The sequence below is a fragment of the Nuphar pumila genome, chromosome 2 (assembly GCF_984573655.1).
Source record: "Nuphar pumila chromosome 2, dmNupPumi1.hap1.1, whole genome shotgun sequence".
Taxonomy (NCBI): domain Eukaryota; kingdom Viridiplantae; phylum Streptophyta; class Magnoliopsida; order Nymphaeales; family Nymphaeaceae; genus Nuphar; species Nuphar pumila.
In genome coordinates, this window is record NC_143250.1 from 148,150,435 (window position 1) to 148,222,523 (window position 72,089).

At 38.7% G+C, this 72,089-nt stretch overlaps 3 protein-coding genes and 1 pseudogene across 6 annotated transcripts; 2 read left to right on the forward strand and 2 right to left on the reverse strand.

Annotated features, from left to right (window-relative positions):
* Positions 1-13,989: 13,989 nt before the first annotated feature.
* Positions 13,990-21,325, forward strand: LOC149847596 (PHD finger protein At1g33420-like). Its single transcript, XM_089997114.1, has 4 exons — positions 13,990-14,898; positions 15,934-16,060; positions 16,503-16,718; positions 19,674-21,325. The coding sequence occupies exons 1-4, from the start codon at positions 14,565-14,567 to the stop codon at positions 20,281-20,283; spliced, it is 1,287 nt and encodes a 428-aa protein (XP_089853240.1). The 5' UTR covers positions 13,990-14,564; the 3' UTR covers positions 20,284-21,325.
* Positions 20,209-29,408, reverse strand: LOC149847597 (vacuolar protein sorting-associated protein 9A-like). Of its 2 annotated transcripts, XM_089997115.1 has the most exons (7): positions 29,200-29,408; positions 27,073-27,220; positions 25,017-25,187; positions 23,348-23,527; positions 22,135-22,426; positions 21,495-21,739; positions 20,209-21,209 (listed from the first exon to the last, which is right to left on the reverse strand). In XM_089997115.1, the coding sequence occupies exons 1-6, from the start codon at positions 29,286-29,288 to the stop codon at positions 21,507-21,509; spliced, it is 1,113 nt and encodes a 370-aa protein (XP_089853241.1). In that variant the 5' UTR covers positions 29,289-29,408; the 3' UTR covers positions 20,209-21,209; positions 21,495-21,506. The 2 variants fall into 2 exon arrangements, with proteins under 2 accessions (XP_089853241.1, XP_089853242.1); XM_089997116.1 differs by lacking the exon at positions 23,348-23,527 and having other exon boundaries at positions 21,070-21,209.
* On the forward strand, positions 20,290-21,325 carry LOC149847598 (PHD finger protein At1g33420 pseudogene; annotated as a pseudogene). The gene has a single exon (XR_016429225.1). The product of XR_016429225.1 is annotated as a PHD finger protein At1g33420 pseudogene (transcript).
* Positions 29,409-31,451: 2,043 nt separating the features above from the next.
* Positions 31,452-52,612, reverse strand: LOC149847599 (uncharacterized). Of its 2 annotated transcripts, XM_089998473.1 has the most exons (9): positions 52,474-52,612; positions 51,891-51,959; positions 50,605-50,733; positions 49,951-50,043; positions 33,381-33,463; positions 33,230-33,305; positions 32,439-32,624; positions 31,981-32,109; positions 31,452-31,800 (listed from the first exon to the last, which is right to left on the reverse strand). In XM_089998473.1, the coding sequence occupies exons 1-9, from the start codon at positions 52,540-52,542 to the stop codon at positions 31,639-31,641; spliced, it is 996 nt and encodes a 331-aa protein (XP_089854599.1). In that variant the 5' UTR covers positions 52,543-52,612; the 3' UTR covers positions 31,452-31,638. The 2 variants fall into 2 exon arrangements, with proteins under 2 accessions (XP_089854599.1, XP_089854600.1); XM_089998474.1 differs by lacking the exon at positions 49,951-50,043.
* Positions 52,613-72,089: the final 19,477 nt, after the last annotated feature.

The window sequence follows — 72,089 nt, forward strand, 5'->3', positions numbered from 1 at the left end:
CGAGTTGGTGAGATAAACTATTCATACATTATCATTTTTATGGAAAAGCATACAATAGGCAACATGATACAATTATGCTGAGTAACAAGCTATGACTAGCATGATAGAACAGTTAGAAACATTTGAAATAAAAGTACAAATATATGTCAGGTAGGTGCACGTGCTACAAGACTGTAAAACAATAAAGTAATAAGCGCAACAACTATGACAACAGAACGAGAACTAAACAGCCAAGTACAACAACTAAACAAAAGTACAAGCAGTGCTAAAATAAACAAGTAATCAACTACAGTAAGTCAGCTTGTTTAGTTAGTGCTTATGTTTTTCTGATTACTCCTTCGGGTACGTGAAGGAACCTCACATTCTGTGAGACATGCACCCGACGTCTGTTATTCAATTTCTAATGTGATAATCGGGGATGCTACAAACCAAGTCAACCACCTGCAGGCAGCACGCAACTAGGAGAAACCTTTCACAGGGGTAAAGGATTGCAATCCGTACTACTGCACTAGTAGAGGTCCCTGAAGAGGGTAACCTCAACCTCCCTAACTCCGAGTGACTGGAGGCCAGAGGGCGCTTCGGCTCCTCAAAAGAACGGGTCATAGTAACGATGTGTCACTCAGGGTTGTACCATTCACCCTCTCCCTGGGTGACCTACCTGTGAATGGGGTACGACAGGTTTATCTTATTTAGGCTTATTCTTCAAGTCATACCTCTTCTCGAGGTAGTTGTGCCTCGTGGTCCCTGTGAGATACGCAAACGAGGACTTGGCCTGCCCATCCACGTGCTCAGCCTCACATGAACACAAAAGAGCACATTGCTTGTGAAGACGATAACACACTATTTCCATTTTAGACCTAGGGTTACACACACGTGAGCACTCCGTCTCACGAACATGGGGCCATTGCCCAAAAATTCCAACCGAGTCCCAAAACCTCAACAAATCAAAAGTTTCATACCCTATGGTGTTTTTAGTTTTTCAAATGTATGTCACGTCGAGTGTGAAGCACGCCTCTGGTGTGTCATATATTCATTGATATACGAAAGTGAGTCAAACAAGAATATACTTGACAAGCCAAAACTAGTGACATACATGTCAGGATGTGCCAAGGTGTACGTGTGAAGCAAGGAAAACTACAACGTCTCAATTCTGCACAAGTATCATGCTATGAGCGACGATACAACCACAAATATATAAATTGGCACAAATCACTAATTTTGAGCGGCACGAGGCTCAAAATGCATAAGCGATAGCCGATGTACATGTGAGAAGTGTTCAGAGCCTTAATACGTATTTTCCCAAATACGTGTATTCCAAGCCTCACATCGCGGCAAATCTTGCGTAGCGAAGCCTTCTGCGATGAACCTTCGCGAAATCGACACTCACGAGTGTTGAGAGCGAGACTTAACTAGATTCCATACGTATTGGAATTACATTATCAATCCCAAATACGTAGTCACGCTTTGCCCACACAAACAGAGCACAAACGAGACTATCTGCCAGGAGGGTCCGACGAAAATGGGGGGAAATACATGCAAGCATGTAGCATGACCCATGTCATAAGCTCCACACGTCACTGCCACGATGGGACAGCGGGATACAAGCATCCAAAGCCCGAGACCGCAACGACCTCGTTGCTCATAAGCGAAATTCTTCGCTTTACCATATTCTCGACTTTGTAGGTTGGCAGCAACGAAGGAGCAGTTGCCACCACCGATGAGCTTCTGTGAGAAGCTCAACAGGATCATGGCAGCCCGTTCTGAGACTACTAGTAGCTTGGACCCAGAGCCGGGGTCCAGCTCAAGGCTTCCCCATTGGCAGCAGGGTTGTCGAGTGCCTTAGCAACCAATGCCGATCTTGGCGCCAAAGAGAGAGTCAAGGCCCGTAGGGGGGCTGCTGTTTGACTGGGCCACCGAGCCCATGTCAACCTTGGTCTGCACCTCATGTGCAGACCAAGTGCTGCTGGCTGTAGCACTGGCCCAAGGGCCAGCATCTAGTTCATCCGGGTGCACTAGCACCTGGCTAGGTCTAGAGCCCCCAAAAGAGGGCTCGGTTGGGCTAAATGCCCAAAGGGCTGGGCCAGGACCCCTTAGCGAGGTCTGGTCCAACAACGACCAAACCCAGCTGGGTTACGAGTGAGCCTCTGGTCTAAACTCAGGGGGTTCAGACCAGGGTGTTGGGCTTATCCGACACCCACATGGGGTGAGACTAGCCCAAAGGCCCCTAATCATATGGGTCAAGCCAACCGGCTTGGCCTGAACCCTGTGGGTCCAGGCCTAGCTGGACTAAACGGGGCAGGGGCGGGGCAGGGGCACACAAGGGTGTGCCCCACAGGTGCCTCTGGTCTGACCCAAAGGTAGGCCCGGACCAGGACACCGGTTGGGCTCGCACATGCACCAAGGTGGGGCGCCTATCACCCGAGTTGGGTGGCGCCACACCAAGAACAAGGCAGACCCTGTCGAGTCAAGCGGTTGGGGATGCTGGGAGGGGGGGGGGGGTCTGTACCCAGGCCCAAACAGGGCCCAGCGCCCCACCAAGTGGGTGCGCCCAAAAAAATTCTAACCCGGGTGCTATGAGCACCCGATTCTAAAATGTTGCTCAGCAACAAAAGGGGGAGGTCCCCACTGGTGACCCCACTCTGTGAGTGGGTCACTCAGGTGGGTCTGGGTCTCGTAGTGGCCCAGACCTCCTACCATGCCAAGGAGGCAAGAACAGCAACCCAACTGGGGCTGCTGCCGCCACAAGGCCAACCCGCACAAGGGGCAAGGGTGGGGGCCCGGACTAACTAACCCTTGGTCAGTTCAGGGATCTGCTACAGAGCTTGCAGTAGCCCCCCAAGTGGGGCCATGGGGCCCCAACGAGATAAAAAACAGGTATGGGTTGGCTGCTAAGGAGCCCATCCCGACGGCCTCAAACATAGCCCCCACAAGGGGCATTCCACAAAAAGGAAAGAGCGAATACATTTCATGGTGCCCAAAAAAAATTTATGTTGCCATATTAATGAAACCAAAATGAATGGAAGCATAAAAGGAATCACAGAGCCCCCACTCACCCAACCTCATGGCTTAAAGCCATTACAAATCGGTTTGCACCTTACATGTGCAAACCGATCAATGGCAGGGCTTACCACTTAAGCTTTAACAAAAAAAAAAAAAAACGTATGGGGGTTAACTCACCTTGAAGTGGAGGAGATGGAGCTGGGGATGGGGTTCCTTCTCAGCTGGAGGGGAGCTGCCTCACTCAAAATAAGTGAAGAAGGGAAGGTGAGACGGTGGAGGGGAAGAGAGGAGAAGGAGAGAGGGTGTCGACCCTCTCTCTCCTCCCATTCTTCCAGTTTTAAAAGGGGAAAGAGAATGGAGGGTGGGGAGTGAAATGAGGGCGATGGAGGGTCCTCCCCTATCCTCTCCCTAAGGCCTATGAAGTCAAGGGGCTGGCCCCAACCACCCCCAACCACTCCCCTTGATTTAAGGGGAGTGGTTGGCTTTGACTTGTCAAAGACAAAACCCCCCACTCAAAAACTCGATTTTCTTTTTTTGAACATTTAAACATTTTTTTTAAATGAATGCATTTAATAGGGTTAGGGGCTACCCCCTAAGGGGTGCCCAGCATAGCCCAAAATCATGGGAATGCCCACCCACTTCTTGAAATGCCATCTTGAGCCTCCAAAGTTTGCCTTTTACATGCTTTTCAAAAAACCATTTCAAAGTGAGTTTTTTTGAAAGGTCAATATGTTTTTATTTAAAATAACTATGGGCTGAGGTGGGGCCCATGCCAACCACCTTTCATAATTCCCAAAACAAACCTCCTTTTTAAAACTTTTTGAAAATCCACCTTTAGGTTTTATAAAAATTACAATTCACTTTATGAAAACCCTAATTACTTGTTATTTAAATGGATAGGTTTTAAATAATTCAAAAGCTACAATTCCAATTTATATTTCATGAATTAAGATCTAAATTTTAATATTATTTATTTAGGTTTCTAATTCAGATGAATTTGGGCCTTGTTACGTCTCGTTCATAGCGATACACCCTCTTCATCAAAATACATGAAATAATGAGATATTTTTCTCGTTTAGGCTCCAAATTTGGAGTAAGTCCAATTAGATATAATATAAATCAAGTCTAAAAATATCGGGGTTCAATTCATCGTGGTTTATCCTGAATTGCCTCGTAAAACAAATTTATGCAATTCAGAACCTCAGAAAGCAATATACGCAAAATTTACGAGCAATACTCGCGATCAAATAAGATATTTCCAACGCGGAAGTATATGTCATATATAATTTCCTCAGAAATACAGTGGGTTTTACACTTATACATATCCATAGTAGTTATATGTGCACTATGTATCAAATTCATACAAACACACAAAGCAATATAGTATGCGCAAACCAAAGTATGATGACACACACATTGCGTACATATTATACATTCATAAGTGCACAGGCATTCAAACCCACACACAGGTGTACCTACAGCAAACACATTCCATATTCCGCTAACTACAACCATGACAAGCATGATCTTCGAACTACAATCACAAGAGTCCTAGATATCCACAACTAAGTAAAGTGTGTGAGCATAACTTGTATTTGTAATTCATTTAGATATTCAGTGCAACATCATGCTTACACAATTAGTGTCTAAACATGCTCTCTATAAGTTCAGTTAAGGTATCTTACCTTAATAATGTGAAGAACAATGAATCAAAACTCAAAAGGCCGAGGAGTTTCGAAGTTCGCAAAGACCGCTACCCAAGCAATACAACGAACCCTTCGTGTGCGATCGCAAATGTCAAAAACTAAAAAAATGTCAATTATAACAAGATTAGCCAAAAATAGCAAATTATCCTATAAATCATTACCAAGAGCCAAATAACACACAAATACACTCCAATAATTTACAAACTTCATCAAAAATATATTTAAATATAATATATATATGTATATATATAGTGACTTATATCCCAAAATAGTTCTATAAATGCAAATTATACCATGATTGGCTTAAATGAACAAATGAATATATAATAAAAAAATAAATAAAATTCAAAACTTAAAAACACATTTCTAATTTGAAGATAAAAAAATGAAGTTCTTTATTTATTAATAATCCTTAAAAATTACGGGTTTTACATAGAGACCAGCAATGGTCGGATATATGGATCCGGACTAGATGTAATCCTTGGTTTCCTATTAATAAACTGGTAGGGGGTCCGCCTAACCCCAACTTTTCTCACCAAAAAAACAACCAGAAGCCCTTCCCCTAACAAAAAAAATGAAATGAAATGAAAGCTAAAACTAAATTAATTGGAGAGAGAGATCATTGGCTTCCCTCTTGTTAATCACTACCATGCATTCTAGTAAAAGGAGCCAGTTTTTTTATATTCTCGGAAATGTTTTGCCAATCCCTAATAAGACCTACATGGCTATTTGAATTATTCTCTTTTAGTTAAGATCATTGGAGCAGATATGTTTTGAAGCAGCCCAAAGAGAATAAACCCCACCACCCAAATGAATTAAACAATCTGAGCCGGCCCATGATGACACACAGAGCCTGAGCCTGGTGGTCTCATCCGTGAGAGAGGCGACTTGGGGTTGAGCTGTCTGTTTCCAAAAGCATGACAGCCCACATGGTTGTTGAAGACCGGGGACCATAAAGACAGCTAAAATTAGGTACTTCAATCCAACCCCTCTAGTCTACCACGCCCAGTACCCAATCTTGGAAGGCATCAAACAGCAAGACATCATGGACCAATAATGACTGCCATAAGTTTACAAGAATGGGTTCTTTGTATTTTGGGGAATAGTGGCCCATTAGAATGCTGGCACAGTGTTTGGATGAGAAATTGAGATATGAGAAAGTGCCTCTCCTCACATGTAACATCCATGATTTGCTACGTCCCTACTTAAAATGCCTGTCCTCGCACCAAAGAACTTTACGATGGAATAAGATAATGTTTGGTTCTATATTCATCCTCCAAGCGTAGACATCAATTGCTTAATAATAGATTAGTGCGAACCAGGAAGTTAATGCAGATTTATGATTAGTCAGACAATCAAAAGATCACAATCAAAGAAGACGATCAAGCTTCCAAAGAGGAACATGATCGCTAAAACTTAACAGTTGGTGATCATGAATGAATGATTAACTACTTAATCATAAGAATGAGTAAAGAGTACGAAGCCGTAGCCAACTTGTGATTATCAAATGACAACATATCTCATGGACAGACAGTGACAGATGACATCTGAATCTGTGGTAAAAAAAGGCAACAAAACTTCTCAGAATGATGCAGGAGCTAAGAAGAAGAATTGGGTCCATAAGGGTTCATTTGGATCTATTTTGCACTTTGGATCTTTGTTTGTTATTCTGGGTTTTACCCCCACTGTAACCCCCATTTGATCCACAGTTTAGGATAAATTTTTATCTTTTTAGAAAGTTATCTTAAGAGGTAGTTTGTTTTGATTAGAATTAGAATTTTTTCTTCTTTAAAAAGATGACAGTTCAGGCTTGAGATGAGTTAAACCCCGTTAAACTCTTTATTTTTTGGTTATTTTCAGTTTTTTCTTGCTTCCCTAGATAAAGCTAGATATTCAGAGTTTTGGTTGCACCACGTAAGAACTTACTAAGAGCTAACAATCCCTGGTCCAGCATGAAAATAGTGAAATGAGCAACTGGAGATTAATACTGAATGCCTGTCAACAGATCTGCCCAACAAATTCTCCAAGAGGCAGAGAAAAGATGCAGCAAATCGAGGCAGAGTCTGCTGATTAGATGAATGTTTCAAAAGTTACTGTCAGAAAATGGCTGCCATCCACCACCTATGACAAAAATCAAATTCACTGAGGCCATACCATATAGATAACTGGACTATCAAGAGGAGATGACCTAGTTGAAAATGAAGTATGTGTCTGCCATCAAGCGCATGTTTCATATCAGGAACAAGATACCTTGTCCACAATGAGATCCGCTAGGATCAAATTTACAGTTTGAAGTTTTTTTTTTTTTGTTTCGACTTTATTTGAATTTTGACACTAATTGTGAGTCATTTTTAAATTAAAGGGTTTTTAGGATTTCTTATTCCACATATAAGTGTTAGAATAGCTATAAAAGGGAGAATGATTGATCAAGTTTATTTACTTGTTTATTTGCTTCTCCGATATTTGCTTTCACGGAAATTTGGCACTCTTAGAATAAAGTACTATAGGTTATAATTTAGTTTTTGATCTGAGATCTACCCAAGTTTTTTTTTTTATGATCAAGCTTGGGGATTAAGGCTCCCCTTCCTTTCCAGTAGACAAGCCTTACTGGTGGCTATACAACCTTGCAGTTATTCAACCACCCATACCAGTGGGGTTCGGACTTGCAACATCTCATCACATGGTGACTTTTACAAGCTGCTCCTATCGAACAGACAGAGGCCCCATCAGTGGAGGCCTACCCATGCTTGATCAGTAATTTTAATGGGGGAGGTTCCCTTGGCCTAGACAAAAAAAAAAAAAAAATGAAAAGTCTAAGTAATATGGAATAAGCAAAAATAAACTTAATTGCACCATAAATATGTACCAATGTAATTTCCTCAAGGAGCGTAAGATGACTTTGAGCCCCCAAGGAGTTTGACGTAGTGGGAGGGGTTTGACTTTGAACCCCAAGGGCCTTGGCTGCTAAACGGGAGGTCAAGGTTTCATTCTCACGGATGTCAGCAACTTGCATATATATAAGAAAATGCCCTTTGCTCGTGCCGGAACAAGGCAAACTCCCTGGGAAAGGGGTGAACCACGGGTTTACACGTTTGAGAAAGCCTCTGTTAGGGTGCTCTAGACTAGATGTCATGAGTTCGATTATCTCTACGATGAAACCAGGAATGCTTTTCACACTCAACAGCACGGCCATTATAGCTTCCAGCTAATTTATCTCACCCAACTTACGTCGTTTCGCTCTTGTTGCAGAAATACTAGAAAATAAACGTACCACCCTTGACAACAGTGATATTTCACAGAATTGTCAAAGATATTGCAAAATTCTTTTCGTACCCATCCACCTGATTTTTGCTTAATTTGGAGGCAATTCTAACCATTTATCCTTTTTGCTAAAATGTGAAAGCTACTTCCACCGGAGAAATTTGACATTAGCAATGAAACTCACAGTTTCAGCCTCAAAAAGCTTAGCTCACATAGGTATATAAAGAAAATAAACTTTATATATGTATTATTTTGTTCATAATATGGTTACAAAGAAAGGTCCTACCTTAATGGGTAGTTTGTCTCATTGTTTTCCCTTCTTTCAAAAAGGCTTTTGACATGATTTTCAAAAACTTTAAAAAATTAAATTAAAGGTATTCAGATCGAGTTGATCCTGAACAAAAGGTGTGCAAGCTTTGCTCAAGCTCGAGCCAAGCTTGAACAACCAAAATTTCTTCTCAAGCCGAGCCAATCAAAGCTCGGCTCGAACCTGGTTCGTGTGCATCCTTAGTTGTGAGACTTACCTTTTTTTTACAATCATTTCTTTTCTACCACTCTACCCTCATCACCACTACTTATTCTCCAATACGTAATATTGCATGTTTTCACACTTAGTTAAGTATAGAAGAAAAATCGATAAGACCTTGATATAGGCTGACATCTTTTGAGTCTGGGCTTGGCCCATGTCTCATCGACAAGGTCGAGATGAGCCAATTGAAAGGTGATAAAAAGTTTTAATTTTAACCTTTAAATTCAAGCAAAATTTGAATAAAATTCAGGATAAATTCAGATGAATTTCAGAGGCAAAATTCAAGTTATATATCGTTGGATGCGTTTCAAAATTCAGAACGTAACGGTATTTTACTTTTCTGAATTCGGGTTACGGTTAACCAAAAAAATATGTTTTTTCAAAAATAGACTGCCTCGATGGGCCGGGTCTGGATTTGAATTGGATTGAATCCAATGCATTTGATCCAAATTAATATGGATTTGGATTATGTCTCAAACACATATTAATCTTGAATTGATCCAGCCCAAGATTCAATTGGGGTTTAGATATTAGATCCATATCCAGATCTAAAACCCATACCTAACAAAAATATACCTTTAAATTTACTTTTATATTTAAATTAAAGTTAATTTAGAGTTAAAAAGACACCCAGAGGGATAAGGTACCCTCAAAAGTTTTTAAGTATTTTAATTATTAATAATTAATTAATTAGTTTTATTTAATTTTAAATTTCAATTTTTAGAAACTAATTAAGACTCTTTGTTAGAGTCTTATTGGTCTTTAGAAATTTTAAGGTTTGAAATTTTTTAATTAAATTAGTAAATAAGCTTTGAAAAGTCAACTTTAGAATTTTAAAATTTTTAAAAGTTTAGCGTGAGAGATGTCATCGATCCAGTTAGGGAAGGCCCGGTTCCAAGTGTCGCATAGGGTTAGGCAACTCAAGCTCAAACTAGGTGCACAAGGACTGATAGGCTGGGTCAGGCCATGCTGTAGTCGGACCTGCATCCGAATCATGGATCGAGCTACTCTCGAACCAATCGAAGCCTAGCTTGTCCACTCAACTCACAATGTATCGATCCATCGGCCAGAGCGGTTCGAACATAACTAAAGTTTTGAAATTTGAAAGGGACTTTGACACGAGAGATAGAGAGAGAAGGGGGTTGGTATCGACATTTTTGGAAAAGAAATGGGGTAGTATCGTCCATATGAAGGGCGTTGCGAGTTCTTTTCAACGGACAAAATCCAAAAAAAAAGCCTATTTTCAACTGACAAATCCCAAAAAAACCAAAGTAATGCGACCAGGTGCCACGAACGAGATATTAAATGCCTTCACCCTCGCTGACAGCTGTACACCACCTTTACTTTTTAAAAGGTACATAACGACCCAAATTACCCATTTGCCCCCATTAGTTATCCGCAACATCAATTTGGTAGCGAACCGGGAACCCCGTAGGCGCGACTAGCCGGACACACAAACAGGGTCGATTTCTGCTTGGTTCCCTTCTAAGACGATTCGAAAATCGGGTTGGTGCCATTCATTGATTGAAGGCAAAAAAACACTATATAGAACTATTTGAGCTGAAGATCAAAAGTTTAATTATATATGTTTTTAGATTAAATTTTATAGATGTGGTTTACAAGGTTATTTTTTTAATGAAAAATGAGTTTTGAATCACGTGATAAGGTTTTTTAAAGACTTCAAAAAGTAACATTTCACAATGCATTAATGGCTCAAAAAATTATAATTTTTAATCGAAATAAAGGTTTGATCTTTAGAAAACAAACCTGAAGACATCTATGCAGTCAGATTTGTACCAAATATTAACCCTAAAAAATTATCGCAAGTTTTTCCAATAAAAAAAAAACACTTAATGAAGTATATTGCGATTTTAACTCCGCCTGTGTAGTTATACACTGCCGGTCCCAAGCTCGGATAAAGGAGGAGGGTTGCGGTAGGCCTGTGACAGCCAGCATAAAAACTTTGTCATATCCTATGAAAATGAACCAATATGAGAATTTCGTTGGGGCGTTCCCTACTGAGCGACGCGCTGTACTCTCTAGGCCCGGAGGCAGTGATAAATGTGCAAGGGTTGCTAGGTCGTCGCCCAGAAGCGACGCGTCACACCGGCGCCCGGGTGTGGTGTCAAATAGGCAAGGGTTCCCTCACTTTGTTGGACGGGTGGGGGTAAAGAAGTTAGTCCAAGACCATAAAATTAGGTTAGCCACTTGGAACATAGGGTCTTTAACTGGTAAGTTGGTAGAGTTAGTAGATGTTATGTGTAGGAGAAAGATTGATATTTTATGTCTTCAAGAGACCAAATGGGTAGGTGAGAAAGCTAAAGTGATAGAACCTTGGGGATATAAGATTTGGTATACAAGAATAAATAAGAATAGGAATGGAGTAGGGATTGTTATGAGTCGTCAGTTTATAGATAATGTAGTTGAGGTCCGTAGGAAGGGTGATAGAATTTTACTTATTAAATTAGTATTAGGTACGGATATTATTAATATTATTAGTGTTTATGCACCTCAAGTAGGTTTAGATGATTCCATTAAGCATCAATTTTGGGAAGATTTAGATGGAGTAGTACAAGAGACATCTTATGGAGAAAAGCTTTTCATCGGCGGTGACCTTAATGGACATGTAGGCATTAGTAGGGATGGATTTGAGAATATCCATGGAGGCTATGGTATAGGAGAAAGAAATGAAAGTGGAGAAAGGATTTTAGATTTTTGTTTGTCCTATGATATGATCTTAGCAAACACTTGGTTTAGGAAGAGGGAGTCTCACCTAGTAACATTTAAAAGTGGGGTTAATACGAGTCAGATAGATTTTTTCCTACTTAGAAAGAGAGATAGGGGTTGTTGCATCGATTGTAAGGTTATACCAGGAGAAAGTGTAGCTACACAACATAGAGTCTTAATTTTAGATCTTAGAATTAGACAATGCCGCAAAAGGGATAGACATAGGATAGATCCTAGAATTAAGTGGTGCGCACTGAAAGGAGCTAAACAAGAAATGTTTGTAGAGCAGGTAGTTAAGGAAGTTGATTGGTGTCTCGAGGAGGATTCAGAATCAATGTGGAATAAGATAGCGGGTGGTATGAGAAAAGTAGCTAAGGAGGTATTGGGTGAGTCTAAAGGCGGTGCACCACTAGGTAAGGATACATCATGGTGGAACGAGGATGTAAAATTAGCTATTAAGGTTAAAAGAGAGTGTTATAGAAATCTAAGTAAGAGTCGTGATAATGAGAATTTGGAGAAGTATATGATAGCAAAGAAGGAAGCTAAAAAAGTTGTTCGAAACGCGAGGGCTAAGGTATATGAGGAGGTTTATGACAAGTTGGATACCAAAGAAGGCGAGAAGGATATTTATAGGCTTGCAAAGATGAGAGATAGGAAATCGAAGGATTTGGGTATGGTTAGATGTATCAAAGATGAAACGCAAAGGGTTTTAGTCAAAGATGAGGAGATTAAGGAGAGATGGAAAGATTATTTTGATAAGCTATTTAATGATAGTCATGCTCAAGATCTTGGAGACTTCTCCATTCCTTTTCATGAGATAAATCGTGACTTCATGCGCAAGATTCAAAAGAAAGAAATTGCAGAGGCTTTGAAGAAAATGAAATCAAGAAGGGCAGTTGGCCCAGATGGTATACCTATCGAGGCTTGGAAATGCTTGGGAGAGAAAGGTTTAGAATGGTTGACAAATCTTTTTAACTTGATTTGGCGAACAAATAAGATGCCTAATGAGTGGAGGAAGAGTACTTTGGTGCCTTTATATAAGAATAAGGGTGATATACAAGATTACACAAACTATCGTGGTATAAAACTCATGAGTCATACTATGAAACTTTGGGAGAGGGTGATTGAGTCTAGGTTGAGGAAGGTTGTCATGATATCGGAGAATCAATTTGGTTTTATGCCTGGAAGATCAACTATGGAAGCTATACATCTTCTTAGACAACTTATTGAAAGATATAGAGAGAGGAACAAAGATTTCCATATGGTTTTTATTGATTTAGAGAAGGCATACGATAGAGTACCTAGGGACGTTCTCTGGTGGACAATGATGAAGAAAGGTGTTTCTCTCAAGTACATTAGTATAATTAAAGATATGTATGAAGGAGTAGTAACCAATGTCCGCACTTGTGGAGGGGTGACAACCAATTTTCCGATAACGGTTGGGTTACATCAAGGATCTGCTTTAAGCCCTTTCCTATTTGCGATAGTGATGGATGAGCTTACGAGATCAATTCAAGAAAATGTACCGTGGTGTATGTTGTTTGCTGATGATATTGTTTTGATTGATGAGTCTAGAGCTGGGGTTAATGCTAAGTTAGAATTATGGAGACAGACATTGGAAGCTAGAGGTTTTAAGTTGAGTAAGAGTAAGACTGAATATATGGAATGTCGGTTTAGTAAGCAACGAAGTAGTGATGGGAGTGTAGTGAAGCTTGGTGAGCAAGATATACCGGTGAATGATTATTTCAAATATTTGGGATCCATCATTCAAAAGTATGGAGAAATTGATGGAGATGTAAATCATAGGATAAAGATTGGGTGGATGAAATGGAAAAGTGCTACTGGAGTGTTGTGCGATCGTAGAATGCCATTGCGGTTGAAGGGAAAGTTTTATAGGACGACTATTAGACCCGCTTTACTATATGGTACGGAATGTTGGGCTGCCAAGAGACATCATATTCAAAAAATGAGTGTAGCTGAGATGCGGATGCTTAGATGGATGTGTGGAAATACAATAAAAGATAAGATTCAGAATGAAGAGATACGTAAGAAGGTAGGTGTTGCACCTATTGAAAATAAGATGCGAGAGAATCGTTTACGGTGGTTTGGACATATTCGGCGAAGGCCTAATGATGCTCTAGTTAGAAGGTTGGAGAAATGGAAAAATATATTAGTTAAAAGAGGTCGGGGTAGGCCTAGGAAGACTTGGATGGAGATGATAGGAAAGGATATGAATGCTTTGAACCTCACCGAGGACATGGCGTTGGATAGAAATGATTGAAGGAAAAGGATTCATGTGGAAGACCCAAAATGAATTTCTTTTTTGGTTCATATCGCTGACCCCAATTGTTTTGGGATGAAGGCGTAGTTGTAGTTGTTGAAGTATATTGCGATTTTATAAAGACATCCACATGGTTGTTTAAATTTGTACTGTCCATATTTCACTTGTATTTTCATTGTTTTGGTTATAGTCAACAGAAAATGAAGATAGTAGGTTTGGGAGGACCCGACGGACAAGTTCCGGTTCAGGCAGTTGTCACGGCTTACGAGAGGCATTCGAATCTCAAACCGTCTTTTTTTTAGTGGCAGAACCGTATATATTGAAAGAATCTCGGGCGTTTCAGGGAAGCATCCCCAACAAAACGCGCATCGAGGGCCTCGAGATGAGGACGCCTCCTCGGGCCTCCTCCATATATGTTTTCCTCGGGAAAACCTAACCCCCACCTTTCCCTCTTTTCCTTTTCCTTTTCCTCTCCTCCAGCTTGGAAAGTTTCGCAAACCGCCTCAGAGTCCTCCCTAAGGGCCTAACCTAATCTAATCTAATCGCCCTATAACCAACACAAACCAAAACAAAACAAAACCCCCTAACCCTAATTAGACTTCCCCTCTTTCCTTTTATGCTTTTCCCAACCCACCACCAACGAAATAGACCTGGTCATAGAGTTACCAAAGAGAGAGAGAGAACCCAAAAACCGGATTTCCAAAACCGCCTTCATCCCCAAACACCCGAAAGAAAAAAAAAAATAAGGGAAAAAACGTTACCCTGATTAGGGTTTCCTTCCTCAACCAGACTCCTCTGTATGTGAGAGAGAGAGAGAGAGAGAGATTTTGTTTCCATAAAATTTAATTAAAAAAGAGAAAAAGAAAACGCAGAGTTCCTCTCTCATCGTCTTTGGGAAGAACCCTAACTTAGTACTCTGAAACACCATATAGAAAATAGAGGAAGAAAAAAAAGGAAACCCTAACACCGACGACAACGCCGGCCGAGGATCGGAACCTGTCTTGTCTTCATCGTCTCCGGCGAAAGGTTGGGGCGAATCGGAATCGGAGAGGGGGCAGCCATGGTGGTGAACAGCTCGAGGCCGTGCAAGAGGCTGAAGAGGCGCGTGACCGCCGAGCTCTTCGACGTTCGCGGCTTCCCCCCTCCGGGCTTCGCCGACCTGTACGCCACCGTCCCCTTCCGATCGAGCGTCCGGTCGTTCCTCTCGAGGTTCGCCCGCCTCCCACCGGCGCCAGCCTCCCTCCTCCCCTCCCAGCACCTGCGGACGTGGCAGATCATCTTTCGGGTCGGCGGGAGAGACGGCGAATCCGAAGCTTCCACCGTCACGCTCAACGTCGTCGAGGAGGATGTCTTGAGATCCAGATCCGTCTATTGCGACCACTGTCGCGTCGTCGGTACGTATTCCCCTCCCTCCTCTCTCTCTCTCTCGTCCGATCGACGGAAAACAGCCCGATCTAACGGATTCCGGCGTTATCGCGTGGCATTCCGGCCGGATCTGGTGTTACTGGTTCGACGTTGAACAGTTTTTTTTTTTTTTTTGCTTTTTTTTTTCAATTTTATTTCGCCAGCCGGATTCCGGTGAGCTGCTGGATCCGTTTCGCCGGTTTGGATTTGTTGTTGTGGTGGTGGTGCGAGGACCAATTGTGGACACGTGTGGGAAGGTTTTGTTCGTAATTGCTGCATTTTGCTTGGGTATCTTCGGGATAGAGCTTTGTCTTTGGTAGTGAACTTTATATCAGTGAAATTTCCTTCCGGCTCTCGGTTAACTGCCTTTCTGTCTTTATTCTTTATTTGTTGAGGCGTCTAATTTACAAATTTGTCCTTGGTTTTGTGACTCTTTGCCTCCCTAGTTTTTTGTGTGTGGACTTTTGTGAATTCCGGGACCCACTTTCGTCAGGACGTGATTTGCACCGCCTGAAGCGGTGATCTTCGTTCGGCGTCGATTGTAAATTACTACATTAGAATTACCTCTTGATTTAACTGTTTAAACTTTAAATTGCAATTGAGTACGGTGACTTCCGGAATTCGAGGACCCGGTTTGCTCTGCAAACCAAAGGACGTGGTTTCCATAAATTTTGGTGTTTGATGTTTTATTTTTTTTAGTTTTTTTATGAGCTTTGAGAGTGATTTGGAATTCGGCTTTGGCCACTAAGACGTGGAGCTGGTTTTGCCATGACGATACTTTCCCTTGTTACGGCACGTCATCTTAGGACGTTTTATGTGGTCTCTTGTCATATTCTTTTATTTTGGGTTTTTGTTGGGAAGATTTTATTTGGGACTTTTAGTTTTGTCAGCTTTTGAGATGAAGTTAGTTGTGGGTCCATTTCACGCTGGGCCCAGATGATGCGTTAAATTTATATAATTCAGATTGCTGAAGTTTTTTATATTGACCCGCTTGATTGAGTTTGGAATTTTTGTATTTTATGCAGGGTGGAGCAGTCATCCTGTCTGCAACACTCGTTACCACTTCATAATTCGAGCAGACAGTAGTTCCTTAGATGGGTATCCCCAAACATGTACCGGTTGTGGGTCATTGCTCCCTTCTCTGGATTCAAGGCAAGTATCTGTTGGTCACAAGTCGTTTTCTCGTTCTCTTAGTTTCAATTGGAGGAAATTACGCTATCTTGTCCCTCAGTTCATATGAATCGTGTGATAATCTCTTCTAGTTTGATCCCACAATATGTTTTTGTTTAGTGGATTCCTATCTACGAGGAAAGTGGTGAATGAGGAGTTTGGTTTATCAGAGTGTAGAATTTGTGAGAACAGATTGAATAGTAAATACGCTGAAAGCTAATTGGACTATAATTCTTGTTGAATTTCAAATCCGTCGTTGGTGTTGACATAATTATGTTGTCAAATTCTTCTTGAGAAATTGTCGAGTGAATTTTTTTGAGGAATTTCTTTGTAAGCATTCTGCTGTCCGGACTTGGTGTGATAGCATCCGTTTTTTTTTTATAGAGTTGCCAATGACAATTGCTTCACTCGGCTGTGTCTTTAGGTGTAAATCGTGCCGTCATCAGGTGACCGCTAATGATCTTGAAGATTGGGCCTATCTTCAGTTGGAAAATCAGACACATCTGTTGCACGGAGTTGTCCACTCCAATGGCTATGGTCACCTTCTTAGAGTCAATGGACGGGAAGGTGGCTCTAAGCTTCTCTCTGGATGTGAAATTATGGATTTCTGGGATAGGCTGTGTAACTTGCTCAGAGTCAGGTGAGATTTCTAAAGGTTTTGGATGTTTTATATGCTATAATGTCTTATAGTCTGTCGGTTTAAGTCATTGACATGATTGTTGGGACTTGTATTGCTTCTGATCTTGGGGCGTTTTGTTTGCTGATTTGCATGTTGGAATGTGTGCCTAACCCTCTCTTTATACTTGTTTTTTTAGTCAAAGATGGACGTTTTTTTTCTTTGGGAAGTGTTTCGCTGCTTTTGACCTTGTTAGGTATGGTTGAAGTATCTGCTGGAAAGACTAAGAAGACACCTAGCCATGGAGAAGGTTTTCTCCATGTAGGCAAATCATTTGTTTATGTTTCATTTGTGACCTAATGTTGGAGTAGCAATAGCATTCTTGTTTGTGTATATGTTCCATACGTCTAGCTACCCTGCCTCAGTGATCTGGGTTCTTCTTTCCTGTCTTCAGCATTGATCGTAGTCATATGCTAGAAGAACGATATCGATGCAGATGATATGTTCTCCAAATTGCACCAATGATGGCCAAGTCTGTCACAGGACGTTGGTTCTTTTCAACCTACAAGCCAAGGATCTATCTACTCATTGTCTTATCCTCAATAAGTAGTGGTTATTCGAGTTTCTGATCTTCAGTGGATCAAATGCATTACAGTCAAGCTAATTTGGCCATATGGAAGATTTTGGTAGTTAGAAGTTGTATCCTTAAAGTGTCAGTTTGATGGGAAAAGATCAGGTGCAATATGATTGCACAAATATTTGTGCATTAAGCACCTGATCACCCTCCATCTTGACAGGGCCTGTCAGTGTGGGGCCCAAGGCCTGTTGGAGGGCGATCAGGTGCTTAAGGCACAAATTTTGTGCCATGTGGTTGCACCCGATCCTCTCTCCAGTTTGATAGGAACAGGTTCTGCTTTTGAGGAACTCTATTTTTGTTCCTGTTCTTCTATTGTGTCTCGCAGATCAATCTTAAATTTTCAGATTTTGGGACTTAAGGGAGATATTTTATTGGCTGAAGCAGCACTTGATTGACTGTCTCTAAAGGGCAGTCGTTTCCATTTTCCAGGTCTTTTCCAGAACAGAGGAATTCTTCGCTGATAAGCATTGAGATTGGGCCTTGCCTTTTTGGCCCCTTCTAGTTGGATCTTTATTCTTGTTATTATCTTAATGATATATTGTACACGTTTGAGAATTGTACATAAGTCAGAATTTTGTAACTTATCAAGTTATTGCTTAAGAGATTACCCAATATGGAAAGATGCCTGTTATATTAGTATTTGAATCCGGTTCACATTTCTTGTCAAGATGTTGCCTTGATGAAATGGTGGAAATAATAAACCGAAAAAGGGTGCATAAAAATAAAAGAAGGGAGTAAGACGGAGAGATATTAAAAAAAAAGGAAAGAAAAAGAGTCGGGTTGGTGGATGAGAATGTGATAGAAAAAGGCCTAAAAATCGAAAAAAGAAAAAGTAAAAAGGAAGTTGAAAGAGAAGAGAGTGGGAGAGAAACCCGAACATGTGGTAGACCTTGAGAAGGTTGATACACGTGGAAGAACAAAGTATAAAATTATATAATATGCTATACCTTCGAATTGTTACCCAATATTTTGAACTTCACTGCAATTTTTGTGACTCGCTTGTAAACATTCACATAAGCACAAAAGTCTCAACTTTGCATGTTCTTAGAACTTAGCATGTATACATGTTATCATGATTATGCTTTTGCTTACGCGTATCATCATGATACATGTATCACTATGTTTTCTCAATTGCGAAGTTAAAATGTTCGTGGTGTTGCCTATTCCATTATGCTTTTGCTTTCCTTGTCTGCTGGAGGAAACAGGCTGATGTGAATTATTCGTGATCGTTGTTGTAGGTCTTACATCAGTCGCACATACATGCATGATTTTGGCAGTTTTGCACATGCATTTGGAGTGTATTCCTGTTAATTTTAGTGGTATTGTAAGGCTCAATATATCTGCTACGCAGGAATTGATTTCTTGAGCTGCTAATTTTACTTTGCCCCTTCATTCTTCTCATTTAGAGAAGGAAAGCAGATGCTTGTGCTGATTATATTTCGTGTAAACCATGCATGTATTCATGTGGGCAGAATGATATGCACATAAATGCATGACGATGATTTAAGTCTCATTCAAGTAACCTGCATGTTTCACATAAATACCAGTGAATCTTTACATGATGAAAAGGAAAATTTTCTCTGCTCGTATAAACTGGATATGTGAATGGCAGATCATAACTTCATTAGAGGCCCTGGTAAATATGCATCTTCATCTTGGTGCCAAGGCCAATCATACCGGATTTTATCTTATATGGCATGACATGGTCTTTGTTTTAGTAAACATCTGCAAGTCAAGCAGGATTATACAAGTAGACTTCTGGATGGTCCCCCTTGTGGAGAGTGCCTTTATCAGCTTCCTTGAGCATGTAGCCGTTAGGGTCTTAATTGGTGTAAACATTAGACCTCTCTCTCCGTCCTTGTTCAGATCCTAAACTCGCTCAGCTTATACCTATAATGGTTTTAACCTCAGTTGTTCTGGCGCGTATTTCCATTTTCACAGAATCTGGACAGTGGCCTGACCCACCACGTCTAACATTGTCTGGGCATGTGTTCAAACTTCACGGTTTAGCTTTCCTTCTCTAGAATTTGTGTCTATTGTCTTGTCAAGGGTCCAATGTTGAAATCATTCACACGTTAAACCCACTTTGGTCAATTGTCAAGACTAGAATTTGCGGCACTTCGAGTTGCTCAGATTGTTAAATGTTTCCTGCTTCATTAACTGAAAACCTACTGCTTGCGTGGTTTCCTCAATAGATTGACACATTTTGGACTGAGCATGATGTTAAAATTCATGTCTACTAAAAACGGTTTGGTGGAGCACGAGCATGCAGTTTTTTTCTGTTCATCACTCTTCATGAGTTAAAAGCATCACTTATTCCTGTGGATATGGTGCTCTAACAGGAAAGTGAGCGTGATGGACATCTCCAAGAAATACGGTTTGGAGTTCAGGTTGTTGAATGCTGTGGCTAAGGGCCACCCATGGTATGGCAATTGGGGATACGAATTCGGCACCGGGAGTTTTGCTATCACCAACAATTCTTATGTTCAAGCTGTGGGTGTGATCTCCAGTATTCCCCTTGATACATTCCTTGCTGAGGAAAGGCCGCGCCGCACTCAGCTGCATGATATCATTTCCTTCTACTCCTCCCTCTCCACAAGTCCGTTATTCACCCTTCAAGATCTTGTGCATTACATCATGACCTTGGTGCATGACGTACGCTCTACTCGAGGTGCTACGGACTTCAAGAAACTGGAAGGGACAGAGCTAAGCCGGTGGACGGCCAATGATGTGGGCCAAACTGATGGTGCTCTTGTCAAGGTAATTCAGGTAGCGGACAGCTCTAGCTGGATAACCTACAAGAGTCTGAGAGGCGCAATCAGCCGAGCAAGGGACCCAGACTTGCTGGATTTTTGCCTGAAGCATCTGCCAGGGAGATTGGTTGGTAATAAAGTAGTTCGTTCGCAGTTTAATCCAGTAACAAACGCCCTGGAATACAGGTTTGGCTTTTAAATTTAACATGATCTATTGTGTGAAGTTTGTTTTGACAAAAATAATGACGCAAAATGCAGGTTAGAAGAAGCAAGGGGCACCATTTTTGGCAAGCTGGATTCTTGTGCGACTGTACCTTCGGAAGAGCACCTGCTCCGAGACCTAAGGTTTGTCTACGAAGCACTGCTACATCCACAAACTATGATAAACTACAGGCCCTCAGAGACTAGGAAACTCGCCATGGACTCTGCCAGCAAGCTGCTAGATTGCAAGCAATTCGTGAAGAACTACGAAGCCAAACATTGCCCAGACCAGCGACCCTGCAATCCATTCACCATCACTCTATTGTGCCATGTTGAGCTGACTGATCAACCTGATGGTTTCATCTCGCCCCCTCCTGAGCTCATCACCCTTCCGATATCTGCAACTGTGGCTGGTCTGAAGCTTGAAATTACCAAAGCATTCAGGGACGTGTACATATTCTTCAGGCGATTTCAGGTGGAGGAGTTGCTGGATTTTGGAGATGCGGATGACTCCACCAAGCTGAGTCTGCAGGCTGGGTTTAATAGGCCAATCATTGCTCGGGGGAGATGCCCCGGCGGCGGAAACCTGGTTCAATTTCTAATGGAAAGGGGAACCGAGAGTTGGACAGTGGACTGCCAATGTGGCACACAGGATGATGACGGTGAGAGGATGTTGGCCTGTGATGTTTGTGGGGTGTGGCAGCATACGCGCTGTGTGGGCATTCCAGATTTTGAAGCGGAACCAGCAAAGTTTGTGTGCAGAAAGTGCAGCGGGTGCCAGAAGAAAGGAAGCTGCAAGGATGCTGCGGGTCCCAGAGTGACGAAGCTCGAGAGTCTCTCAACGTTTGGAGTCAGATGAAGTTTCCATCATCCGTGGAACAATTGAAGATGATGCTGTAAATAGTGAGCGGACTGGTTGCAATCCTGCAACTTGGCGAGAATGTAAAAATTTTTAGAGGAAAGATCTAAAAAACTTTGTATACCATATCTTGTGCACATATATCTCTTAGCCTTTTTCACGGTTAGGCAAAGTTTTCAAATATTCCACAGATTGATCATGTTTTCAAAAAATAGCAACTTAAAACTTTTTTTCTTTAAAAATATGAACAGAGAGACATTTAAGTTAATTTTATTCCAATAAATTTACACATAACCATGCATGGAAGGATATACAGAGTATTGCGGATAAAGGGAGTCAACAGGACTTACATTTCAGATACATCAGCCATCCTCCTCAATCTGGTTTGTAGATTTTGCTCCATCTCTAAACTTGAATGTTTTTGAGCGCTCGTCGATTGCAACAAGAGCTAAGGCCTTTTCTAGTGAAAGGCTTCTTACTGCATCACACAACCTTGAATACTTTACTACTACATCTTTGTACGAATGGAGTAAATGTTCAACATCTTCCACCTTCAAGTCACCAAACTCTGCTTCCATAAACGGATAGACATGACCTGCATTCAAAAGCATTTCATATTAATTGCAACATTAGCTACCGGAAACATTTGAAAACACCAAAAATAGGACTTTTGGCCTGTGAAGTCTTAGGAGAATGCAGACCATCCCCGTTCAGAATCATGTTTCAAATTATTGTGTGATGAAATCATTTGCCCAAGGAATGTGTCTCAAGCCAGAACCAACTCTGGATACGAGCTGATATTGATTGGGATTATTCCTGAAGAAGTTCATCTATGGACCATGGAAATTTTCCAGGAAAAACGCTTGCATTCCATTACAGTAGCTTAAATTAATGTGATCAGAAAATACTCCTGAAAAAAAAACAAAAAGAAAACTCCAAGACCATACTCTATTAGAAAAACAAAAATTCAAGAAAGCGGGAAGTGCTCACCAGGAATCCTGGTCTCAAAGGCATGCTGCCCAATCATGGAATCTGGTTCACTGGACCCAAACGTGCTAGGTTCAGCTTGACCTGGTGGCTCTAAAATGGATGACCTGGCAGCCTGCATGCTGTTCTCAAACTCATTTTCGTCCATTGACAAGGATTTGGCAGTTAATTCAACAATGAAAGACTCAACAGAAGCCAGGTTGGTGAAATAATATGCAGCTTCTGACACAAGGAGAGATTGCCTCCTATAAAGTTGTATGTATTTGAGATTTGAGTGCAACTGAGGAGGATTTGCCTGCACCATGTTCAGTGAAATTATTAGTCACACATTACCAACCCCGATAAAATTCAAGCACTTGTGATTGCATAAACTTTCCTTGGAAGCATGGAATTCCAGCACCTACAGAAGATAGCATGGGACTAAATCTTGATCCAGTAAGACAAGATGTAACGGAATATGAAAGATCACAATCTCATCACCCAGAAGGTTCATATGTAACAGGATATGAGAGATCACAAATCTCATGCATACCATCCGTTCTTCCACAATATGGAAGGCAACGCAGCAATTCCCCACACAGGACATGGGGAGCAAAAACTCTAATACCATTTGGAGAAGAAATAACGTACCAGGATAAACAGGAACAGGAAAAGAAATAACGTGTAAGGAAGTTCAGTTGATTCTTCCTGACAACCGGTGTGTGAAACAGAAGTTTCACGTTGGCAGTTGCCTGGTGGAAGCAGATTCGTTTACATACATTCCCAAGAATAGCATCATATCAGAATAATATGGACTCTGTATTTAGGGTCCGAAGTAACTAATATTCTTAATTAATTAAATGTAGGTGGTTCAACATAGTTACTAGGATATTATTTATCGGCAAGGTTCCCAGGAACTTGGGCGTGATAAGGTAGGATATTTTGAGCTATATGCAAGCTAAGATTCTCTTACATGGATTATAACTTATATTGACTACACAAAGAAATAGTGCTACCAAGAAATGTTCAGCACTTCAGCTATACTAAGAGTCCATCATATTCACATAATTGGAGTCAAAGAGGTTGATCTCTAGTTAAAATTATTTACTTATTCGAAGTTTATTCATCTTGGTCAGATTGAAAAAGTCAAGCTGCAACATTTTGCAAATTCACAATATCTATCTGAAGACAGACTTTATATAATGATAGAAAATGCATATGGACAATGAGATCTTGCCTTGATAGTAACATATATGAGAACAGGAAGAAAGTCATCAGCCCCTGCTGGCTTGTGATTCGATGACATTGATACGTTGAGCAGTAAATTGTTGATGACACGGCAACAATTAAAAATGCAGAGAAGTTTCTCACGTGGAGCTTTGAAAACGTTGATTTTCTGCAATTCCTTCTCAGCAAGCTGAAAAGAAAAAAGAGTTTTAGAAAATGCTGAACTGGTCAAGTGTTAGAAATTTTAACTATACCTTGTCACATGCTAAAATGATGAAGAAAGAAGTATGAACAGGTGTCAGAAAAATGCTAATTAATACTCATTTAAAAATCAACTAGTTCTTTGATTAATTATAAAAATGATAGCAATTTGTACAACAGAAAAGACTTTACTTGCTGACTTTTTAGAAGTGTGCACTTATTAATTCTCAGCTCATGGATGAGCAATCATTTCTCCCATTTCCAGAAGTATGTGGTACACTTGCATTCATTTGTGTTAAATTCAGATTGAATGAGTTGTGGCAGCTAGCTGGAAGCCCATTGAGAATGAGGTACTAGCTCAGGTTGAAGCAACTTGCAAGGCCCGAAAGTGTCCCTAAATGCCTAACTTGAGATACACATTATGTAATATAAAACATAAGCTAGTTTATAATAAGCCCAATCTCTCTCTCTCTCTCTCTCTCTCTCTCTCTCTCTCTCTCTCTATATATATATATATATATATATATATATATATATATATATATATATATATATTGTCACTCCAGCCAATTTTAGTATAACAGTTTATAGCATTTTTTTACTTGTTAGGGAACTCATCCCAGTTGACAAAAGCATCAATATTTCCATTTATCACCAAAAATTAGTTCCATAAAATTCTTTCCTTTGGCCGCTATAGGAAAACTTAGAATTCCAAAGCACACAGCATATTTGTAGGGTAAGATGCATGGGATTGACTATTGAATGTTAAATAAACAATAAAACTTTAAAAAACTTGTAAAATTAAACCAAGGTCCGACAATGCCATGAAAAATGCAAGATGCAACTCATGATACACAATGCTTCATTCCATAAGGAGTTTTTTCCATAATCATCCCTCCCTTGTAAGGCAAGCCTTTCCATTATCCCATTTTCTAAAATCATCCCTCCCTTTTTGCCAACCATGGCAAAACAATCCTGAAGGTAACTAGATGTCACATGACAGAAGAGTACGTTAGTCCTAAAATTTTGAAATGTAAGGACGATTTTGGGAAACAAAATAAGGTAGGGATGTTTTTGGGTATCGGCCATAAGGTAGGGACAATTATGGGAAAAATTCTTCAAATGCATGTTTTGCCTTGCAGTCAGGTTGAAAACCATTAACAAACTACCTTGCCAGGTTTTAGCCAATCTTCTTCTCTTAAGAATCAAAGTAAAACCGATCATACAATACATTTCAACAGATCTCAAAAAAGATGCTCAAATTTAAAAATGTCTGATCTTAAAATTTTCTATAGGATAAATTTACAAACATTTTCTAAGTCCAATTTCAAGAATCAAAAGGTGACATTCTATAAACTTGTTCACAACAGTTATTCAACCAGTGGCATGCTAGAAAATTTCCATTAATAAAGACATACCATGAGTATGTAACTTAACATTGCAACAGGTAAAAGAAAGAAGCAAAAGATCATACTTACTAGCCAAGAGGCTTCATTCTGGAAGTCTTTAGGTATGTCCAAGTGCTCTGGTTTAATGAAACATTGCAACAAACGTATTTTTTCCATTATCTCCATGTCACGCTTCAAATCCTCTGGTGTTGAAGCAAAGACACGGTTGAACAGTTTTGCCATCAGATACTTTTCCAAGCCCTACAACAAAATATCCATAATTAAGTCAAATCTAGTAATGTAAACACTAAAAAGTGTATTGTAAGCATGGTGGGTCCCTCCCTCCCTGTGTGTGTGGGGTCAGATCTGACAAGACCCAAGTGACGACCCTGCCAAAATCTTATTGAGATGAGTCCTGATCAGTTTTGATCTTCTACAAATCCTAACAGGGCTGAGTCTTATTGGACTAATACGAGCCCAATGTGCTCTCTCCCTTCTCTCCCTCCCTCTCTCTTCTGACAAGACCAAAGCAACGACCCAGACAAAATGTTATTGAGATGAGTCTTGATAGGTTTTGGTCTCCTACAAATCCTAACATGGCAGAGCCTTATTGGCCCAATGTGCACCAAACTACTTCAGACCAAGCATGTTTGGGCTTCACCTTAGTTGCTTCTACCTGTATTTATTGTTATTTTCAAAGAACATCTCCAAACAACTAAATAACAAACCCTGATCTCTACATCACAAACACTTATACACGGAATCACAAAGAGAACCACTTATGAGTACCGGTAGCTTATGTATACCTCAACAACCCCACACCAACAATAAGCAGTAACATTCTCAATTTTTCATCAATCATACAACTTGGTTGTGTAGTGAAAACTCAAAGAACTAAACACTGTTGCATTGCAATATTGTAACATTACAATGATTTTTTTATTTTACTCTATATACAAATATAAATGCAGAGAGACAGGTACAAGTAGATGATAATGTTTCCAATTAAGATTAGGGACATTGTCAGACATATGCAAGTATCACTTCTTTATACTACACACTGGAAGAAAAATAATGCATGTGACCATTCCTTTAAGAGTGTAAGTTATCAAACTGTTATTAACAAAAGTGCAGACACAAAACTGACACTCAAAGTGCAGAGAGATTATATATATAGTGATGGGAACATGCTAAATTTTTCAGGCCATTTTCATTTTATTTTTAAATTCTGACCGTACAGATGTGATTTATGTACTTGATTTTATAGGGATCAACTCTTGGAGCATTCGATTCAGAAACATGGGTGGATTTCATAAGGTTCGAAAAATCAACAGTCCAAAATCTTTGTAAATTTTTTTTGAGGGTCCAAAACACAGAATCCAGGTGTGGATTCCTAGAAATCAACTATGCCGAACACATCTATGGGGTCGGAACCACAAAAAAAGCACCGGAAAAAGCAGAAAAACCCATTTAGCATGTTCCTCTCTCTCTCTCTCTCTCTCTCTCTCTCTCTCTATATATATATATATATATATATATATATATATATACACACACACACACTGCGTGATGACAGACACAACAAAGTATGAAATTAGAAAGTTAGAAACATATTTGAAAATGGATGCATTACGACATGAGCAAGTCAAGAATGAAAGCAACGAAAAAAATATAAACATAGCAAAAATCAAGAACAACAATCTGCATCACCCATGTACTTATAACTTTTGAGAATGCAAAAAGCCAGATAACCATAGAAACCATAGCCATACTACATCAACAACTTGGCAGCCAAACATCAGAATATATAAGATGGTACAAATGGTCTATTGCCAAATAGTTGAAGTAAAAGATTAGTGCCCATTCAGAATGAATCTAAGAAAGTGCTAATCTAGCCAAACCAAATAAAAGAGCTGCGACACTTTCCTTGGATATGTTGCTACTGGGGAACATACAGTGACATCAAAAGAATGTAGGAGAGGGAAAAAGGACAAAAGTGAAGCAAAATGATATGACCAGATAGGCAGATACTGATCCAATAGAAGTCAGCAAGATAAGCACCATTTGTTTTCTCAGAATATTAAAAACACACACACAACTTATAACGTTTTTTACTGCAAAATGTTTTAGCATGTTAAAAATTTACCTCCACAGCATTGTCAATTTCTTCCTCAGTGGCACAGTCCCACAGAGGATGATCTCTAATGATGGATTCCATTGTCACAAGGAAGTCTTGCAACCTTTTACTATCCTTTTCGGCATCAGATGCATTAAATGAGAAAGATACAATGAAGCTGCAATACAACAAATAGAAGATATAGTTTAAGTATAAATTATGCACAATCCTTCAGTCAGTGAAAGCCTATTTTGGCATCAGATACACTAAATGACAATGACACAATGAAGCTGCAACAGCAAACTCAGAAGATTTAGTACAAGTAGATGCAAAGATTTTGTTTGAGAATAATCAATATACTCTATGTCACATAGGTGCGGGTGCGGATGCGGTGTGGGTACGGGTGTGGATGCGGCACTCTAAAAAACTTGGGTGCGGGGGTGAGGGGAGGATATATATATAATTTTTAACAGTTTTAAGTTAACACTACGTGTATTTGTGTGCATTTATGTATTTATATACATAATATAGATAAAAATGGACTTGATTAGGGTTAACTGAATCTACTTTTGGATAGAAATGGACCTCAGTGCGGTTGACTTCACCTAACACAAAGGAAGCTGTGTCCAAGTGTCGCACCTGTCCGGGTGCGGGTGCGGGTGCGGGTGCGGGTGCGACACGGATGTGGTGCCATGTTAGAAGAGTCTGTGTGACATAGAATATACTCTATCGTCCAGTCAAGATAAAAATAAATCTATCAAAGAAAAAACATCAGGCTAAAATCATTTTGATATTCCCACAAGGCTATGCTACTTAAGCTGCAATAGAATATCTCAAAGACAGACTTCATTTTTTACTGGATTACAAGATAAAACATCAACTTTGTGAATCCTCTCCGTTCTAAGAATTTGGATGAAAGCAGATAAAAATGACAAATCATACATACATTATGATTTAAAAATACAAAAGTTAGCCATTAACAGTCGCCTGCAAAAAGATAAAAGAAAAACAGTATTACATGCAGACATCTACACTTTGGGCGACAATTAATGCAGATTATGCAGGATAAAGGAGCATTTACAACAACAATTTAGAGCAAGGTGCCCATGGATGGAATTACTCAAGGAATTTTAGAACTTTATATATATATATATATATATATATATATATATATATATATATATATATATATATATATATAGAGAGAGAGAGAGAGAGAGAGAGAGAGAGAGAAAGCTATTTTTCTGTAACCCTCTTCGAGCATCAAAAGCATCAAGTCCATAACCCAGAAATGTTCTCCTGATCATTTTCAGGCCTCCGCTGGAATCCTTGTGGTAAGAAACTATAGCAAGAATCATGTGCAAGCCTAATAATCATGATAACCCATAGCTTGTTCACAATTTCCTCAATGCCAAAATGCAAAACCAATACGATCTTCTGTTTTATTCAATCTTCAGGTATATCTTTAAAAGCATTTAACATGAACTTGCCCCTAGACCTTCGTCTCACTGCATCGCTTATAGATCCCAAAGCTCCAAACAGTCAAGAAAATTCGAAAAGCCTTGTCTCAAATCCAATGTTAAACAAGGACTCAAATACCTCTGGCATGTATAAGTTTTCTGGGAGACTAAGAAAGCGAGGCCTCCAAGAAGATGCACACAAGGAAAGAGAAGCAATCAACGACAAATACAAGAAAACAAAAGTAACTATACCAACAATTCACCTGCTCTCATCAACGATAAAAAATAATAACAGATGATATTAGCAATATCAATTCATCCAAGTTCAAGCGGACGACTTAAAGGAAAATCCTAAGCAACATAACCCTAAATTAAACAATTAAAACTAACATCAGAATTGTACCAGTCAAAAAGAAACCCTAATGCTGGACAACTCATCCTACAACAAGCAGAACAGCAAAAGAAAGCCAAATCCTGATAAAAATTTAATATCCTCAATGTAGGAAAAAGAAAGAACAAATTCATTCATCCGAACGGTTTATCGGAGGCAAAAAACAATCATCAGGACCACATAATCAACAAGAAATTTAGAGAACTAATCAGAATCCCCAATTATCAACCATCCGTGCGATAAACTTAGAGGAAACCAAACGGAATTTATCAAAGAAAAGAGACAGATAGAGAGATCTAATCCAACCTTTTGATCGAACGAACAAGGTCGACGGCAGAGGGATGACGCATCCGATCGAGGAAATCGTAAAAATTGAGAGGAGCCGAGGGATCCATTTGAGCATTAACCCTAACACCGACGTCGTCGAACGGGATTCTGATTCGATCGTCGGAAACACCCTTCTCCTCTCTCTTCTTCTTCGATCTCCCTCCCTCCCCTTCTTCCTCACGTCATCCTATTCCTTCCTTCCACCGAGTCCCCCGAACCCCTCGTTATATATTATTTAAAATGGCGGGTAATCGAGGGGTAAAAAAGAAAAATCAAATAAAAAAGAAACAATAAAATTAATTTGGGACCAGGAGGAGGAATGGTAGGTTAGTCGCACATGCGTGGCGTGGACCACACGTGCCTAATTGACACGTCATCTCTCCTAAGTCAGAAGCGTGGGACCCACATTACCACGTCATCACCAGCTAATCAGCCTCCTGCTCGGGTATCTAGGGACGCAAAGCCGCGGGTTCGTTAGGTCTGATCTCCGGTTCGAATCTGATAAACGACTAGTCTTTGGATACGGATCTTAAAACGTTTGACTTGTATGCCTGGATTGGATTTGGCCTTGTCTGGCTAGACTTTTTATATTCAGATCATGATATTTTGTTCAGTCCCTATCAATGTTATGCTGATCCAAATCAAATCCAATCGGATCACATTTTTTCTTAAACACCAGGGCCATGCAACTTACATGAGAAAGCGTTGAGCTGGCAGCCTTGATATCATTCTTTCTCACCGTAAATGAAACAACCATCAAATCATCATGGTGGGAAAGTGCCATGCTGGCACAAGTGGCCTCAGTTTTTTTTTCCACCACCTATCACTTTTGTAAATTCTTTCGTACCTCCTCTTTCATATATAAGAAGTTTGAGTTAGCAGGAATATTTAAAATTCCATGTTCATTCTCATGTAAAGCCTTTTCTTGGCATAGAGAACAAAACAATGGAGGCCAAGTAGAAAAGCCCATACAAGATTAAAAGAATACCCAAAATTGTGATCATTTTATTTCTATCTTAAAATATATAGCAGAAAAATTGAAATGAATCAAGAGAGTCCGGTTTAAAAAGTGCATGATAATTGCAAACAAAATCCTTGTTTTCAGTCCTTTAGACCAGATCCTGGCTCTTTATTACACTCCCTCAAGTTGATATCCAGATTAAGGTTGGAACTTCATGCCCAAGCTTCAGATTTGTATACTCTCATTTGGATCTAGCACCATATGAACCATATCCGACTTCTTTGAGGTTTTCCGGATCCTATCCAGTTGAATAATTCGGCCAAGAAAACAGGACCAGACTGCTTAGCTCATCCCGAACAATGGCCCCGGAACCAGGCCACTCAACTGAAATTGGACCGGGTCAGGCATTCTACATAACATTACAACCTAGCTCTAACTAGTCCGGGTTGGCCAATCAGCCACAAAATCTGCGACCACCCTACTCCATAAGGAGCCTATATATGGAGAGTCCACGTCATAGAATAAGGTGATATGCATGAGTTTGTGCCTCATGTATGATAATCTTTATACAGGTTAGGCTATATGGGTAGGTAGGACCTGTGTCAGATCAATGTGGGTATGCATCAGATAAGGCATTGGATTTTTCCATTAGATCCATGACTAGACACACCAAGTCCTCAAGGTGTGTTTGAATCACGGGACACACCCGAGCAGGGACTGACTGGTCCCTGACCGGGTGCCATCCTGTGTTTGATACGCTGGAACCAACTGGTTCGGCAGGGACCAGTTGGTTCCTGCCCTTTGGATTTAACGTGGGCAGAAGGGAACCAACTCACAGTTCCTGGACAAATACAACTTAACAGGACTTAGTGCAACCTGCACAGTGTGTTGTCCACGCATATCAAACACAGGACACAGCCCAGGAAGGGACCTGTCTGTCCCCACCCAGGCACGTCCTGCGTATCAAACACGGTCTAAAGTTCCTCATCTACCCTGAATTCACCCATATACCAGAAGCAACAAGATCAAACAGTTCTGCACAAAAGAATTTCGCAATATCTTTCAATGTTCAAATTTCCCGTCAAATTCTCCAACTACCCTTAACCCCCATGTAGAAAACCATACAGAAAAGCGCCCCACAGTTAGTTCATAGAGTTTTAAGCGTTTTGAGTACCTGTTCTGAATTCTGATGAACCATATTCAACATATAAGAAGAAAAAAAAAGAAAAAGCGGTAGTAAAAGAAAGCAAAGGAGAAGAGGGAAAGCTTTTGCAATAGCCGGATTGACATTCCGTATATCCAGTTGCATTGAGCTGCAGCATACATAATGGTGAATGTTATCCAGATGAAAAATACACAGGCAAGTGATGCACAGCCGCATGCTGCAGACCTCTCCAATTACAGGTGAGGAGAATAATCAATCAGCAATTGCAAAGGTTTGGAAGATTCACATCAGCCTATTCTTCGGTTTCAGTAACGGCCCCTTTTAAATGTAAATGTTTTTCCCTCTTCTGGAACTCTGTCAATCCTTTGCCACTTCCAGTAACACCAACTTTACCTTTGGGATCATCTGGAGACTTGAAAATGCTTTCTCTCTTGCGTCCAGAGAAGAAGCCAATCTACAATGCAGGAGAAAAAAAAAAGGTTGGATGGAAGCAAGCAAGGAATCATAAAAAGAGATCTTAATACGGAACAGATATAATCTAGGTGCATTTCTACAAATAGATGTAGAATAGACATAGATGCAAGTACAATTTAGATCAAACTTTATGAATACCACACTTAATAGCTTAGTTTACCTTCTTGGATTGCCCTTTCATAGTTTGGAACTGCTGCCAGGCATTCTGTCTCATGTTCTGTGTTACCTCAAGCTGCTCAAGGCGAACCTTTGACTTGAATGCATGTATCTTCTTTCTTTTAGCAGATTTCTGATAATATTTTTTATAACTTTAGTTAGAACATAGAGATAATGAACATGTAAATAGTTCTATCAAGAATTACTAGATGAAAAAGCAAAATATTCTATTCTTGGCAAATAGAAAACCACTAAACAATCAATAAGCTATTAGCATTTAGCAGCCAGCAATCCAACCGAAAAAAGCAGGCTGAACCCAAGCCACCAGAAATGTATCCAGCTGCCTGGGTGACCCACAGGTTGAATCGGTAAATAGACTGGATGATGGTGCCCAACACAAATGCCATTTAAGCAGGCTGTACAGCCAACTGAATACAGAGAGAGAGAGAGAGAGGCACACACCACATCTTCAGGGTCATCAGGCTCAATGCGAAGCTTAGCAGGTAAAGTACGAGAGAAGACATCTGTGCCAGCTGCCTGTGCAATCTTCCTTTTTATGGCCTGTTTGGTAGCTTCAGCTTCCCTTTCAGCTTCCACCAAAGCATCAACAGTTCCCTCTTGTCTAGGCCTTATATTTTCAGGATCAACCTGAAAAACAGAGGATGTATGCTCAAGTCATTTGTAGTCATATTATTGAATATGTCTATCTAGGTCATCAGCATCAACTTAAAATATAAATTCTTCCAGTGGCTGCATCCTAAATATCCAAATGTTTTACCCAAATGTAAATCTGTTAGGGGCATTGTCTTCCTGGTTATCCAGATAAATGAGATATACCTGGATAATATGTTATTGTGAAACCAGGTCAGAAGTAGGCAGAGCTCCAAAGAATCAGTGACAAGTAAATGTCCCTCAAGTGGGGAACAACACTAGACCTCCAGGACTGATCAGACAAAAAAAAAGTACAACCATAATTATTTCAAGGAGCAATTACATTTTGCATTAGTAAATTGAACATAAGCCGACATACGGATGATTTTCTTATTGATGAAAAAAATTTAGTCGTGCCGGTGGAGTCCAAAAGCAAAAAAAAAGTATGGACAGGATAAAAAGCCACAAAAATGAGAAGGGAGATAAAGACATGAAAAAAAAGAGAGAAAAGGCACAAAAAAAGCATTGAACTTGCAACAACAGATTCCTTCTTCAACAATATAATAGCTCAAACAAAAGAACGTGAAAATGAGAGGTCATACCTCTTCTTTGTTTCCCCATCCATCATATGATACATAATATCCATTTGCTGTAATAGCCTCAACAGTAGCATCATACCTAAGCAATAGTGTCTGTCAGAAGACACAAAATGAAGTACTGGTAAAAGTAGTAGAGGATGCTTTATAAGCATACCATTCTCCATCTTCACTCCACACAGCTTGAATTTTTGAGCCAACAGGGAGTCTCTCATATGGTTCAGAAAAATTGTCTGATGCCTGCAAGATCATAAAAGGTAACGTCAACTACCATAACAAAGTTATGAAGCACAACAGAGCGAACAGATTCCAAATTACAAACCTTCAATTTGTTTCAATTTATTTATTTATTTATTTTGAAAAGATATTTGTGGTACTGATCCAATTTACAGTTACCAACCCCCATTACTTGAATTTGAAATTCCAAATGTGGAAATGTTAGGTGCCTAACCAATACACCAAAAGGCGCTAGGGTGTAAGGTACGTAAAGTCAAGTCCTTAAACAACCTGGATCCTAACAACCCACCACACTCTGCAGCCGACGTCCTTGGCAGCCCACTCTAAAATGGCTTGCACTCTGGTTCAGGTAGCGCTTTCTTTAGGTCACCCCTTATATGAGATTCGAACTCAATACATGGTGGTTGCTCTAATACCAAGTGTTAAGTGCCTAACCAATACACCAAAATTAAGGTGCATAAAGTCAAGTCCTTAAACCACTAAGGTCCTAACAAGAAACCATCCAAAGAGGAGATGGGACGGTCTTGAATCAGCACATGTAGGTTTTGGCTAAATTCCAGAAAATGGCCAGCAACCTGAGATTGATTATCCACAAGCAGGGTGCTACAAAACAAAGTGCCTGATCATTAGTTGCTTACCCTCCAATTCTTCACCAGCCAATGCCTAATATGGTGCAAATGGCATAATAAAACAAACCAATGTCCTAGGCACCAAACCACCAATTGAACCTCACTTTCCTAAGTCATCTCCAAATAAGATGATTGATAGCTAAATACCAGAAAAATGGCCAGCAACCTGAGATTGATGATCCACAAGCAGGGTGCCACAAAACAAAGTGCCTAATGCTTAGCTGCTTACCTTGCAATTCTTCACCAGCCAATGCCTAATATGGTGGAAATGGCACAATAAAACAAACCAATGTCCTAGGCACCAAACCACCAATTGAACTTTACTTTCCTAGGCCATCTCCAAATAAAATGATACAGAACCGGATCAAGTTCAAACCAAATAACAGCAGATCCAGGCTGCTGTAATTCCAAATCCAGATAAACATCACTTTAAATTATAAATAGTGATAGATCAACATCAGCCTTTATCTAATCCTTATACAGTTCTTTCTTTTCCATCCAAGATCTGAAAGAACGTTGCTAGAAACACATGGAAATTTTGTTGATAGGGCTTCTGAAGGAACATTTTAAAGGTTCAAGATGACTTATGAAGAATTAGGAACATAGGTGACTATGTAACATGGGCACTTCAAAATTCGCAACATACTGATGCAGCGAGAGGCTCAAAACTTTTGCGTTAATGGGTGTCGACATGGACACGTTTTGGTGCAGCTAAAAGGGGTGACGTTGATACAAAAATGGGGCTAACGTTGAAGCTATTCGATCAGCACACAACCCACATTCCTGGGTACCGCTGTGCTGCTAAGGAGGAATCGGTGTCGTTCTGCTAACGGGCTGTCGGGGCTGCTCCTTTCAATGCACAGTCGTGCATGATGCAGCCGTCAAAGGTTCCTGTTGATGGTGGTGAAGGCACGATTCTGGGCTGCCACCTTCACGATTTTTTATGGTAGCTGTGAAAGGTACGACCCACACCGTCGTGTACAGGACCCAAGGAGTAGCAATGCCCACCACGATGATGAGGCTGAGGCTTAGTTTTATTTTCAATCAAAGCCTGTAGATTTATTTTGAAATGGATCGTCTGTAGCATCTGTTATGGCACTCCCTGGAAGCATAAGCTGAATTTTTGTCCCTCCCGCACGCGGTCTTAAGGGTTTGGCTAGAATCCCAACAATACAAGCATGCTTACCAAAAAATGGACCACCTCTTAAAAACTTCACTATATCTGCCCCGAAGGCATAGTGGCTCTGCTCACCGTCCATAGAGAAATCCCCGTTCAAGATCTTGTTCCCAAAAGCAAACCCAAACGGCTTCAAAAGATCAACCATTGCTGGAGTGTTCAATGTTCTGTAAAGAGGCCCGTCATTCCCAATTGTTGAAACCATAATAATAATATTATTTGCAGTCAACTCCCAACCCGTTTCGACCAATGGAAGGTCTAAGTAATCAGGTCCACCAATACACAAATTTAAGACGTCCATATTTGTTGAAATGGCATAATTGAATGCATCAAGAAACCATGATGGATATGACACCACCTGCTGGATGGTCGCGCGACCGACATCCCTGCGCAGGCCCTGCGATGCAGTTGTAGGGGCTCGCTGCCATTGCTGGGGTGCATTCGCACCTTGATAGTTCGGTTGGAGGGTACCTGGACATGGGCGACCCAGGGTCACTGCTGATTCGAGATGGAGGGAAGGTACCAGATGGGGAGAACTGTCGCAACCTGCATCCCTGTGCAGAGTTTCTTCCACAGCTTCACGTCGCGATGTTTGTTGGAGTGTCACTGGGGTTGGATTGACGACGATAGTATCAACAGGGTGGATCGTGCGCGCGCCTAACTGATTCAACGGCACTGCATGCGCGTTCACCTTGGATTCAAGCGCACCTAATCGTGCTTCGACCCCATCCATGCGTTTTGACAGACCGGCTACCTCCTTTTCTAGGCATAGCATATCTTCCTGCATTTCCGTCAACATGTCCGAGCATCCGCTTCATGATCTTCTCTCGCATCTTTTTGCTCGTAGGACCGTTCCTCGCTTCTTGCGTCATGCCGTTGACGGAGGAGGAGGGACTGAGCTCTGATACCATTTGATGCAGCGAGAGGCTCAAAACTTTTGCGTTAATGGGTGTCGACATGGACACGTTTCGATGCAGCTAAAAGGGGTGACGCTGATACAAAAATGGGGCTAACGTTGAAGCTATTCGATCAGCACACAACCCACATTCCTGGGTACCGTTGTGCTGCTAAGGAGGAATCGATGTTGTTCTGCTAACGGGCTGTCGGGGCTGCTCCTTTCAATGCACAGTCGTGCATGATGTAGCCGTCAAAGGTTCCTGTTGATGGTGGTGAAGGCACGATTCTGGGCTGCCACCTTCACGATTTTTTATGGTAGCTGTGAAAGGTACGACCCACACCGTCGTGTACAGGACCCAAGGAGTAGCAATGCCCACCACGATGATGAGGCTGAGGCTTAGTTTTATTTTCAATCAAATGTCAAATAAACTGTGTGCTAAATATGACTGAAGAGTAAAGACAAATTCTGAACATTAGTAAGCAACTGAAAGAATGACTGAGAAGAAAAGGAACAATGCTAAAAGACAACCAAGCTTTTCAGAATCCAATGCAAGAATATAATAAAATTAAATTACTGACAGAGCAATAATAACCAAAAAGAAAACAACAAAGGCCTCAGACTGTAAAGGAAAACAATAATAAAATAAGGAGAAGGAAACTGCTGAAGAAAGGAAAATTGCGGCTGTGCTTTCTGAAAATTCTCTATCCACCGCACGCAACCCTAAGTTGGGTTATTTAAAAGGGTTTGACTGGATCCGGGTCTCGGGTCCGGACCCAAACTCGAAACACGGCTTTGTGCTGTTGGGTATGGGACGTGCTCTGCATCACATACCCATGTTGATGCTGGTACTTTAGGGTGCCAGTGGTGGGTGCCTTTGGCTGCTACCACGTATAGAACATATATACACCATACTTTTGTGTGTTATCATTTTTTTATATTGTTCTCCATTTTTAGAGACATCTCTCTCTCTCTCTCTCTCTATATATATATATATATATATATATATATATATAGAGAGAGAGAGAGAGAGAGAGAAGTGGTAGGCAGACTTTTTTGGACTACCATCAGCCTACCATGAGTGTGGGAATTTTTGGGTTGTTTTTCGCAAATGTGTTCGGAATGTTCGACTTGCTAGGAAACGACACTTGGATAACGCTTTTTCAATAAAAAACATGACTTTTTAAGACTTGAATATTTATGAAAATTTTAGCTCTCAATTTTTAAATCTTATAAAAGCCTAATTGCGTGATGGAATCAAACAGAGTCAAATTCCTATAAAATCAAGCATGTAGAACCTATCTAAACAGTCATATTTAAGAAAAACATGGAAAACACCCTTTGAATGCTCGGTAGGCTGGTGGTAGGCAACTACTACCTTATATATATATATATATATATATATATATATATATATATATATATATATGTGTGTGTGTGTGTGTGTGTGTGTGTCACATGGGTGTGGGTACGGGTGCGGAGCAATTTCAAAAAATTTGGACAGGGGGACATGGCTATATATATATATATATATATAACAATAATAAGATTATAAATTTTAAAGCAAAAATTAAAAAAGGAATTCTATTGAAGTAACAACACAAACTTACCAAAATATAACACATAAAGAAGCTTGTGAGTGTGATAACAAAACTTATCATAAATGGACAAAAATAGACTCGGTCAAAGTTGACAGAATCCAAAATTAATTTTAATAAATGGACAAAAATAGACTCGGTCAAAGTTGACCGAGTCCAAAATGTGGACGGACTCGGCCCTGGTGCGTTGACCGAGTCCGACACTTAATTGACCATGTCTGCATCTGTGTCGGGGCGTGCGACGCCGGTGCGTAGACCTTTTAGCCGAGTCTGTGTGACTTATATATATATATATATATATATATATATATATATATATATATATATATATATATATATATATATTATCTAACATTAAACTAGTTGTATTTAACATTAGATGAATCTAAAATACACTTAAAGAATGGCATTTTGTAAATGCAAGATTACTTTTTGAGGTCAAAAAGGTAACTTTGATATATTCATAAAGTTACTTTTTTGAAAAAGGTATTTGACTTCTCTGATTAACATGCTAGGCTCAGCTCAAGCGAGGTTCGTGTGCACCCCTATATGTATGATTGGCAATACGATTGATAATGGACAGCTCTCAAGTGACTATCTGGTTTCAAGGTGGAAGAGGCCAAATATCAAATGGTTGGCCTCAATGCAGAGGACTGCATCTTAAGAGTTGCTCCCGTCATCTTCTGGTGTCAACTTGATAAGCTTCCCCTGGAATATCTTGTCATGGTATTACCCAAGGGCTCTTTGAGAGAAGGCACTAGTCAGATGTTGATGATAAAACTTTAAGGTGAACATAGATCTGAAAAGCAAAGTACTAGTTATTTGTTGATAGGTCGGTTAGAATTTGTACATACGTATATGCTTGAGAGTATATATATATATTATCGAATGTATTTCGTATATAGGTATTTTTGTAATTTGTTCTTTTTTTATTTTTGTATTTCCTTTTTTATTCTGTTAGGAGTTGACTGGCTGACTAGCCGTTAGCCAGCTTCCAACGGCTCTATTTAGAGTCGTTGGAGGCTGGCCCAATGGCTAGCCAGCCTCACTCTTTTGTATATAAAAAGGGTTGTAGCCCTCTTGTATTTTAAGCTTGATTTCAAGCTTTTTTCATGCTCTTCTCAATAATATTCTGATATTTCTAAGTGTGTACCTTGGTACATTTTGTAAAATCTATGTGATTTAGTGTATCTTGTGAGAGACATTTCTATTTAAGTCTTTAGTAGACTTGATTGCTGCCCATATTTGAAGGCTGTAAGGCTGCTTGTTCGTGCTTAATCGTGGAAAAATATCTTGTAAAGAATATTGGTGCTCGTGGAAGCCACCTAAGTAAGGCATGCCAGTGATCTTTCTCTTTACCTTCCATTGGATCGTGGGTTCTTCAATCTTGTTTCAACATGGTTGATTTCTCGTCACACAACTCAAGCAACTCCAACTTCGTCCCTCCATTCAAACTCGACGGTAGCAACTACATTATTTGGGCGGGATACTTGGAGACATTCATAAAAAGTCAAAGATTACGAGGGTATCTTAGAGGTACTATCTTCGAACTCACTCTTAAAATTACTATACGTAAAAATGGTGTTGAAACAAATCTTGAAGGAAAAGAGAAAGAAAAAGCAATGGAAGAATATTATAAAAAAATTAAATGAATGGGAGATGAAAAATGTTAAAATCTTATCATGGATGCTAAGTAGAGTTGAAACTAAGATGGCCTCAAATCTTTTGTGCTACAAAAAAAAGCAAGTGAGGCATGGGAATATCTTAAAGGTATCTTCACCGAAAAAGACAGCACATAAATATTACCTTCAAGAGAAAGCTAGAAGCATAAAACAAGGGGATAAGAGTGTTAGAGACTACTTCATGGAGTTTTTTTCTGTTTGGACCCAACTTGTGCAATTTGAACCAAAATGAGAAGGTAAGTTTATTGAAATGAGGAGGGCTCAAGTTGAAGAAGATAGATTTTTTGCTTTCTTTTATGGTTTGAGGCCCGGGTTTGAACAAACTAGGGCCTCTTTGCTATATTTCTCATTACCTCCTCCTATTCATGAAATTCTCACTGAGCTTAGTGGAGAAGAAACTAGGCTTAATATGAGCAAAAGTGATAATGTTCTTACTACGCCTAGTAGTAATCAAGCAGAAGATTGTAATCTTGCTGCCTCCAAATTGAAAATTTGTATCAAACCTTACAGGCCCCCTCACTTCAACAAAAAATAAAATAAAGGGGAATTTGAAGTAATTTGTCACAATTGTCATGAGCCCAGTCACATTAAACCTTAATGTCCGAAATTCAAAAAGAACTATAAACCCTATGAAAAAAGGGTCATCGCGGCTCCATCAAAGCAAGAAGAAGACAACTTGAGTCTCAAGGATCTCTCCAAGTCATTATCGCAATTGACGGAGGCATTACAACTATTGCTCAAAGGATCTACATTAGGGACAGCGACTACATCTTCCTCCACTCCTGGTACATGTTCTTGGCTTCTAGATTCTGAAACTTCATTTCATATGACCCCACACAAATCCATTCTATCTGAATGTCAATCTAACTCAAATGCATCTTTTGTTTCTACCGCCGATGGAACTTCTTTGAAAATAAAATGTATTAGAAATTTAAAAAATAATTTATCAAATCACGAATTTTATATTCCAAAAGTTAGATTCATACCCAAATTAAATTTTAACTTACTTTCTGTTTCTCAAATCTCAGATCACGGATGTGATATAGTATTCTCATCAAATAAATGTTGGGTGCAGGATCGCCGGTCCGAGAAATTGATTGGGAAAAGTTCTAGGCAAGGAGATCTTTATTATATAAACTTTCTCGGTATTTCAAAAGAATCTTTTTGTAATTGTCCGAACCAAAGATATCAAAGTTTGGCATCATAGACTTGGTCATCCAAATATAATGAAATTAAATTTTGTACATATTACTAAGAATCTTTGTAAAGACAATTTTGAATGCAATGAATGCATACTTGGAAAATGATCTATTTACCTTTTGGACAAAGGACATTTTACTCATGTATGCCTTATGAGTTGGTTCATTCAGATGTGTAGGATCCCGCTCCTATTATTTTCAAAGGAGGTTTTTCCTACTATGTTGTGTTCATTGATGATTATACTAGATATTGTTGGATTTACTTTCTTAAGTTTAAATCCGAAGTGTTTGCATCCTTCAAAATCTATCAATAACATGATCAAAACTCAATTTGAAAGTAAGATTAAAATTTTAGAAACAGACTCGGAGGAGAATATTTATCAAATGATTTCAAACAATACTTAGAAAATAAAAGAATTTTACACCAAAGATATTTTCATAGAACACCACAACCTATGTCACATGGGTGCGGGTGCGGGTGCGGGTGAGCATGTAGGTGCAGGTGAGGGTGTGACACTTTCAAAAAACTTGGGTGCGGCGGTACGGCAAAAATATAAAAAATTATATATATATATATATATATATATATATATATATATATATATATATATAATTTTTAAGTTTTAACAGTTAACAACAATAACACTAATGAAATAAAAAACAATTATCATAATATCATAAAATCAATTCATCATCATTCATGCAATAAATCAAATTAACAATCTACAATTCTATTCTATATCATAAAAATTAACAGCACAATCAAAATAACTTAAATATATTATAGAAACAATCAAAGTAAAGCATACAGTATACTAACAAAAGAAGAAAAAAATACATAATAATATACCAAAAGTATATCCTACACAATGTATATGACAATGAGGTAATAGATCATAATAATTTTCTGCTTCATCATCAAATGCATCATAAGAAGGAAGATTGAGCTCAGATAAATCCATGTTTGTAATGTTGAAATCATGCTCACCCTCTAAATCATACTCTTCTGGGTTTACATCACAAAATTTTAATAATCCTTGTCTGCATTATTAAAAATTTAAAATAATTTGAAAATGTTAAATACAAGTATATTTAAATAAAAAAAATAAGAAATAGTCAAATAACTAAAAGAGTAAATTAGTACTTGTATTCATCATTGGTTTGCAAGATTTGAATAAACATATACTAAATCCTCTACACACTTGATGGTGAGTTTGTTTCTCTTCATGTTGTGGATTTGAGAATATGTGCTTCAATTTTTTTCATAACAGGATGAACTAGCAGGCTGGGATAGCAATTTCAATGCAAGACGTTAGAGAAGAGGTGTTTCTGATTCAAATGTTGACCACCATGTGATAGGATCTATATTATCCTCCTCTCTCGCGAGTAATGTTTGTCCATATAATCTCGAATATGCAAAATTTTCAAAATCTTGTGTGACTTGATTTAGAATATGTGATTCTTGATAAAATCTTGTCATGCACATATTTCTATGCATTGATAGCTCTAGGTCTAAATTTGGAGGGATACGACCAATACCACCTTTCTGCCACTTTTTTGCATAATATTTTGGATTAAGAGAATGTGTCATGCAATGCAAATGAGTGTTTCTCTTATCTCATCTTCTGACTAAAAATTGAATGAATATAGTTAAAAAATTCCGAATCATCTAATGCAGGATTTTTTTCTTCATGCTTGAAAACTACAAGTTTTATTTTTTTAATCATATTATCCCACATTTCATAAACTTTGTGAAGCATGGGCTCATCCTTATCAACTTGTCTCAACATTTCCCAAATAAGTTGCGTATATTGAAAGAAATATACGACTGTCCCAAAACTCATCATCAAAAATGAATTTCTTAATTTCTTGAGTCTTTACATCATCATCAGCATGATAGAATGTTCAATTCTCATCAGTCACCATGCTAACTAAAGCATTCTTCGCTTCCTTAATCATCTCCACCATCGCAATGATAGACGCAAAACGTATTTTAGTGACCTTCAATAATTTCAGGTCAGAATGCCTATTAAATATAGCATTAGCATGATCGTTGTTGACAATAAAATTCCTAATGCTTTTGACATTTTTTTTTAATTCCTCAATCCATGAGCATAGAGCATATGTTGGTGAATTTTCTTCTTCTTTGGGGTTGCAGATGCTCTTGAGGGCTAGATTTAAGTTGTCCATTACACAGGGAATCCAAAAAATATGAAGATACTCACTCTCCAAACTTAATGCAGTACTTTTACAAACTAGAGCATTATCTGTAATGATTTGTACTACTTTCTGATCACCAACTTCTTTTATTACTTCTATAAACAACTCCTTCAAATACTCAACATTTTTATATTCCCCAAATGTATCAAGTGATTTTAAGAATACTTGGTGACTAAGCGAAGAAGCAATGAAATTGATTAGTGGACGTCTTTGAATATCTGTCCACCCATCAGAAACAATGAAAACTCCATTTTGCTCTCATGAATATTTTTTAATCTCTAGCAATATCACAACATTTGCCCTCTCTTCTGCAAGAAATGTGGTTCGTTGTTTTTCTGAGCTTGAAGGTACATAGTCACTCAAATTACAATTTGCCAAAGAAGTAACTAAATCCTTCCAATAAAGATTTCTAGCTGCATTAAATGGAAGTGAACTAGAATAAAAATACCTCCCTACTTTTTTATTCATCTCCTCATTTCCATATGTATTAAATGTTGCTTGTATCGTTTCTCTTCCTCTACCGCCTACATCCACTTTTCTTTTTTTTAGCATCTTCTTGTTGGCTTAAAAATGACACACTAATTGTACAGGAATCACTCATTATCTTCCTATTCTCATATTCTTCTTGTATTTTCTTGTATTGTTTTTGCATTGCCTCATCAACTCTTCTGCATCCTGAAATGCCATGTCTTGATATCTTCAACAAATGAGCCTTAACTCTTGTGTAAGACCCAACAAAATCTCTTTCAGAAAGCTTACATCGAAATATCTTGTTTCCACCACCTCCTCCAGTTTTTGCAAGCTTATCTACATGTACCCATAGTAGCCCCCCATCATCACTCCCATTACAACTATCAGCAACACTTGCAGCAGAACTCACATGTGGGGACGAGGATGACGCAAGTCCTTTCCCTTTATCCATCATTTTTGTCCTGAAAATACAAAACAAATTATATTAAAATCAATTATGCACACAATCAAGATTTATAATATTGAGTGCAAGGTCAATAACATATACAATAAGTTCTAAAAAATATAGTACTACGTATAAATAAATACTGAAAGGTACGAGAAAAATATATAACAATAACATAAATCAATAATCATTAATGCAAAGTGAACACTCCTAAGCATGAGATTATAAAAAATATATATAAGTGTAGAGTCTGCACTCTGCAGACAGATTTTTTCACTTAACGTGCATTAAATTTGGTATCTTTAGTTTTATGTTTAAATGGGTTTCTAAAGAGATCCAATTAAAACTTACAGTCTATGTTGCAATAAAACTTTGTCATAAAAAATCAAATGTTTTGGTTGAATTAATTCAATATCAAAGCATATTTTTTAGCAACAAGCCATGATAAATGCATCTACAATACATGCATGTTCGGATTTAGCCTAAATTTGATACTATGCATGTTCCTCTCTATCTCTTGTTCCATCTCTCTGTTTCCTAAATCATTTAGGAAAAACACCAACAACTATGCTTTCTTTTTAAAGGAATCTGAAATATATATACATATATATATATGAGAACTGCACATATTAGGCCAGATAGAAATTTAAATTTCATTAATACAATTGAAATTTGAAAATTGACTATACAGACAATAAAAATTGTTTCTGTTAACCAAGATCTATTATGTTCACCACATAATGCAATGCAACTCTTATCCAACAAGTAAAACCCAAAAATCTGAATTTTAAATAAATGTGTTCGTTACATTTAAAAAGAACCAATTTGATCAAAACCATAAAAAATCTCAAATATGAACAAGAAACTATGAAAGCTCTATCACAATCAGACCAAAGCTGACAGATTGTGAAGTGAGAGTGAGAGTGAGAGACAGAGCGAGCGAGAGATGGAGAGAGAGGGACTGAGAGAAAGTTCGGGAGACAAAGAGATGGAGAGAGCGAGAGTGAGAGTAAGTAAGACATGGAGAGAGAGAATGTGAAAGTGAGTGAGTGAGAGTGAGCAAGAGAAGAGAGATGGAGAGACAAAGAGAGCGAGAGAAGAGAGAGTGTGTGAGAGTTCGAGATACAGAAAAAGCGAGAGAAGAGAGACAGAGACAGAGGGAGTGAGATTGAGCGAGAGAAGAGAGATGGGGAGATAGATAGAGCGAGTGAGAGTGAGAGACAGAGCGAGTGAGAGAGAGGAACAAGGAGAGTCAGAGAGAGAAACAGAGAGATGGAACGAGAGAGAGGATATAGTGATATGCACCTGAGGATGCCCTTCGCAGGCTTAAGGAGGAGAGGTCGGGAGGAGAGGTCGTCGTCGGTGTCAGCTTCAGAAGGAGAGGAAAGGAGGATTAGGGCAAAAAAAAAATTGCCCTGTTCCTCCTCTCCTTAGCCCATTTCATCGGCCGTTTTTTTTAAGTCCAAAAGTTGAACATAAATGACCCCGGGTGCATTGACCACACCCAGGGTCAGGTTGACCGCACCGGGTGCCGCACCTGCACGCACACCCTCATTGTGTCGCGTCAATGCGGGTGCGACACCTGGTTGGCCAAATCCCTGTGACATAGACCACAACAAAATGGTATTTCAAAAAGAAAACACTGACATATTATAGAGACTACAAGGACTCTACTTATTTCTAGGAATGTTCCACAAAATCTTTGGGTTGAAGTTGCCCTAACCTCAGTATACCTTATAAATAGAATGCCTTCAAAATCTTCATCAAATGAAATACCTTTTAAAAAACTATTTAAGTATGAACCTGATTACCAAAGACTTAGAATCTCTGGTCGTAAGTGTTATGTGTTGAATGATAAAGGAGATAAACTATCTTCCAAGGCTATCCCTTGTGCCTTCATTGGTTATTCTGAATTGCAAAAAAGTTATAAATGTTATGATGACAAAAATGATAAACTCTTTGTTTCAAGAAATGTTAGCTTTGTTGAAAATGAAAGTGGATTTGAAGGATATAATTTACAAAATGCAAATATTGATTACTCTTTTCTATTTAAATTGCTTTCTAATTATGGTTGTGATGATCATTATGAAAATCAGGAAATTTCTATCGAGTCTTCTATTGAGGGTGGAACATCAATGGAACCAATAGTGTACACTCGAAGACATAGAAACATATCCACTGAAAATGTAAATCAAGGTGTTCACGAATCATTAGAACTTGCCATTGAACAACCTGTCATTCGTAGATCTGAGCAAACTTCGAGGATTCTTGACAGATTTGTTTCTTATGACTCCTCTCCCAAACATAGAGCTTGCCTTTTAGCCATTCATTCTTACTTTGAACCCTCCTGTTACAATAAAGCTAGAGGACTACCTAAATGAGAAAAGGTCATGCGTATGGAATTAGATGCCTTTGAAGGTGCCAACACATGAAAAATTATAAACTTACCTCCCGAAAAGAAAACCATAAGTCGTAGATGGAGACCAAGAGTGATGGTTCTTTGGAAAGACATAAAGAGAGGTTAGTTGCCAAAGGTTATTCTCAGGAGTATGGTGTAGATTATGAAGAGACCTTTACCCTTGTTGCCAAGATGACCACAGTCAGAACCCTTATTGCAATTACCTTTATTAAAAATTGAAATATATTTCAAATTGACGTTGAGAATACCTTTTTAAATGGTGAACTTAATGAGGAAGTATATATGGATGTTCCACCTGGGTTGATGGTTTCTAAAGGCAAGCTGCTTAAATTGCAAAAAACCCTATATGGGATCAAGCAAGCACCCAAAGCCTAGTTTGATACATTTAGTAATGTTATTACTGAATATGGTTTCAAAACATGTTATACTGACACAACTTTGTTTGTCAAGAATTCTTCTGCAGGTATTGTAATTCTTCTTCTATATGTTGATGATATGCTGATTACAGGCAGTGACAAAGAAGAAATTAAAAAAGTAAAACAACTTTTGAAAAACACTTTTGAAATGACTGATCTTGGTTTTCTAACATATTTTCTTGGAATAGAAGTATCATATTCTAACAAGGGATATATATTGTCACAAACAAAGTCTGCTTTAGATATCATTGACAGGTCAGGATTGACAGATGACAAAGTTGATACTCCTGAGATTGTTGGGACAAAAATGAAAGCAGATGATGGGGTCCCTTTGGACAATCCAACTCCTTTCAGACAATTGGTTGGATCCCTTATATACTTAAGTATTACAAGACCTGATATAGTTCATGTTGTTCACGTGGCTAGCCAATTTCAACACGCTCCTACATCATTTCATATGGATGCAGTCATGAGAATCATCAAATACATTAAAAGCACCATTAATAAGAGAGTTTTTCTATCCTCTTCTTCCTCATTAGATCTCATTGCTTACTCATATGCTGATTGGGGTGGGGATCCAAATAACAGATACTCAACAACTGGATTTTGTGTATTTCTAGGTGAATCATTGATCTCTTGGAAGTGCAAAAAGCAACAAAAAGTATCCTTGTCATCTACAAAAGCCGAGTATAGAGCAATAGCCTCTACTACCATGGAGATCGTATGACTCAAGCATCTTATTTCAGATATGGGAGTGCATCTTTATAATCCTACTAGATTATGTTGTGATAACAAGAGCTCCGCATATATAGCACGGAATCACACTTTTCATGAGCAAACTAAGCATATCAAAATGGACTGTCACTTCGTTCGTGAAGAGTACCTAAAGAAGACTATAGATCTTGCCTATGTGACATCAGAATATCAACTTGCTGATTTCTTTACCAAGACTCTGTGTTCGCCAAGGTTCAATTTTTTTTTGGACAAACTTTCGGTGTTTGCACCGTAAGTTTTTTGGGGTGTGTTAGAATTTGTACATACGTATATGCTTAACAGTATATGTATATATATATATAAGCAAATGTATTTCATATATAGGTATTTTTGTAATTTGTTCTTTTTTTATTTTTGTATTTCCTTTTTTTATTATGTTAGGAGTTGACTGGCTGACTAGCCGTTAGGCATTAGCCAGTTTTCAACGACTCTATTTAGAGCCGTTGGAGGCTGGCCCAACGGCTAGCCAGCGTCACTCTTTTGTATATAAAAAGGGCTGTAGCCCTCTTGTATTTTAAGCTTGATTCCAAGCTTTTCTCATGCTCTTCTCAATAATATTCTGATATTTCTATGTGTGTGCCTTGGTGCATTTTGTGAAATCTATGTGATTTAGTGTATCTCGTGAGAGATATTTCTATTCAAGTCTTTAGTAGACTTGATTGCTGCCCATATTTGAGGGCTTCTTTACAAGGTCAACTCTCATCAAAAGTGCTATATGGTATATTGCTCCACCTTACGTCCATTTTGAAGGTTCCAAAGAAGGTTGAAATTAAAATCATTAAACACCTAAAAAGTTTTCTTTGGCATAGAAGAGAAAGTAGCAGAAGAAATGGCGCCTCCTTCCCTGGCTACATATATGTTTGCCAAATGCTAGGGGTGGCTTGGCATCAAGAATACAGGATTATTGAATAACACAATGCTAAAAAAGTGGCTGTGTTTAAGTAGTGACAAAGCCAACTGAGCAAAGTTGATTAATATTTAAAGCTAAAGCTAAATATCAGTTAGAGGAATAGCCATGGCAATGGAGAACTAACTATAGCTGGAGTATGGGAATGGGAATCTGGAAGGGGTGGAGCAGCCTTATTCGACTCTCTCTAGAAAGACAAGGCTTCTCTAGGATCAGGAGTAGACATCTCTTTTTGGACACATCCTTGTGCAGAAAGTTGTTCCTTTAAGGAAACACATCCCAGCATCTTTAACTGGGCCAAATTTCAAGAGTGTTCAATTGCTGATAACTGGGATGCAGTTCAGTTGGAAGCTGGCTTTGAGCAGGCCAATTCATGCAGCGAAAACAGAAGAATGGAGAAGGATATGAAGTGAACTGCAACAATTCAAGCCACAACAGGGTGAAGATGGTTGGAGATGGACTTTGCTTGAGGATGGCAAGTTCTCAATCAAGGCTTGCTATAATTCTTCAATACTCAGTGTAGTGGATCCATTCTCCCTCAAGCTGCATGGCACTGGGCCCATCTCCTAGAGTGAGATTCTTTGGATGGAAGGTTTTCCTAGATGGCATCTATACTCAGCACAACCTTCAAAGTTGGTTTTCAATTGGCAAATGATGCTACCTTCAATATTGCAATGAAGAGACTTCTCAAAATCTCTTTGGCGACTGCGTGTTTTTCCATCATATAATTTGTTCAGGTATGATATGAAGCAGGATTTTGAGGAAAGCAAAGGACTTGTACCCATTGATTTTGGCTCCAACAGAATCAATCGATCTTTGAGGGAAAATCCAATCTAGTACATTCTATCCATCTTTACAGAAAGAGGTTTCACACAGGCCAACATCAAACGGCCTTCGCAGGAACTCTCTTGGCTGGATCATAGAGGTAAGGACAGGGTTGGATTAATTTAGGGGGTCCTTTTCACTTCCAGGATTAAGGGTTCTTTTTTTTTGTTTTATCTTTTGCTTTTTGAGTGATTCCTTGATGTTTTTTTATTAATAAACCTTCTCTTTTATAAATAGATAAATAAATATAGTATATAGTTATTTTTTGGGCCAAGAAAGTCACTTTTACTTTTAAAATTCAAATTATAAAACTACACCTTATCACATTTTAAAAAGTATGTTTGGCTTTTTCTTTCCCTTTAAAACAAAAACTCACTTTACCCCAAAATTATCCATTATTTTAAAAATGCCATTTCTTTTAAGGTGTTTTAGTCATTTTAATTAGTTAAAACACTGATAGCATTAACATAAAAGGTTTAACGTCAAATAAACTCATATATCACACTTCTTGTGGAAGGCAGACATGTTGCACCAGCCACACAAGTGTTATATCGTGCCCATATCCATGTGATAGAGATAGGTGAAACCGTGAAAGTGTCTATATTTAAATACAATTTTAATAGGACTGAAACAAGATTGTCAAATCTCCATGATCAAATAACATGAATCATAATAGCAACCAAACAGAACAGCTTGGTTCCTTTATCTAAATAAGAAGAAAAATTACACGTTCTAAAGAACAGTTACTTTTCCCTCTGTCATTTTCTTATAAGGGAACATCATAGTATTCTTGATGATTAAACCCTGTGAAGAAATATTGATGGTTAACATACTCTTATTTGTAGCAGGTCATCCTGAGAGAAGCTGAAGTTGAGTGGCTTTCCAAGCAAGTACCTATTATTTTCTCCTTTGAAATGCTGAAATACCTATTATATAAAAGTTAGAAGCTTAGATTATATTCTGGTAATAATTTTAAATGAGACTATATTTTTTTAGACTCATAAGTTATTCCACTTTCCTTGATGTTAATTTGGTACCTCAGACTTCAGAGAAACAATCAAACTATAGCCCTCGGTCATGTATGTACCTGAACAAATGAAATTTTGATCATCTTGCTATCACCTATTTAGCTATTTGTAACTTGATGCATATAAAAGACAGTCAGAGAAAAGAAATATGCCAAATCTAATCCATGATCATAAAACTATAGCGGTTTGACCTTAACAGTTGCTAGGTTGGATGCAATAATTCAGAAGTACACTGATATACAAGCATGTTCAAATCCAACTCCTTTTTAATGATTGCACCAAATAGAACAACTTTATTAGTCTAATGATCCTGCCAATGGAAAAAATTAATCATGTAAATGGAGGAGAAATGTATCTATGTTCGAAAGTTTTGCTAATTGTTCACCAGAATGACACCTGAACACTATGTTTTACAATTCCAACCATATGAAAATAAAATCACGGGGAAGAGGAAATTACTCTTTTAAATGAAGATGTCACATCTGTTTGCCTGTGGTCGGGACTACCATCTGCATCTATACCAGCTGGAAAGCCAGTCAACTCAGATTGTTTGGCTGTTGATAGCAATTCCTCAGTCAAAGCAATTACCTAATAAAACCAGAGAATTCACCACAGATATCAGGAGAAAAAATTGGCCCCAACCTCGTGAGATAAATTAGAAAAAAACAGATGTGATTCGAACTTAGGATCTGAGCGAGAAGATAACATCTGAAATAAGGGGTGGAGCAAGGAGGCAGTCGATCACAACAAAATATCACCTGCACATGAACCAAGATAGTATGATGGACACCTTGATGTAGCATGCTATATGCCACGAGAAACCATTAAGGGTCCATGGCCAAACACATAATCGCCAAAAACCCTCACCTTTAAATTTCAAAACTCAAATAAAGAAAAACAGAAATCTCCGCAGAAATTTCCCATGTGCCCATGCAGCTCAATCGTGCTGCCCTGCTCAAAAAACATCAATACAACAGGACAAAATAAAAAACCAAGATCTATCATCCATATACATGCACAAAAGTTCTTTCTTTTCCTTTCCCCGCTTCTTCTTGAGAAACAATAAAATATGCAACTATGTAATGCAATTCTACTTCATGCAAAAAAGAAAACCTGAAATCAGCATCCTAATTGTGGTGACCCTACTTAAACCATGGTCCATATCAACCAGCCATGGATCATGAGGGCTTCACCAAATCCATTTTTGTAGTGAAAAAATCAAAATTGAACACTCAAACAACAAAGAAAAAAGGAGAAAAAAAAAAAAGAAATCCTGCCAAAAAAAGTCTTCATGTAAGGCGTTCTCTGAGTTAAAGACCCATTCCCAGTCAACAATGAGTGTTGAGTCAAGACCAACCAAGATCGAGTCTTACACTTTGAATCAGGAGCCTTCAAACTGTTGAGAGAACTCAGTCATGCTCAGAGAAAACCAGCACAAGTTTCGTACAGAATTACTATGGTGTACTTGCTCTAAGAACAATGCCTAGTATGCCAATGACAATAATATTTATTATACAACTATAGCTATGTCACTTGCAGCAGATTCGCATAAGTTGAATAGAACTTTGCTATTTTTCATCTTCTCCGTTCTGGCCATTTGTCTAAACAAAGAGGCGACAATGGCGTTCCCAATTCAAGTAACAGTGTAGATAGAGTAAAAAGTATTATTCGAGCAAATAATATGATTAAAAAAAGAACCAAAGAATGTAAAAACTAGTAAAATAACGCGAGAAGCATCATCTCACCTCTTGGAGTTCTTTTTCCATCTCCTTGTACTCGGGATTTCCTGGCACATCTTCTAAGAGTTTCTTCACCTGTTTTTGTTAAAAAAAGAAAAATATATATAAATTTTCATTTTTCAAACTTATGATGCGAAAAGGAAAAGGATGAAATATAAAACTTCCACCATTATATCCGTTTACCTCAATTATCCAACAATATAATTTGAAGAATTTAACCTCCACAAGGAGGAGAAGAAGAGAAAGAGGAGGAGAAAAAAAAACACAAAAAGAGAGACCCTAAATTGCGAGAGGGAATTCTTGCAAAACCCCAACACTCCCCTCTCCCCAATCGATCAAAATTGAAAAAACCGAATTCGACGAGTAGAGAAAACAAAAAAACATAAATCGAAACCCCAAATCATAAAATATGACACCGAGCCCCCGGAAACCGAAAATTCTTCTCTTGATTTCTCAATAAAAAAAATAAAGAAAAAGCAGGAAAATAGTTTTCCGGGAAAAGAAGATCCTAACACAGAAGATTTCCTTCGCCACTCCAAATCCCCTTTTCTATTGTGGGGGGAAGTTTAGAGAGAGAGAGAGAGGTTACCTGATGCAGCTGTTCCTTGTAGGTGGAGAGATTAGAGGATAGCTCGTCGATGCTGAGCTCTTCACCCATTCTTCTTCTTCTTCTTCTCTCTCTCTCTCTCTCTATAAACAAAATTTGGGTTTTCTTTCGGTGTTCCCCTTCTCCTCTTCTGGATTCCCGTGTTTTGGATACCTAAATGCTGGTACAAATGGATCTAACCCGATCTGACATCGCACAAAAACAAAATACATTGTTTTCGGATATGGATCCTAACATAGAATCCCAATGTCTCAGATTCGGACTTGAATTTGGATCGTGGTACTTCTGTAAGAGTAATATTTGGATACGGATAAATATTTGTTTCGGTTACACTTAACTACATATTCTCAACCTATTTTACCTGGTGCATGTATCATGTAAAATTCAGACCTACTTCATTGAATCTATTTTTTGAATAAGACTTACTGCTTAAATTTGGACTTGGGTTCCTTCCACAAAGAGTTGGAATCAAAATCTTATCCTTTTTTTTATAGTTCTCTATGACCTAGAATCCCCCGTCCAGGCAAAGGTAAATTCTGTTGGATTTGAATTCACCGAAAAACTAAAAAGATCGATATTTATGTTTACTCTAAATCGTTGAAAACTAAAACACAAACAGAATCTTAATGCAAAAGCGTACCTGAATCCATCGATGCACTCATAGATCATTGACGGGTATGATCTTCCAAAACCTATATATGTGGCTCTTTTTCTTTATCTAAACCTTATGAGAGGGATTGTTTTCTCTTTTGATGATAATGGAGAGCTTCAAAGAGAAGGTCACTATATAAGGTTTGGGGACCATCCCCGTAATTTGTATCCAACTGAAAGTCTGTCTCCAAATTAGCCCATCATAGAGTTGGAGACAGACGGAACAAGTCTCTTCACATAATAAGATCATATCATATGAGACATCATATGACCTAACCTAATCAGATCACGTAAACTGTGCATGAACCACAGATAGCCTATAACGTGTGATTGCATATATATGTAGGTCCACACGATTTTTCTCAACAATCTCCCACCTAAGCCACATATGTTACCTTATAATCACACATTATAACCTTATGAGCTCAAAAACATTGTCTTATCAATTAATATCTCTACCAATCCGGTTCATAGATTATAAATAAAGTAATTTGACCCATCAATGATCACATATATCGATATAACTAAATGACAGATCAAGTATGGATGTGAAGCATGAAAATTATATGTAATGTGATCAAACATGCCTATTTTCAACTGGTCCTTTCTTAAACTTTAGTGAGATCACAACAAATGAGTACAAAATATAACTGAAACTTTAGCTTTATTCTAAAGTGGTAAAAGAAACTTTATTTTATCATAGAATATTCAAATACAATCTCCCACTAACCAGCATATCATAAAATGATAAAATACTCATTAAAGCAGTATGCTTATGAAAGACTTTGGGTGGCAAACCTTTGGTAAGCGAATCTACAATCATGGAATTTGTGCCAATATGCATTTTTTTTTTAACAAGGAACTTAATGTCAATATGCTTTGACTTCGAAAAACTTTTGTTGCTATTAGAATATAGCACTGTTGAATTATTGTCACAAAATAACTTTAGCAGTCTTTGAATATTATCCAAAATTCGTAGCCCTATGACAAAATTTTGTAACCATATTCTATGATTGGATGCTTAATAATAGGCTACAAATTCTGTTGTCATGATAGAAGAAGCAATGAGTGTCTGCTTGGCACTCCAGGAATCAACTCTCTCGGCCAACAGAAAAACATAACCTAATGTGGATCTGCGACTGTCTTGATATCCCGTAAAGTCAGAATCAGAATACCCAATGATCTCTAACTGATCTGACATCCTGTATGTGAGCATGTAATCTTTTATTTTCTGCAAATACCACATAACCTGTTTGGGTGTTTTTCAATTATCCATACCTGGGTTACTAAGATATCAGCCTAACATTCCAATAATGTACGCTAAGTCTGAATGCGTACACACTTGAGCATACATAAGACTTTCTACAACAGATGCATAGGGAATCAGTTTCATATCCTTAATTTCAGACTGGTGTTTGGGGCATTGAGCGAGACTAAACTTGTCTCCCTTAGCAACAGGAGTATCACCTGGTTTACAATCTTTCATACCAAATCTATCAAAAATCTTTTTGATATAGCTCTTTTGCGATAATTCAAGAATACCCTAAGAACGGTCTCGGTGTATTTGGATCTCTAATACAGAAGAAGCGTCCTCAAGATCTTTCATTTCAAATTTTATTGTCAGAAATCTCTTGGTTTCGTGCAGTATGCCTATATAATTACTGATAAACAATATGTCATTAACATATAAAACCAAGAAAATGTATTTACTCACACTGAACTTATGGTATATGCATTCACCAACCATATTCATCTCAAAACCAAATGAGAGTTCAACTTGATAAAATTTATGATACCACTGACGAAAAGCCTGCTTAAGTCCATAGATGAATTTCTTTAATTTGCAAACAATTTTCTTTGCATCACTTGAAATAAAATATTATAGTTTCACCATATATATTGTCTCATTAATGTCACCATTAAGAAATGAAGTCTTTACATTCATCTGATGCAGCTCCAAATTATAATGAGTCACAAGTGCTATCATGCATCCTAAAAGAGTCTTTCGTAGAAACCAGAGAGAAAGTCTATGTATAGTCAATGCCTTCCCTTTGAGTAAACCCTTTTGCAACAAGACGAACCTTATATCTTTCCACATTACCCTTTGAATCCTTTTTTGTTTTAAATATCTATTTGCAACTAATGGGTTTCACACCTTCAGGTAATGGGACAAGATCCCACACGTCATTGTCTCACATGGATTTAATCTCCTCATGCATTGCATCAATCTATTTTTTAGAGTTAGAACTTTGTGTGGCTTGATGGAATTTGATTGAATTATCTTTTCTTAAGCCAGTATCACCCTTATTTTTTTTAGAAAGACAATATAATCATTTGAAATTGCCCTTCTCCTCTCTCTAGTGTATTTCCTTAATGACACTTTTTTTAGAGATGTTTCTTGAGGTTGTTGAGTTTGTACTCCAGAAGTAAAAGCTTGATTTTAGATAGAGAGATCTAAAGTATTGCCTTGATCTAGATTTGTGAGGACGATATTAAGAATGAAAATCTGATCATTGTCAACTACAACTGTAGGAAGAGAAATAGACTCTTCTTCAAAAGCAATGTCTTTTTCTTTATCACTTCTTCCAAACTCAGCACCCTCAAACAAACAAGTGTTTTCCGTTTAAAAAAAGAACTTATTCACATGGTCATAAAACTTATAGCCTCTGGATCTTTTAGAATACCCAACAAAATAGCAGTTAACCATTCTGGAATCCAATTTTTTTTCATGTGGTTGTTGGACATACCTAAATATAAAAATGTTTCATACTAGGCCTTTTGCCTGTCCACAATTCATATGGGGTCTTGGTTAATGCTTTAGATGATATTATGTTCAAAACATAAGTTGCAGTCTTTAATACTTCTTTCTAGAGGGACTCTGGTAAAGTAGAATGAGAAATCATACTCCTTATCATATCCTTAAGGGTCTTGTTTTGTCTCTTAACAATATCATTCATGCTAGAAGTATCTGGCATGATATACTAATGGACGATCTCACATTCTTCTAGGAATTTAGCAAAGAGCCCTAGACGTTGTTTACCTGATCCATCATATCTACCATAGTACTCACCACCACGATCAAATCTGACAGCCTTAATTCTTTTGTCAAGTTGGTTTTCAACTTCAGGCTTAAATGATTTGAACACATCCAAGAACTGAGACTTTTCATAAATTAAATATAGATACCCATAACGAGAATAGTCATTTATGAATGGAATAAAATATTATTGACCATTCCAAAAAGTCGTAGGAAATGACCTACAAATATTTATATGAATTAGTTCTAAGACGTATGTTCACCTTTCGGCACCTAATTTCCTTATGATTGTCCATTTTCCTTTTATACATTCAACACAAACATAAAAGTCGATGAAATCAAGAGAATCAAGAATCTCACTTGACACAAGTCTTTCAATTCTTTGTTTAGAAATATGAATTAAGCGCTTATACCATAATAGAGTAGAATTTTTATATATCAATTTTCGTTTTATACCACAAGAACTTAAATGCAAGGTTTCATTATATGTGGCAATAGTATTAAGCAAATAAATGTTATCAATCATAGATAAAGAATCAGTTCTAATAAGATTTGAATCAAGAAACAATTCAAATTCATTATTTCTAAATAAATAAGAACAACTATATTTGTTTAAAGTGGAAATAAAAACTAAATTATGCCTAAAAGACAGTACAATACATGTTTATTTCAAATCTAAATAATTCCTAGTCTTTAAAAGTAACCTAAATGTCCTTATTGCCTCAACTTCAAATATTTTGTCATTGCCTACATAGATGAATTTTTAAGCATCAATTGGCGGTCGACAACTTAGGCAACCCTGCATAGATACACTTATGTGAGTGGTAGCACCATAATCCATCCACCAAGTGTATTCGAGCACCGAAGTTAAATTAACTTGAGAACAAACCAAAGTAAAGCGCATACCTTTCTTCTCACATCAAGCATGATACTTGGTACAGTCCTTCTTCATGTGACCCTCCTCTTTGTAAAAGAAACAACTAGACTTTGGGTCCTAATGTCTTTTTTGTTTCTTTTGTAATTGAGGGTCAACTGCAGCTTCTTTAGTCTTTTTCTTTTTCTTAAACTTGTCCTTAGAGGTCACTGCCAAATGAGCACTTTCAGTCTTCTCTTATTTTATCATATTCTCTTCTTGCACACAATGACAAAATGAGCTCATTAAGAGTTCATTTTTTCTTTTGGCAGTTATAACTGGCCTTAAACTGATTGTATTGTGTAGGAAGAGATATCAAAACTAAGTGCATGAGCAAGTCCTCAGACAACTCTAACTTTAGTGCCTTTAGTTTTGAAATAAGATGTGACATTTCCATAATGTACTTCATAATGTTCTCCTTTCCTTTATATCTCATTGAGACAAGACTCAAAAAAAGAGTACTTGTCTCAGCCTTTTTATTTTTTGCAAAATGCTTTTCGACTTCTTCAAGAAAACCTTTGACATTAACCTCTTCGGACATAGTGCCCCTGAAGGATTCAAGAATTGTACGTTTCATGATCATGAGACTCATGCGATTAGATCGATCCCATCACTCAGAGTTCCTTTTATCTTCAGCAAAACTCCTATCCGTAAGACCAGGTGATTGATCTTTTCATAGTGTAAGATCCAAATCTATACATCCAAGAATGATCATGATATTCTCTTTCCAGTTTCTGAAATTGAAACTATTCAAAACAATAATCAAATTAATATTTGCAGATATCATAGAAGAAAACATATTAATTGAATTAAGAACAAAGCAAACTCACAATTAACATATATATTCACATGCATTAACATAAGAACAACAACATATTTAAACAGTGGTGAACCCCATCATAGGATTGTGAACACCCTAAATTTTTCAAAATTTTATAAATATTCTCTTTTTGCTCCTGGACCCCATCTTCTGAGTAATTGAGTCGATTTTGGTTTAAATTCCAATTATTTCTCAGATTTACTGGAATCAGAATCCATTTTCTATATCTGACTCGATTTTGGATCCGGATCCAGTGTCAAAATTTAAATATGAGCTTCGTTATCCAATTTTTAAATTAAAATTATAAAAATATCAAAAATAATTTTTGAAATGCTCAGACAGTCTATCCGGTATCCATTTGGATCCACTGCTTTGTATTTCTCAATTTGATGTTCAAAACTCAAATATTTCCTCAAAAACTAGATCTAAACCCATTTTTTTGAAGAAATTTCAAAAGATAAAACCCGAATTCTCAGTAAACACTTCTTTTGTAAATATTTTTTAAAATTTTGCAAAATTAGTTTAAAATCCTTTAGTTTTTAGAGTTTTATTTCAAAAACACAAAAAATACAGAAAACATGAAGAAAACAACAAAAAAATAAAATAAAATTTGGAGAAGAAAATAAAAAAAAATCGGTTTAAAAGTCCCTTTTTGAAAATCGTTTTTAGTGAAAACCATCTTTTAGGGAAAACTCTTTGAAAACAACCATGTTTTTGAAAATTTTCAAAAGAAGGGGAGACGAGCTTTGAAAGTTGTCTAATGGCTTCCCGTTGCATAGGAGAGGTCGCAGGAGAATGCTTCAGGAGAAGTCATCTTCCCTCTTCCTCGCTCGTCAATCACTAACCTCCCCCCCATGTGCCTCTTCCCTCTGGAAGCATCCATCGATCGTCCCTCCATCGGCTTCTTCCTTCACGCCTCGTCCATCGATCCCCAACAGCCACCTTCCCGATTCTTCTTCTCCCTCTATAAGAGCAGACGTCTAGTAGAGGGGAGGGGCATCCATTTTTCTTTTTCTGCGCCATTTCTCATTTCATCATCCATTCTTAAGTATATTGATCGAAGAACATCCATTTTCTTCACTGATCCATTTTCGCTCGACACTTCTCCCCGATCATTCATTGTTAGCCAATCCATTTCCGCAATCGTTCTCTCGATCACCCACTCTTATTCCCTCCTTCCTCTGGGCTTCCCCCCTGCAAGAGCAGAAGAACGTTTTCTCAGGGCGCCTCCTCTACAGTTGTTTGAAGAATATCAAAATCCTCTGCAAAAACCAGCAGTAAAAGACCTCCACGGCAACATAAAGGGAAGGCTCCCTCCTTCAAAAACCTTGTGCAACCGAAAGGTAAGCAACTTATTCCTTTCCCCTCTCATTTTCCATAAGTTTCCTTCCTTTTCTTTTAGTTTGATTTTCCATAGAGATTTCGTATTATCAGATTTTCTGTTTTAAATTTCATTCTCTTCTTCATGGCATTAGGGGTAGGGATCGACCTGCATATAGCAGGATCGACCCACAAACATGATTCTTTGTGCATTTTTAGACTTAGAATAAATTCTTAGACAATATTTAGGTGAAGCAAAAGGCATAAATTTGATCCTTGGTTCGATTACTCCTAGTAAAGGCGTCAGGAATGGTCGAACCTCGTATCGATGAGCGAATCCCATCTCTCCATTTTTCCACAAATTTTTGAAACGGAGGCAAGTAATTTCAAAATATTTTCAAAATTAAGCTCAAGTGAGACCTTTGCAAAAGAGTTTCTCTCTCTTTCTTTTCTTTTCTCTTCTCTCTTCTTTTCTATCTTTTATTCCCCTTCAAAAAGGGAATAGAGGTTAGAAAGAAAAAGAGAGGAAAAAAAAGGGAACACAAGAGGAAAATTTTTGCAATGATCACAAAGATACCCAGCACAACATTGACATTTAGTTTTTGGATACAAATGTCAACTTTTAAGTGGTACTCTCAAAACATTAATCAAACAACAAGCCTTTCTTTGGATCAACTCAATATTCACATGGACAATCATACAATTATCCCATATTTATTATTGAAAAAATATATATATTTAGGTTCTGCCAAATAGTAATCTTTCTTTATGCTGATCATTATTTGCATGAACCACAAACATATAAACATCACAATATTCCAAAATGAAATCTACGCAATAGAGGTCACTTTGGCAACATATTGATTCAATATATTCAATTCAGAATATCAGACCCATAATCAAAAGAATACCAAGGTTCAAATATATTGATCTATGCACATGAACATAAAGAAAATGCAATTATAATATCCATGGCCCGAAAAGTAACTGAAAATCACCCTCTAAAGTGACCTCACAATGCACGCCAAATAGCCTTATAATAAAATCCTCATTTTTTTTATTATAAGGCTTGCGCACGGATCCGACCAATCAGATATGATCGACCCACCTGCGGGTCCCAAAATTGGTCTGACCCGGATCGAGTCAGACCCAACATTCCACTGAAATTGGGTGTGGGCCTATGTAGTGGGTCGGGTCTAACCAGACCCGACCAGCCCTAACGCATGGTCTGACTCGATTCAGCCCCCAAACTGGATGGGACTGAACCAAGTCACGAGATTCCCCTTACCCCAAATACAGCCTCACCCAGCCCGGTCCTTGACTGGGCACCAAACTAGCTCGGGTTGTAGGGGAAGTCAGCACCCAGCACACACTGGACCGAAATGGTTCAGTGCAACACAACCGAACTGCCATGCAGTAAAAACAGTTAGTGCCAGTTGAGTGGACCCAAGGGTCACCAAATCGGCCCTGGATCAAGGGCCGAATCAGGTTGATGCGGTCAGCTGACGGCTCAATCTAATCCCAAAAGCCATATCACTATACCTGGCGCGTCAGGGTCGAGGGCTGAATCAGCTAAACACAATAGCTAACGGTATGGCTCGACCAACTTAATCGGCTGAATGCCAAACTGGTCTGGATCGCCAGATCGACTGAAGCCTGATTCAGCCATATACTGCGACATGCCCACCTGAAACTTTGTCACATGGGACGCCGAATAGGCCCTAACTCATACAGTTTTTGCTAAAGGGTGTGTCTGAACAGTGCCATGGCTGCTGCCGACTCGGGAGCGTCCGACGACAGTCAATCCAAGCCCTGAGTGCCATCAAAATAAATCCTGATAACAATCATCCTTGAACCACCTGACGATGAAGCCAGATAAACTGCTAAATATCGCTGACTCGTCCAGTCTAAATGGGTGTCCTCCCTTTCACCATCCAGTAATGTGAACAGTGGGCACCTGTTCGGCGTCCTAATCTGGTAACACCCCTTTCGACAACCAGGAGAGGGAAAACCCCTTTGGCTGTCTGGAGTCCTAATGGGGGTGACCCCCTTGCCGATGACGGTCTGAAGTGAACGAAAAGGGGGCCAGATCCTCTTTGTTCGATGGTCTGAAACACGACCTCCAAGGTTGGTGGAAAACTGAAAGGGGAAAAGTCGAACGACCCTCCTCTGTGTCCGGTGAACAAAAAATAGACGGAGGGCCGGATCCCTCTAGTCTATCGGTTTTGGTTGCCCAAAGGGGAGGGCTAAATGCCCCTCCCTTTCTTTCTTGTCTGGTGACGTAAAAGGGAAAGGGCTAAACGATCGTTTCTCCCGTCTGGGCACTACCAAACGACGCAAGGAGAGCTGATCAGCCCTCTTTCGCCCATGCCCCATCATTGGTCGAAAAAAAAACCCGAGAAAGGGGATCTAATCCTTCCCCTTTCTTCGAGAACCGTGCAGGCACCCGACAGTGTCCACGATGAAAATCTACCGCAAAAAGAATGAGAAAACAATGGCAAATAAACCAAATATTTCAGTGATTTAACAGAAACAAGATGCTATGATACCAATTGTTGGATTTGAATCTACCAAAAAACTAAAAGGATCGATATTCATGTTCACACTAAATCCTTGAAAACAAAAACACAAACAAAATTTTAATGCGGAAGCGTACCTGAATCTATTAGCACTCTGGTAGATCGTTGATGGGTATGATCTTTCAGAACACGTATATGTGACTTTTTTTCTTTCTCTAATTCTTATGAGAGGGACTATTTTCTCTTTTGATGATAATGAGGAGCTTCAAAGAGAAGACCACTATATAAGGTTTGAGGACCATAACATAATTTGCATCCAATTGACAACTAAGAGTCTATTTTCAATTCAGCCCATCATAGAGTTGATGATAGACGGAACAAGTCTCTTCACGTAATAAGACCATACCATACGAGACATCATATGACCTAACCTGATCAGATCACGCAAACAGGGCCTAAACAACAGATAACCTATAACGTGTGATTGCATATATATGTAGGCCCACATGATTTTTTTTTCAACAAATCCAACTTCTGATGGTTTAGAGAGACTATCCATGGAGACCATATTTACCAAAAAATGAAATGAATACAAAAAAACGATGTGTGAAGCAAAAGTAGAGAAGCAAGTAAATAGTATGAAGTGAAATGTAGGATAAAGTTCTCGATGGGAAGCAAATGAAAAGAGACAAGAAGCAAGAGGAAAATGCTAAGAAAGCGAGGGGAAACCTGGCTTCCATTAAACATAAGAGTTTTTTTCCACATTTCGAAAGCGAATTTCTCTCAGTTTCCTATCGAGGCAAAATTTTTTTTCCTTTCAAAGCATGCTTCCAAGAAATCGAGCTTCCCCATATAGCAAGCAAAAAGCTTTGGGTAGTTATGATATAGATGCTAGGGCATATGAAAAGACTGAATCAGGCTATAACTTGAACCTGGATGTGGGGTGATGGTCCAATTTGGGTCAGATGTAGGTATACATTTGGATGTCACCTATGGATCTACCATTATCAGATAAGTAGGTACAGCAAAAGATGACAGAAAAGAAAAAAAACCTACTCAAAAGCATAACTACATCTTTTTGTTGGAGATCGCCCTTTCTTTTTCTTATTAGTTTTATCATAGCAACACGGTTAACCCCTGTTCAACAGACTGGTTTAAACATAGAAGATGATGGTGTTGCCCATGGGACCAACTACGAACGTGTCTCAAGATTTCAGCTTAGCAACCCTTTAGTCAGTCAACATGGAAGGAAAATCCAACCCTAATTCTATTAAAAAAATAATAAAAAAACATGATAATCCAAAAGGGAAAAAAGAAGATCAAACTAGTCTTTGGTATGGCAAGCCTTTAATAAACTACGTAAGATGTAGAAGGGAAACATGATGCAGAAGCAAACCTTTGGAGCTAAGGTTTCTATAAGAAGGGTGAGCAAGAGAGGGGCTTGAGAAAAGGAATGAAAAAAAGGATGCCAGTGGCATTAGGAGTGTAGCTGGGAATTAACATGGCAAGTGGAGGAAACATAGGAAGAAGAACCGGGATATTGAATGCAATCGTCGGAAGGGGAATCGATGTGGAAGTTGCAGATTACCATCTTTGAGGAACTGGCGTTGGAAAATGCCACACCAGTTCCTATTTTTCCTGTTTTTTCCTCCGTCCCAAACAGTTTTGGTCACTGGGGATTCCATATTTTCACTCTGGCACCTTCCGACGGTGTGTTTCCAAACACACCCTTAGAAACGATGGGAACTCCAAATATGTGTGAAGGCTTAGCTATGGATTTGGTTGAATTTACTTAACCAAACTTATTGGATATGTCACAACAAATTAAACAAGCTTATGGACCAGGATATGCTCTCTCTCTCTCTCTCCAACAATCATAAAATTTTACTAAAACCTGCCTCTCAAAAGAAAATGAAAGGCGACATTGCCTGCAACAAAGTCGGTGCATCATGTTTTGCTTTCACTTCTATTGCTTTCTCTTTCTAGCTTACGATATAAACAATTTTGCATCTGTAGCTTATGCTGATGATTGATGTTCTCCCAATAAGAAGAATGCACATTAATAACTTATTGAAATTATTTTTTTTTTATTATGAAGGAACCTTCACGGGAACCGGGTCGCCTAATGAACTCGCCTCCCGCAAAGTAAAACTCTGGGTTAAGCACAACCTTATGTGCCCCAACCATGATAAAGCAACAACAGGCCCCATGCACCAGCTGGATTAATCTTGCACTATAAGAAAAATGCTAATTAGCGTCAGCAATTTGCGACGGATTTTTTCCGTCGCAAATTTACGACGGATTAGCGAGAGAAAACTATTTGTCGCTAACATTCAAAATATTTGCAAAATTAGCGACGAAAAAATTCTCTCGCTAAATCCGTCGCTAATTAGCGATGGATTAGCGACAATATTTTTTCATCACCAAAACACTACAAAAAAATGCTAATTAGTGACAAAATTAGTGAGGGAATTTTTTCGTCGCTAATTAGTGACAAAAAAATTCCCTCGCTAATTCCTTCGCTAATTTTTTATTTAAACCATCCCATCTGAGGCGCGAAATGTTCCCTCCTCCCGTTCGATTTAAACCATCCCCACCAGAGGCGCTTCTCAGGATGCTAGAAGCCCCACCCTTCCTCTGACGACGCGCAGTGGCTTCTCGCACCACGGAGGGCAGTTGGAAGAGGGCGTTGAGCTGGCTGAATCACGGTGTGGGCAGGAGCAGGGTGGGCGGCTACTTCAAGCTCGAGGAGCGCAGGTCCAACTTCACCGCCGAGATCAGGACGGGGATGGCCACGTTCCTCACCATGGCCTACATCCTCGTCGTTAATGCCAACATCCTTACTGACTCAGACGGGCCCTGCTCCATCTCGAATTGCGTGCTGCTCTACAGCGATCCCTCCGTCCCCGTCTCCTCCTGCTCGAGCACCAACGACACCTCCATCCTCCGCGTTGTCGTCCAGCCTGACACCTCCTGCAAATTCTCCCCCGTCAACCCTAGCTACGCTGCCTGCCTTGACCGCATAAGGAAGGACCTCATCGTCTCCACCGTCGCTTCGTTGCTCGTCGACTGCCTCATCATGGGGACCCTCGCCAACCTCCCCCTGGCCCTCGCACCCGGCATGGGCACCAACGCCTACACCGTCGTCGGGTTCCACGGCTCCGGTAACATCCCCTACAAGAGCACCTTGTCCGCTGTCTTCGTCGAGGGCCTGCTCTTCCTCCTCATCTCCGTTGTGGGCCTCCGTGCGAGGCTCGCCAAGCTCGTACCCATGCCTGTCTGCGTCTCCTTCTCTGCGAGGATCGACCTCTTCTGGTGTGACAATGACATCGCCCCCCAGAGATCAACTCTCGTCCGCGTCCGCCGTGACTGGCTCGCTGCGGAAGAGCATCCCGACGCCGGAACACACCGGTTCTGTGAAAAAAAAATCGCTCCCTGCCGGAGAACATGCCGACAGAGAGCAATTTTTTTATATTTTTTTAAAATTTAACGATGAATTTGCAACGGATATTATCCATCGCTAATTTAAAATAGCGAAGGACTCACGATGGATCATGTTCGTCATAAATTAGCAACGAAAGTAGCGGCGGATAAGTTCTGGCACTACTTAGCGTCGAAAAAATTGCGATGAAAGTTATCTATTGCTAATCCGACGCTAATCCATCGCTAAACTGTTTAGTGACGGATTAGCGTCGAATTATCGATGGATTTAGGTCGTCGCTAATCCATAGGTTTCTTGTAGTGTTGGGCCTTAAGCTTGACACAGGACCCTCAGGTGGTGTATCAATTAAGTTTCTATAAGGTTTGTAAAAATGCAAAGCTGGTTCATAATAGTACTAATTGCAAACACTGTTTGAGCATATGTAATCACCATAAGCATAGCTACTACTTTTGTTTTGGAACAAACACATATTGAGTTGCTACCTCTTTTAAGATACATTATAACTTATAGTTGTGTGAGACACATTTCCTGCACCTTAGCTAATCTGGCCACATCTTCTCACTGTTTATAGTTTCCACCATAATTCCAGGCAGTTTAATTGGTTGATGAAATTGAGGAAATTTAAATTCTTTTGCATGGATCATGGTTTCAAGAAGTTTCTGTTGGGATAAGCCACACACATCGTGGCAATTACCCACAATTTGATAACTTTCCCCTTTTTGTGTTCCTTCCGATAAACATACGGAAGATTAGGAACGGTTATCCTAACCGACCCCTCTGCTACATGCTATAAAAATGGGTGTCAATGAGAAACCCGAATGCAGAAAAAACATAGAGAAGGGTTAAGGAAACATATCTTCTTTGAGCTTTTTCAACTAAAAAGGGAAGAGGGATTCTGCTCACTGATTGATGAAGGAGTCTGCGCTCATTGGAGGGCTGCAATCGACTGAGGAGCAAATCTCACCTTATTCCAGCTACCAGCGCCAACCATCACCGTTGCCAGTTCTCAATGGCTTCTTCAGGTACACCACCTTCGTTGTTTTATTGTGTGCAGGTCCCTAGTTTCCCCAACATTGGGTTATGAGCCCATGCCATGCCTCCGCTGCGTGGCCGTAGATGTTTTTCTGGCGGCTGTCACCATGTGGCGACAATGTTTTTCGGTAGAGCAGAGTCGCCATAGGGAGACGTTGCTGGCAGTCAACAACATGTCATCGTGGGGCAACATGGTGTCACCGGTAGATGGCGATTGTCGCCGTGGAGCGACAGAGTAAAAAAAAAATCACTGATCGGGTTTTTACCTGTGGTCGTTGGGCTGTAGGATCTTCAGTCGTCGCCGGGGGCAGCCGCGGACTATCGCCGAAAGGGGGGGTTGCTTTTGTCGGATCGTCGATGATCCGTCCGGTGACATGCAACATAAGGGTTTTAAAAACCCCCTTCTTCTTGTTTCGTCTGCCATCGGGCAACGTTTTTTTTTTCTCACTGTCGTCTGCAGGATGTCATGGATGCATTGTTGGGAAGAGGCGGCCTTCGCCGGTCGCTTCACTGTCGTCGTGGTCCGTCTGGTGTCACACGACATCTAGGACGGTGAAACATCATTTTTGGCTTCCCCTCTTTCATCAGGCGAGGTGGGTGAATACGTCACTGGAGGGATTTTGGCATACGATTATAGGGTTTTTATGAACTTTTGTTCATACTTGACACCGGTTCATAAGGTTCAGAACCGGTTCGGACCCTTGGATGACCGGTTCAGGGTTGTTTCAGACTGCTTTAGAGTGCTTTCAGACCGGGTCCTGCTTATGGACCCAGGGTTTTACCCATTTAAGTTTAAAATTTGTTATTGTTCATGCATTTATTTGTAATTATGTATGCATAAAATGAATGTATAACATTGGCATCAAGGATAGCTAAATGACTTAGTGAATTCATGTCACCAAAGTGACTGAATACATGTGTGTCATCAAATTGTTTTTTGTTCTATCATATGAATTTAGCCAATATTACTGGTGTACTTAGATTCATGAAATGATAAACGACCCAAAGGTAGTTTTATCATGTTTAGAATTTATGTAGGGTAAAATGAGGCAAATATGTTGAGATACATCGCACATGTGTATCCAAAGGTACCATGTGTTGATGGTCTAGCTTCACATGAGCCTCAGTTTTACCAACTATGGTCGGTAGGCGTAGTGATTACGCGTGTCAGAGCTCTTACCACAGTAGGACTCTGATGACCCCCTACACTCGTCTAGAAATAAGCATATTCAGGGTCTTTTATTTATTGCTTTTTCTATCAGGTTTGTCTCGTATATGCTTTCTTTTGATACATGTCTTTTGTCATGCAGTTTCTAGTTCTGTAATTTTAGATGGCTCAAGTTCTATATATTTTCTTGATGGATCTAAACTTTAGTGATTGGAAAGAAATTGTTCTTTTCACATTATGGTATATAGATTTAAATCTGGCCCTAAGGATAGATGAACCTACTGCCGTGACTAATCAAAGTATTACTGATCAAAAGAGTTCTTTTGAGAGGTGGGATCGCTCGAATAGGCTTAGCCTGTTGCTTTTGTAATCTAAAGTGGCTAAAAATATTCATAGTGCTATCCCACAATGTTGGACAATGAGAGAATTTATAAGTGCTATTGAAGTATAATTTGTGAGTTCAAATAAGGCCAGAGCCAGTACCCTAATGTCAACGCTTATAACTATGAAATATTCTGAAGGGGTTAATATTTGCCTACATATTTTGGAAATGAAAAACATAGTGTCTCAGATGAATGACATGAAGCTGACCATTTCTGACTCATTCCTAGTGCATTTGATTCTGACGTCCTTACCCTTGGAGTATAGACCTTTCAAAATCTCTTACAACACACATAATGATGAATGGACATTCAATGAACTTATGTCCAAGTGTATTGAGGAAGAAGAGAGATTGAAAGGAGAGAAGGTGCAAAGTGCATATATGGCTTCTTATGACTCCAAGGTAGGACCAAAGAAGAATGAATTCAAGAAAAATGCTAAGAAGAAGTCAGCAGAGGATAAGACATCTCAAAGCAAGCAATCTGACTATGCTCCCATAAAATGCTTCTTTTGCAAGAAGAAGGGACACAGGAAGGCAGATTACATAAAGTACAAGAAATGGTTAGAAAATAAAGGTAATTATCATTTGTTTCTCATAAATATAATTTATTATAAATTCTTGAAAATAGTTGGTGGATTGACTCTGGTACTACTGTTCATATTTCTAACTGTCTACAGTCGTTCCTGAATAGAAGGGAACCAACAATGCATGAGAAGAGCATTTATTCGAGGAACAAGATGTGTTCGCATGTGAAGGGTGTTAAGACCTGCATGATCACTTTAGATACAGACGTAGATTTAGATCTTTATGATGTCTTTTATGCTTTATCATATAGTAGAAACTTAATTTCAATTTCAAGATTAGATAAATTTGGATATTGCTTTAAATTTGAAAATTCTATGTTATTCATATACATAAATTCTATTAAAATTGGTCCTGCATCAGTTTATGATGGTTTGTATAAATTAAACATGAGGATCCAAACCCAGGAGTCTTTGACTTCTAAATACACATTGGTTGGAAATAAACGTAGCATGATTAATGATAAATCCTACATGCTTTGGCATTGAAGGTTGGGTCATATCTCTGAAAAGAGAATAAAGAGACTCGTAATTTGTTACATATAAAGAGGGTGCCAAACGTAGTAGTGAGATATTGGAGATAGTCTATACGGATGTATGTAGACCATTTACCCTCTGTTACACAAGCGAGAAATAATTTGTTACATTTATTTATGACTATTCACGGTATATATATCTCTACTTGATTTTTGAAAAATCTGATATTTTTCAGATGTTTAAGAAATTTAAGAAAGAAGTAGAGAAACAAACCGATAAAGTTATTAAGATAGTCAGGTCTGATAGATATGACAAATATTATGGTAGGTTTACTGAGATGGGGCAAAGGAAAGGACCATTAGCGAGATTTTTCAAAGAGGAAGACATTGTGCCTCAATATACCATGCTTGGTAGTGCCTACCAGAACAATGTAGTTAAAAGGAGAAATAGTACGCTTTAAGAAATGGTCAGGGCCATGTTGAATTATTCAACACTTCCCATGAAGTTGTGGTGTAAAACCCGCAAAATTTTGATAACTATAAAAATGAATAAATGTTATAATTCTTTGAAATAAATATGATAAAATGATATAGAGTTGATCCAAATGAATCTTGAAATTCAAACTGGATCAAATGGATCTAATATTTGGATTTGGATACAATGAATGAATTTGGATCCTAGAAGGATTTGAAACCTAATTAGAATTTAATTGAATCTTAATGGATCCAAATATGGTTGGATCTCAATCAAGTTCCGAAAATGCAGAAAGTAAGAGTTCGGAACTCCCAGGAGAACGATATTGTAATCGAACGAGAGGATAATGAAAAACAATAATAAGTGGTAAGGTAGAAAGGGATGTTTCATGATTGAAGCCCCAATCCAAGGAAAAAGGTCTATGAAAAACATTCATGTAGGGGCTTTAGATGGAGCGTCAAAGAGGATAAAGGAATTTTAGTTGCAAGAAGGAGCAACTAAAGAGGAATTGGCGCAGTGGTAAGGACGATGGACTCACAGGGTTGAGGTCACAGGCTAAAATCCCTTGTGTGACATAACACTTTTTATATAGAAAACATTTTGGTTAGTAACACTGTTCAGCCACAATGTGATTAAATACATTAATGTTGCAAGAAATTACAATGAAATCAATACTGGTGTATTGGTGGAGCTTGTTACCCTTTAGGGAGGAGACCCCAGTTCAATTCCCCTTGTGCGCTAACAAGGAAGAATCTTTCTACAAAATATATATATATATATATATATATATATATATATATATATATATATATATATATATATATAGTGATTTTTTTATTGGAATTCGAATGGTGGGAGGTTGGACATTTTTTTTTATAAGGAAGGAAAGTTGGACATTTTCCCAAGTGGGAAACCCAACCAAATGCATTGATGGAAAAAAATATTAAAAAGGAAAGCCATTGGAATTTGAATGGTGGGCTGAACATTTTTTTTTAAGAAGTAATTCATTAACTATAATAAACATTGGGAAAGCCCTTCCTCATGCATCTTAATGGGAAAGGTGGAAGGAGGTGCATGGGAAGGTGAAGAGACAACATGAAATGGAGCTTTGAATGCTCACATTTTCTTTTTAGGAAAGTAAGGATGCTACTTTTCAATTCACGTTCTTTTATGAATGAAGGGTTATAGGGGCTGCCATAGGGGGAGGCTAGAGGAATTAATTTTTAGCATTTTGAAGGAAGTTACATGGAAGAAAAAAAAACGTGGGACTAAAGAGCTCCTATGTTTTAGCCATTCACACCAACAACAAAAAAAAGAAAAAAACGTGAAAGAGGTTATTGATATCTCTTGTTTCTACTTTTCCATGTTTGTAGAGGAATCCCACCAAATGGGATGATGGGTACCACTAAAAAAAAATAGAAGTTGAAGAGACTTGTACAAAGGAGAGGAGTGGGTAGTTTTGGAAATTCCAAGCAACCATTAAAAATGTTGGGCTGGAGGATTAGAGTTTGAAAATTAAAAATTTCCTTTTTCAAGAGAAGTTAAAGAAGGGGGCTCAAGGGAAAATGTGTAGCACCCTTCTCTCTCTCTCTCTCAGCCCAGCCGTGAGACATACCTGGTTGCTTCCACCATTTTTCCTCTCTCACATTTTCTTCTCCCAGTCCAGCTGTGTGGCTCATCCTCGGGCACTTTCCTCCATTACTTCCGGCAAGACGCTTGCTTGAGGTCATTCAACGCACCAGCGAAGGAAGCGCGGCTACCTCCGGATTCGATCTTCATCGAGAGGTAAGGGCATAGTATCTTTATGCATGTAAACGATGCTATGGAACAAGTATGTGGCACACCATCTTCATGTAGGGGTACAATTCTTTCTACATGCGTGCAACGCCATTTGATCTAGTATGTTATGAATAGTATCATTTTATTTTAGTGTGTATGCGTGTAAGAGTATTATATTCCAGCAAACATTGATGTAGCCATCGTACTCCTAATGAACATAAGCATCTTCATTGGATTCGTCTCACTGAGATTTGATTTTTCTTGGGTTTACATACCAGCATCTCAACCATATTCGTGTTATTGATAATATATTTAGGATATGCATACAAGTTGTTCAATCAGATTTGTATTAGTGACGATGTTTAATGTTCTTGCATGAAAAAAAAATGTCAGAGGGATATGTGTTACATCTATAGATATGAATACATGATTTACAATACTTCAGAAACGTATTTAAAAGAACAAAAAACTTCTAAGCATTGAGTTACGTTGCTGCATACTCCGGCCTGTATACCCACGACAAAAATTTCTTGGTGTTCCACATCGGATTTTGAGTTTTGATTGCCCTCCTATTACGGTATGACATAGGTCGGACCCAATCAGCCTATATGCCTTCGGTTGTGGATACACAACCAAACTATTAAATTTTTGAGAAGGCTTAATTGCACATTTTGAACCTATGACAATCCAGTTTAAGTTCACAAAATTTTTTTTTACCAAGGACCATGATACCATGTTAGCCACTTAATAGACACTGTGTCTATAACAGCCTCCATCCAATTAGTTCATAAGATCAGAGATCAAACTAAAAAAAAAATGTAACGTCAATTTATGTGGCAGCGTTGAATTGGCCTTTGGATATTTCCTTTCCACATGATGGAGGGTGTGGTATATCAAGTAAATTAGATTCAATGTAATTATATATATGTATATGAAAAAAAAAAGAATGTCCAGATAGGTGACGTTGTGGGCATGGTATTTACATGAAGCATTGAAACATGGT

What these genes read in the sequence shown, in the direction of transcription:
- LOC149847597 (XM_089997115.1), bottom strand. Translation starts at nt 29,288, where the DNA reads ATGGATCCCTCGGCTCCTCTCAATTTTTACGATTTCCTCGATCGGATG. An exon ending in CTTGTTCGTTCGATCAAAAG is followed by an intron (nt 27,221 to 29,199) that starts GTTGGATTAGAT and finishes GTTGTATTGCAG; the next exon opens with CTTCATTGTATCTTTCTCAT. An exon ending in AGAATGAAGCCTCTTGGCTA is followed by an intron (nt 23,528 to 25,016) that starts GTAAGTATGATC and finishes TTTTCTTTTCAG; the next exon opens with CTTGCTGAGAAGGAATTGCA.
- LOC149847596 (XM_089997114.1), top strand. Translation starts at nt 14,565, where the DNA reads ATGGTGGTGAACAGCTCGAGGCCGTGCAAGAGGCTGAAGAGGCGCGTG. An exon ending in CTCCCTTCTCTGGATTCAAG is followed by an intron (nt 16,061 to 16,502) that starts GCAAGTATCTGT and finishes CTGTGTCTTTAG; the next exon opens with GTGTAAATCGTGCCGTCATC. An exon ending in TGTAACTTGCTCAGAGTCAG is followed by an intron (nt 16,719 to 19,673) that starts GTGAGATTTCTA and finishes GTGCTCTAACAG; the next exon opens with GAAAGTGAGCGTGATGGACA.
- LOC149847599 (XM_089998473.1), bottom strand. Translation starts at nt 52,542, where the DNA reads ATGGGTGAAGAGCTCAGCATCGACGAGCTATCCTCTAATCTCTCCACC. An exon ending in ACAAGGAACAGCTGCATCAG is followed by an intron (nt 51,960 to 52,473) that starts GTAACCTCTCTC and finishes TAACAAAAACAG; the next exon opens with GTGAAGAAACTCTTAGAAGA. An exon ending in TGACATCTTCATTTAAAAGA is followed by an intron (nt 50,044 to 50,604) that starts GTAATTTCCTCT and finishes TTTATATAATAG; the next exon opens with GTATTTCAGCATTTCAAAGG.